The following is a 69556-nucleotide window of genomic DNA, read 5'->3' as shown; positions in this document are numbered from 1 at the left end:
AGATGATACGTCGGTCCCAATTTGAAAATCTGGACATATATAATTAGTTGAAACGTTTGACATGAATTTTTGATTAATTAATTATATACTCGCTCACTATAAATTCGGCTCGGTATAATATCCTCATATTCTAATTTTGTATCGGTTAATTTGTCCAGGACGATGGATTCTTCCGGAAATTCGAGAACAGTCCAACCTGTGTCTTTCCCAAGATTCTCTTCTTTCCTAAAAACAATTACAGTATACAAGATTATTAACTATAAATACAATAAATATATTATAAATAAGTAAATATTTGTTAGCTTACACAATAACATCATCAAGTGGTAAGCGATCACAAAGTCGGGCTGAATCCACAAGATTTTCGTCTTCCATCCTTAATTAATTAATTGCATGCTTTCCACAAAAGATTTAACGAGTTAGATAATTACTGACTGTATACGTATTAAAATATGCAAGTGAATTGCAAATTGTGGTATTCACGATTGATTTATGGAAAATAAATAAAGTTATATATTAATATTTTGTATTTAAACGTTTTTCGTTTGAGCAACAATAAAATGAATGAACATGTGAGCGAGCAAAATTCAGCTGGCTCGCGGTGGTGGTCACACTCTTACTTTTCCCCGTATTTCTGGCATACGGAATTGATTTTCGTATGAATGCTGTATTTTCGAAGTTACAACTTTACTTGAATTAAAATTGATAATATATTTATAGCTCTATGATCAAATTCAACGATATAATAATAGCGTTAGAAAACTGTTTATGGTGCAAGTTTAGGTATTTGGTTAAATGCATTTTCTTCACAAACCTGAAAATATTTCCTTAATTCGAGTGAAAATTCGGGACCATAGCACAGAAAGTTGTATGTACGTCAGGAATTGCAAATTTTAGGAAGTTAAAATCCACTTGAATGCAAATTCACGTAAAGATAAAATAATTGCATAATTATACATGCATGCATTTTTGTTATCTGTAGTTAAATTGTCTGCAGAAGAATGTCTCATTTTGGTTAAGAAACTTTGAGAAATTTATGCAAATAAGATACATTACACATAACTGGCTATATGGACCATGGATCACAAAAAATGGATCATGGGATGATGGTCCATGATTCTTCTTGGAATAATTTATTACGAGCTAACTGTATTTGTGCTTATGTATGAAACTTGGCGTTTGCATGGGAAAAATATTCATAGTACATAAGTCAATTGTCATAAGAAACAACTTGAAACAAGTAACAAAATGACGAAACATTTATTTATATTACGCAAAATCATGTAGATAAACCATTATAATTTTCAGTATTTCGATCTGAGCCAACACAAAATTTATCCAAGTATTTGAAAAAATATATATCCAAATTAACATACCAACCAATCTCTAAACTATGCGCAATACATGTTAACCCTATTCCCCAGACCAGCATAATAAAACAACTCCTTAACTGACCCCATGATAAGCTTTTATCTCCCTCAGTGCCTTTACCCCCTTCACGTTTTTCTTCACGAATAGCTATGGCTTTACGAACTTGATCAAGTCCCACAATGTCCAAATACCGACGCCACCGTTCATTCCATACTTGATAAATTCCCGATTCCAAAAATCCCACCAGAACGCGACCAAACATGTGACCCACGTAGTTTTTCGACGCCACCCACCCAACCCTTATCTTGACCAGGTTTTCATCAGAGTTTTTTACTTTGACAAATCTCCCAGTTTCTTTAATTAAGACGGAAAATGCTCGCAAATCAGCGTAGTTTTGCACGACAACAAAGGTTTTGGATATGTGGGTCGATCCTACGAAGCCTCGATAGGAGAGTGGGACTACCGATGTATCCAACAACCCGTGGCCGTAAGGAATCTCAAGAATTTTCACTTTTCGGAGGACTTTTAACTCCTCGAGTAAATGCACAACCGAGGTTAAAGTTAAAGCGTACTCATTCGACGTTCTAAACGTGTAAGTCTTTATCGTATCTGACTTCAAAATTAATTCAAAATTGTCCGGAACAATTGGGTCAATATCTGAAACTAGGAATGAGTAGATAGAATCAGTATAAGTGTTGGTCACGACTACCATTGTCAAGGACCAAAGTCCTATAAGGAGTGTCCCCAAGTTGGAGAAGCGTCTCATCTTGATTTCAAATTGTACGCTGGATTGTTCCAGGAACATTGCAAATGTCCAGAAAATCGTTGTTCTCAGATAAATTAACCCATTCCCACTAATTACCCCAAGAATTACGGACATCATTAGAACACAAAGTGTCAAAGACCACCACACTGTCGGCTGAAATGGCGCCATAATATTTAAACTGAAGACTAACTCGCTCCTGTTAACGAACACGGAATAGAAGACTCCATCGTGAGATTCGGCATAGGGAAATATGAGTCGACTCGATATCCAGGAATACGTTTTTTCTGTCAATTTAAACCGATCAATAAATATTGAACTCTGATAATTATGCGAAGTCTTCACTTTGGATATACTGAAATTTGATTTTAAAATAAATTCCAACAGAACACATGATGAACCAGGATATGATGAAAAACCCTTATTTTGGTCATGAGAAATTGGTGAAATAGAACACGCCCGAGTGATTGCAAACCGCACTACTTCTGGAGTCAAAATCATGTGCACGATATCGTCTGCAGGCAACGAAACGGAACTACCGTCCAACTTATTTTGAACCTCGTTCCAACGTTTCTGTAAATATTGTAGCGTTACAGTGTCGCATGAATTGCGACATAACGGCACAATTAAAGGTTCATTGTTCTTAAACACTGGGGAGAGGATTGAGATTTCTTGTACATTCTGCTGATCGGTAACTTGGACGAAAACAACCTTGTAATTAGATCCACTAGAGATAATTTTAGAGATCAATATTCGATCTTCTGTGGTCTTATTGTTGTGAAGGAGAATTAGTGTATCTGGAAATTCTGTCGGCTTATGGATGAATTTGATTAGATGAGAAATTGCAAGGTTTTCTGTTCCTATGTCAAAAACTTGGATTAAACAAGGGGTTCGATTTGATTTTCTAGCAAGTATCGCTATTGAAGAGTTATGAGAAGAATATTCACGTGAATATACAAATGGCACATTGAGATTGGTTTCTCCTATTTGGAAGTTAGATTGATGGTCGGAAATTATAAATTGCAAATAGCAGCGAATAAAAATATTGAGGAAATCTGACAGCTTTGTCATCGTGAAAGATCTCACTTGGCAATACACATAGATTTGAATATCTACTATTGCATTGGTAATAAGTGAACATGAGTTTATGTATGTGCATAACACGTACATACATATTTGCACGTATGCAATACGTATGTAAAGGTAATACGTATGTAAACCATACAATTATGATTCTTTCAATTGATTACAATTGGGAACATCCTTCGGATGAAAAGTAATACAAAGTATCTACTTTCAGCAAATAATACATATATACATATTTACTAGGGTATGGTAGAAAAGTTTGGCCTATTGCGTGATTGAGTCTATCATATGAACAACTTTGAAGAGTTACATTTTTAGCCCGAGTCAGGGCTTATGGAACCATCATGTCCGTCCGTCCGTCCGTCCGTCCGTCCGTCCGTCCGTCCGTCCGTCCGTCTTGCGATAACTTTCGTTAAACTCATCCTATCGACTTGAAATTTGGTACACATGTAGTATGGGGAAAATGAGGAGTTAAGTTCGAAGATGGGCGAAATCGGTCAAGTGGTTGACCAGTGGGGGTCATATAGGTGGGTGTGGTATTATGTATCAAAATTTCAAAATCGTCATAGAAGGCAGAAATTTTAGAGGTTGCCGATGGTTGACCCTAGGGGGTGACCCATACCGATTTTTAAAACTCATCCAATCAAGCTGAAATTTGGTGTAGGGATTGCTAATGGTGTCTAATGAAAGAATATGAATTCAAGTTGGAAAAACTTTCATGTTGAGGGACCCGAGGGGGTGACCCATACTGATTTGTCAAAATCGTCATATCGAGTTGAAATTTGGTAGAAAAGTTGCGTATGGATTTTAAGGAAGAACGTGAAATGAAATTGGTCAAATTTTTATCTGGAGGGACCCGAGGGGGTAACCCATACCGATTGGGAACATTTTTGACGATTGCGAAATAGTAGTCGGTACCGGTCACTTGACAAATATTTAGAAGTGGACTCTATCCCTGACTCGGGCTATATAAACACTGCACACTGTAGGTTTTATTAAACAAAATGTATGTACGTGGTCAATTTTGGGAAAAGTTGTAGGGAAAGTATTTACCTAGGTATGTATATAGTACGTACATTTTTTGGCGTATCGTTACAGGAAAAAGTTTTCATGGTTTATATTAGCCGTAAAATGTGAAGTACCTAAACATATGCATTTGGTTCGATATACTTACATAGATACATACTCATGTACGCTACATGTAGATAATCATTGAGGTGTATATACCTACGTATACACCGTGAATATTTAAAGAAAGCATAATGATACATATCTCCTTATTTATTTTAATTCGTACTACTACACGTTAAATTCCACAATTTATTATACTATTTCATTCACGTTGTGATTTATAATAATACACTAATTCCAAACCCAGAACAACAGTTGACCCCACAAGCAGACAAAGGCACCAAAAACCTAGCGAAATTAAATCCTTAACCCCCACGAATGCCACATCCTTTCCCTTTATTTCCCCATGCCTCATTAAACTCTGATGAAAAAAAGCAAGCCAACCCTTCCAAACATTTACAATCCCCCCGGCACTATAATACCCCAAAATTTCCTTCATCTCTCGTTGAAATCTGTTCAACAAAATGTCAAAATGATCATTGACCAGGGCAACGTTGACAATCTTGTCGCACTCATGCTCTCCTTGAAGCAGTCTAACGTTATGCAACATGATATCGATATTTTCCGCCGTGGTCATGATGCTTCTGTTTGGATGCTGAGGACTTAACACGGCCCACAGATCCTCAACTTTGTAACTTTCCGTGTAAAATACAGTTTCATCCAATTTATGCGCACGTCCCAATGCCTCGAACTCTCTCTGGAGCATATCTTTCGCTCCCCACGTGTTTGGGATTTGTTTAATTATATAAATTTCAAAATTATTGTCCAACACGTCTCTTAACGAGGTCAGTTTTTTTATTTGGTCGGGAACGATCAACCTTGCCGCGATGAAGTATTCGTAACCCACTAAAACCGGGATTGTTAAGAAGGAGACGAAATAAAGTATGTATATTTTCGCAAATTTTTGCCGAAACAAAATGGCATACACGTTTAACCACGAGTTACTAGGAAGTTTGCGAAAATGCAGGATAACATAAGTCACAAGGAGGACAAGTGCGACACAGGACCAAACATAGGTAGAAAATATTGTAATCCATCTCGTATTGGTGACAAGGGTTAAGTCAATCGATGTCACATCCCAGTATCTGCAGTAGATCAAGTGATGACCAATTCTACGCTGGTTAACTGCGAGATGAGCCAATTGCGATGGGATCCCTTGGGCACCGAAGAGATATATTATGCTGCCAAATTTGTTCCCATAAACGTTTCCGAGGTCAAAGTCGAATTGAATGGAAATATTGAACAAGAGCATGACTTCAGAGGCGAACCGATGATGAAATCTATTAAATACATAGGTACGTAAGAAGTATTTTGTAAAATTGTTGTTTTTTGTATACCCAATACATCATACACATTAAATACACATTAAAGTATACACATTAAATCATATCGCATGATTTTGGCACTTACGCGCATGCAAAATAGAGCATTCCAGTGTCTACGTTATTGCAGTTTATAATTAGCTCATTGTCCAGTCCTGGTTTAATGGAGTTAGCCAAGAGCTTAAATTTTTGCCAATTTTGTGCAAAAAGAATGTCCGTATAATTCACAAGCAATATCGTGTCTATTTCAACCAATATAAATACACGTTTGCACAGGAAACATACGTAATAGACGGCAGACTTTGATAAGTCCCTTGAGTCCATTTCGTACACAAATATTCGAACGGTTATCCTCTCCCACGTAGATCTAAATATTAAAGAGTATCTAGCGTATTTCTTAACTACGATTATGACCCCGCTGTATTTTTCGAGAAGAGGAACACTTTGTAAAGCAGATTCCATGCTTTTTACGGAAGTAAAAGTGGGTTGCATCATCATGTAAAATAGTATGTAACAAAATTTGTGTAATCTCAGAAACGGTCCATTTCGAATGCTTGATGTGGTGAAGATTAATTCGTTTTTATTAATATCAATAAAATTTGTGACGATATCCTGTTCAATATTATCTTTGTTCACTGACGCCACCAGACTTCCAGCTTTAATGTGAACAGTACAATTTGGAATTACAAATTCTGACAAATCTGGTAAAGCACGAGATCCATGATAACATATTATCACAGTGATTATGATCAGTTCAATTTTTATGGTTCCCATTTCGCAGTACCCGATGCCATATCCATGTAATTTCATGTGTACATATGTATGTTGTATCTATCTAAATATGTGGTGGTTACTAGACATTCGCCAAGTACCAAATTTTGTCATACATACATGCAAATAAGCATACACATACATAACTGTAGTATGTACATAACTATTAACTATGAGACATTTTAAAGTTATACACTATTTATGTAATGGTTTTTCATACACGACAAAAAAACATGCAGACACCCAGGTTCATGCCTGGAATTTATGTATAGTACATATCATTGTCAGACTTCTGAAGAGTACATTTCTTTTGAATTAATATGAATTACATATTCTTTGAAAGAAACCAATTCAAATCGTCCACTCGTATTGTAAGTGATACTTTCTTAATAAAGTTTCTTATACATAAATACATCAAGTTATACTAAATTATACCAAATTATATTAGTATTGGCATAATTTATATAGTATTGAACTACGTACAATGGTAGTGGAGTTATCGAATCATGATAGTGTAAAGTGGAATATGCAAATTATTTTTTTTACAGGATAAGCAAATTACCCAAATTCGAAATACTGGCTGATATTTTTTTGAAATATTGCTGTCTGCAGATTCTCTTGGTCAAATTTATCAATAAACACATATATGTTTGCATTTGCATGCATAGGATATGTACAATAATTTCGATTTCCCAATGACCTAACTAGCAACTGTATATCTATGCAAGGACATTACTCGTTATCGGTATTATGTATATACTTTAAAGAAAATACCAAAGTAATTTTCTCTGACCAATAACACGTTGTCTAATGTTTTTAAATTTCATCTTATTTGGAAATGAATATTCAATACAAGATAAATTCTCAATTCAGATATATTCCCTGAAAAATTCAATTTTTACACACCAAAAAATCGAAGTACTTTCCATCCAGTGTGGTAATTTTCACACGCGGGTGACGCCCGACATGAACACGCCTGAACGCAGCTATTCCTCATCTTTAGACAAATACAAGTGGTCGAGTTGCAGTAATCAGGACAGGTGCAGCATGGGCGTGCCGGTACAAGCGTGGGGGTTTCTTTCGCGATCCTCGCCACGTTTTGGAGTACGGCTGGATTAGCTCTCTTGAGCTTTTCGCACATGCAGTTACTGTCGTCGCAAAATTTAGGGCAGAAACACCTATTTGTAAATAAATTCAAAAAATTATTTATTTCCGTAAAAATTAAAAATTATGAATTGTACCCAATTTACTTACGGCATTTTACGATTATTACTAGTATAAAGCCCCAAAATTCAAAATTTTCAATACACGTATGCAATTTTTTGCAGGAATAGGATGCTTATTTTATGAATGATTTTGCACCAGACACTGGACTAGTTTCGGGTGCAGTTTGTTTATATACGTTGAAAGTAAATAAACAAAATTGGTACGACCTGCCGATAATAATCTTTCTACTACGTGATTCGTAGTATTTACAACTTACTTTTGTCTGCATAATGGGACCTGCGTCACATAGCTAATTGTTTTCATGCCAGTTATCAGAATCTCGGACGTCAGATCGTCCGGTCGGTTCAGTCTGATTGTGGCGTTACCGAGTGCATTTGGCATGAGTCACAAAAATAGTGGTTGCCATTTAATTGTTCGGTTTTATGAGCTCATCTACTGCTACATAAGTCAAAACGCAGTTTAATTTTACTGCGGAGAGAGCTAAGGGTTCGTTAAGCCATCAATCAAGTTGGAATCTCGTACGTTATAGATTTGGTAATCTTTATATTCAAAATCGAACCACTTGTAGAAGGCGTGATATTTTATGATGAGTATTTTAGTAAGCACGTAACCTTCATATCAGAGAGATTTTGGGGACAGTTCGCATAACTGGGTGATTCATGCAGAGTTTAGTCTCAAGTGGAGGTGTCAAAGGTCGTGATGCATGCATATGTTAAATATGTACATAAATTTCAACCTGCTATATGTATTCATTTTGCAAAATTTTACAACTTTGTAATATCGAACTTTTTAACGTATTACTTGTACAATCGAGGAGGTATGTACCTCTAAAAAAATCAGTACCGTACCAACCGTGGTATATCGTGGTACCAAATACCAGGCCCGGGGCCCGCAGGGACCCGGGCAGTGTCCCTTGCTGTACACTTGATAAAATGAACTTTTTGTGTCGATGATTTTACGAACAATTCACTTAAATTTAATTTTAAAGTAATTTATTTTAAACAAAAGTCTAAATTTCGGCTCAAATAGATTTCATAATTGATTATTCTTATTAGTTTCTGATTAGTTTTGCATGAGTTTGATTAGCTAGTATTGTGTGAAGTTATTTTTAACTTTAAGTATTTGTAGCCGACCACAGCAGTTTAACAATGTATGTTAAATATATTCAAGGGAATCTAAAGTACTGTCCCACCAAGATTATGCGAAAACTGGTCGCTTTCGACAGATAATTTCCTGAAACTAACACATTTAATTGAACACTTGGTTCTAATTACATTAAGCGAAATACGCAATTAGGGAGCGGAAACGTTGCAGTTTTGCAACGCGTTAACGGGTCAGCAGTATTTTTCAACGCTCATATCCTAGTATAACCAGGATAGAATGCCACGATAATAATGCAATATCGTGACATTCTATCCATATGTTTATATTTGGAGCATTCTTTTTTCCAAGATTTGTGTAATGCATTTGACTAACTTTGATTTAATTCCTTCAAATTAAAACAATTAAGCAAAACAAACTTCACGTTTTGCAAATTTTTGAAATTGTGCAATTGCTTTTAAGTCAATACAAATAATACAATTTAAATAATTTTTTCAATAATGCATTTTTCTTGTTTGAAATTTTGTAATTGTCTTCCTAGATATACGTAATTTTTTGAAATTATTGAAATTTTGTGAAATTCTAAAAGTTTTTGACATAATGATTTTGTAAATGTTATAAACCATTTAGTTATTGTGAAAATTATTTCAAATTTTAAACAAAATCTAAAAGATTACAATTCACGAAATGTACATTTGTTGGATCCAAGTCGGATCATTAATGTTAAATTATCCAACTATAGGTAATCTTGAGGTGGAGAATAGAGTTTTTCTATTACTCTGTGAATTACTCAGTTTTTGCGCACTATTGCAAAGTAAAAATTTCCGTTGGACGGACAATTTCTCCCCTGTTATCTCAAAGCATGGTGAAAGAGGTCAAAGTTTGTATTTCTCCGTCCCGAGGAGATTTTTGCTGTGCAATAATTGCGGAATAATTCGCTTGAATCTCATATTTCTATGATAAATTTCCAATTTCCTTAAATTCTTGTTGTCCGTTTAAAAAGTATTTAGAATATTCTGAATAATTTACTTTAATGCCAGCGACGAACTTATTCCTGCGGACTCCTATTTTTACATTGATTTTTAATCTGAGCATTTGATGGGACTTGACAATTATTTGAAGATAGAACGCTGGCTTCATAAAAACTTTTCAAAATTTTGTATTTTGTGATTCCAGAAATCAAAAATATATATGCGTGGAATTAAATGGAATGTGATTTTCTAAATTGCATTTTCGCGTGGTTCCAAATCTTAGTCTTAGAATTTTTTGAAATTCAAAAGCTGACAAACGACAAATAAATTCTACAAAATTTTGACGAAAACTATGTAAATATGTAAGCCACAATAGGGAGCGTCCATAAATCACGTGATCGATTTTTGGACAATTTTGACCCCCTCCCCCCCCTTGGTGACCAATGGTGATAAATCCATTACCCCCCCCCGTGGTCACGTGACAGGTTACACAATAAACCTAACTTACTGTAAAACGCATGAAACCTATTTTTCGCCAAGTGTGATTTTTTTCGCAAAAAGTTTTTTCGCTAAACTGACCTATTTCCGACATGACAACCCATAGCACAAATTAATCCAATAATAATATTCCTGTGTTTTTTTAAATCCAGTTAAATTAAATTTTAAAATTATCGAAAGAATTATTTAATACTAATGAGTAAGTATACAAAGTAATTTAACATTCATGACATCTTAAGAGTGCATATACGTTGAAAAAGTCTCATAACTAAAAGACAGAGACGACGGTTGCGTCTCCTTGTGTGCTGAGAGACTTTTTTTTAATGAGGGGGGGCGGGGCGAAGAGAGCAGCTGATTTTCATGTAAACAATGCAGGCAGTTGCATGCAAAAAGTTGCTTTGGGTTTTGAGAGTGACCGTTCCCACACTGAAAACGGGGCATCGCGAACCAGAAAAGGAGAAAAATTTCGACTAAAACTTCTAATTTGCAGCTAATACAAAATGGATTGATTTCGTTTTGGTGGCAATAAATTCCCAAGTTTGTGCTTTAACATTGCCATGTTGCATAAATTCCATAATAAATCTCAGAGAAAAGTATTGAACTGAAACATGGACTCATATCATGTTTCAGTCCAATACTTTTCACCGAGATTTATTATGGAATTTATGCAACATAGCAATTGTAAATCACAAACTTGGGAATTTATTGCCACCAAAACGAAATCAATCCATTTTGTATTAGCTGCAAATTAGAAGTTTTAGTGACAAAAATCATTTACATTACTGGTAAGTGGCGAGGAGAAAAAGTCAACTCGCTCACTAGGATGCACAGAGTGTACCCGAACTTAAACTTTAAGGACAACTGCATACACTTTATTTCTGAAAGAATAATGAGAGTTCTATTAATGTTTACTGAAATTTGGAAGAGTGGTACATATATGCAAACCAGACCCAAGATTGTCAAGTAAAAATTTAAAAATACGCCGCATAACGAATTTTAGATAAAAGAGGTTCACTATTAAGTAAATACATATTATTAAATTTATTTAAGGCGCGTGATAGTATGCGAAGAGACTTTATTGTTACTCTCTTCACATTTACTGACCTCAGAAATTAAAAGATAAACTTTTCGTGGCATGTCACGTGACTGCCGACCATTACCCCCCCCCCTTGGTGATAATTGGTGACAAATTTCAGACCCCTCCCCCCCCCCTATGATCGATCACGTGATTTATGGACACTCCCATACTGAATACAGAGTTATATGAAACTTACTTATAATTAAATTTTCTATTTCAATTAGGTAAATAAATAAAATATTTGTATGAGAAGTGCGATATATGCATTAACTTTTCATTAACCTCTTGGTATTGTATAGACAAAATGCATTAAATACTATCGAATATATTTAACTCATGAACGGGCCTGGTGCCCAAAAACATACCAGGCCCGGTAATTTCACGGTACGGCTCTGAAAAAAATCTTATTGATTTTTAGTTTAGCTGGAAAAATTCGATATATTTCCTGGTATTAACAAGATAACTTAATTACATATGTACGCATATATCTGACAAATTTTAAAGTTTTACACCTAAGGATTTTATAGTAAATATATTTATTACCCAATTCAGCGATTCATCCTTTTCCGGTTTCTTTCTGAAAATATTTTGAATATTTTGTACATACATACGTGCGTAAATAAGTATATAAAAATTATCCAAATCACGCCTACATATTTCTTGAAATCATCTAAGGGCATGCTACGAATGAAAGTGGAACTTGGTTTATTGTCTGTAAAAAATGAATGGTAACAGGAAATTTAGTGAAATTTATATAAATTATAGATGGGGATTGTAGCTACTTATAATTGTCCACCAATGGTCCAAACACTCCATTCCTTACGATTGAGCCAAGCTTTTTGCGAACGGTCGCCATGAACATTTTGCCACTGATTTCCCCAACGAGTTTTATTGTTGCCGTCATGACCTGTATAAATTCTCGCAAGTTTTTGGGTGGTTTTTGTCTATTGGAATATTCCTTCTTGATTAGTACCCAAAACCGTTCAATTGGACGCGCTTGAGGGATATTTGGAGCGTCGTCTCTTTTTTCAACAAAATCGATATTTTTGCTTCGAAAAAAGTCGGTCACAATCTTGTCATAGTGGGGTGTCGTCATGTCCATGACATGCTTGTTTTTGATGAAGGGGATCAATCTCTTTATGATACATCTTTCAATTAGAGTTTAGAATTCAAAGTCTTGCAAATAATAAATAATATTTCTTAAGAAAAGCTTTGCCAACTCTCTTCACTACTTTCACCGATCCCGGAGGGCAGGTCGGCAAAATGATTTTTTGAAATCTGCATTTCCACGTTGCTCGTATCTGTCCAGTACTCGATTAATTTTGTTCCAATGGATTCCTCCATTTGGAAAAAAATTGCGAGTGTTTTTTCGATCCCTGAAACAAAATTTTTCGTACGTTTTGGCAAAACCGTTTTGCGACTTCGTCGGAATTTTTTGCTCTCATTTTAGAACGAATAGAGATAACGGATTTTGGTTTTCGGATTCAGAAAGCTGATTAAACTCCGAATGAGACGTAATAGGTTCACAAAATTTAACATGACTCCTAAAACAATTAAGCGAGCGGGGCAAACTGCCGCTTTCATCTGTATCATGCCTTTATTTTACTTAAAACAGGGGAGTGTATCGCTGCTGGGTCGGTGGCTTAGTTGAGATGTTAGCCTCTCATTTTCTCTCTCCACTCTGCACAGTAGGCTATGGAGCGGCGGTATGGGACAAAGGAAAGGGGGGTAGCGAGTCCAGCGCTGATTCCTGTACCAAAAGATAGTTCAGAAAATCTAGATTATTTTACATATAACAACTTGGTAATTTCGTCTGCCCCATTCCGAGATATTTGAGTTCAAAGTTTTTACAATTTTTCCAAGGCAAGGCAAAAACGTTTTACTTCAACTTCACCCATATTATATGGGGCATCGTGAACACTTATTTGGCTCGCCTTGGAAAATTTGTAAAAACAGGACCAGGGACCCCGGGGGACCATGGTCCCCTGCGAGCTATGTTATCGAGGGGCTTATTTTGCACGTCGATTGACGGGCTTCTACACTAGTACATTTAATAATGTATCCATGCAAATTTGGATTTGCATGAAAATTGTGTATCACATTTGCATACAAACTATTTCCGTCTTCACTACAAAAGTCATTGCAGGCTGCAACAAATTTTGTAAAGAAAACGGATATACGTATGTCATGAAATTTACATGGCATGCAAAAATTTTTACCAGTAAAATCAGTACAGTCTGTATTCCATCATCATTTACAGAGTGAGCAGATTGAACGGAATAAAGTGTACTTTGCAAACAATGCGTTGGCCTTCTCCCACAATAATGTCCCATATACCGGGCCCTGTGCAGCCATCACTTTCTGGCCACACTACAAGTTCATTGAATTATAATTCAAACAAAAATTTACAAATTTCTGCAAAATAACATCAGGTTCTACCGAGACTTGAACTCGGATTGTTGGATTCAAAGTCCAAAGTGCTAACCATTACACCATAGAACCGATTGACAAAGGCAGTTTGGCCACAACTCGACTAGGCTTACAAGTTTTATTTCGGCCCCAAATGAGATCTGCGCAAAGTAAGCCCACTGCCAAGTGGGACCACTACATAAAGCATTTAATTATTATTTTTTACCTCCACCCACTTACTGAAACATATTAAAATAACATGAGAATGACGAGATACTTCAATTCGTAGCATCCTTTAATCTGGCGACATGCTTTCTGCACGGCCCCCCAGAGTCAAGTTGTGAAAGTTGATGCAGTTTTGTTACTTACAATGTATGGTAAATTCGTTGGCAAAACTTTGTTGCAGAGTATGCAACATTTTTATGACATCTTGAACTGAATCGTGATTAGAAATGGATGAATAGAAATTCACTCATCTGCACTTATCAATGCTTTATGCATTTTTATAACGGATCATTTTTAAAAGGATGCAAAATTATTATGTCATCCTCAAAGATTACTCTCTCTCTTCAATTCAATGGGATGTGCAAACTACTTACTACGGTCACGGTCAAATGTAGTGCAGATGGAATAATTGCATTTATTCTGATGCTTATTTATTTTATTCTGATATTTATAAACATTTAAATAAATATGCAGTTATGAAAAATAACGAAGAAGGGACCGTCATTTATCTGGACTGAACTAATCTGCTGCCGGCTTTAAAAGCCCGGCTTTTTGGAAATTATAACTTCATTCCTCATGAGAAAAGGATGAGGAATACGATGAAATCATTCAAAATATCCAGCAACGAATATTTCGCCCAAAAAACAGTAGTTTTCGACAGGTTCTATAATCTCGCCTGACCCTCAGTATAAAGTGGAGTTGCACTTAATAAATGTATGTATATCTGTAAATATATAGCTAACTCCTCCAAACCAACGACACTATCTTAACATTCCCCTCGATCTAATTAACGTCAATGTCATTGTCCGATTTAGCACAAAGCTTTGTATCACCAGTGGCGTCGTGCGATCAATAAAGTTCGATCCAAACTTCACCCTTAACACTGACCAGGCTCTAATTTCCCTTTTGGTTAGTGTCTTATCGTCCAATAACATAGCCTTGGTTGCCATGACTTTAATACTTCCGTCGACTCAGTGTGAACCCATGAGGCCAATGTGAAAGCCAGAATTATTACCATCATACCATTAAGCCCAATCATGGGAAATGTTATAAATCCAACACCAGAAATTTCACTGTGTAAATTTATGCACACAAATAACGCCAGAATTTCACATGCCGGAGCACACAGGACCAACCCTGGTAAAATTCTTCCCATTAAATATGAATTTAGTAATTTCTCCAATATTTGAATCGAGTGGTATAAGCGAGTGCAGGCATCAATATCCTGGGAATTTCTTATGGTGCAAATTTTCCTGAAATTTCAGACAGAAAATAAATAGCCGTACTTGAGAAATTACTTATTACATATAGTAAAAAAATGTCACCCATTGAGGTTGATAAATACGTTTCCCACTTAGGGTTCGATTAATTTCAAGTAAATTTAAGTTGCCACCTTTATTGGAGGCTTATAAATTTGATTTACGAAGTATTGTAGGAAATCGTTACCAACACGTGACAATTTTATTACCAATTTATTTTGCTAAACCTTCTCAAAATCTTCAGATAGTTCCAGACGCAGACGATCCCCACAAAAAATATGTAGAGCACCCACGTCGATCCGGAATAGATAATATGAAAGGAAGTCCAAACCTCGTACAGATGAACCACAAATTGCATCCCACCCAAAACGAAACCTGTTTGACCCCTTTCAAACGTCGCACTGCAATTTGGCATCAGTGAAAGTATAAATGGAGGCATACAAGGGGCGAAGGTAAGCAAGAAAAATTTCAATATTGGATAAACTGCGATGGATATTTCGGCCAAAACCACGAACATTTTCATAGCTTTTGTCCCAAATGATAAAGATGGACTAGGAAATCCTAAAAAATTGAAATATCAACTTAGGGTTAGTGAGATATTTTTTGTTAATTGCAAAACAAATTAACCGTAGTGAAGTGAATTAACCGTAACTGTAAATAATTCAATCAAAAATGGCATTGCGAACGAACATACCACTTTACCAAATTTTTAAACACTGTTAGAAATCCAATATTAAAATAATGGTGTATGACACTACCCACGTGGTATTGATAAAGTAATACCGTGTAGTAATACCTCGGTATTCAAGCTTTACCATATCGGTGCCACATTCTTCCGAACCGGTATAATTTTAATACTATCTAAGCGGTAGCGACTTTAATACCGAGAAATCAATACCTGCAGGATTATACATACCAAATTTCTAACAGTGAACTTACCACCAGATAACAAATTTATACCACAAAATTTATTTATTCACTCGCCTTGCAGAAATTTAATCTCAAAATGTGCAATCGTGTTAAAAATTTGAATTGGCGAAATGTCCACTGAATAATTCCACTTGGTCAGAGACACATAAAGATATATCACGAAAAATATCAATCCAACCATCCTCCTAGTCAAACTTGAGTTTCCAGAATAGATGGATAAAAACATTGCGATGCAGTGAATCACAGAGAGAACACATTGTAATTTAAAAAACCTTAGATGTCGGCGTGATCGTACCATGACAAATTTTCCTAAACTCTCGTCATACTCGAATTGCAAACATTTAAGAAATTGGCAAGGTTTCAATCTTTGCTTCAGTATTGGGAAGAATTCGGTAGAAAACATTCTCATCGTGAAGAATTATGCATCACTGTGTCCACTGGTCAATTTTCAAGTATTTTCATTCACATCGATTTCTAGTGCGTGGTATCAGGACAGGGGATCAATTTCATGTATTTAATAAGAGGTCACTATGTAATTTGCTGAGATGATGGTATAATTGGCAGAGATTAATATTTAATTCGAGTAATTACAGGATATGAGAAGTCGTTATGAAAGTGTCAGCGGATCAATTATGCGGCAGGATTTGTGCTGGGCATACATGTCTGTGCAACTTTGTGACGTAGTTATAAGTACATACATACATACATATATCTTTTTATAAGAAAGTACAGTCAATGGAAAAAGTATTGGCAACCCCCACGCCAGCTAAATAAAATTGGCTGTAACGTTGGAATGCACACTCTAAGAAATGACTTTACCTTGTTTTTGGGTTAAAAATTGGTTAATACTGTCGGGGGTAAAGTCAATGCGTGGGTGAGTAAAATTCATAACCCCATGCCACATTGCATACAAAATAACCTCGATACAGGTAAAAGCCACCGATTTACTCGTGGGCGTATTGCCACAACCTCATAAGGAGTTGTGGTTTTTTATCTCAAGTAAAAAGTGGAGCGGGTAATTAGATTCCGCAAGCCAGACCATGCCGCTCATTCAGTCTTCAAGTACGCCTCCTGCTGATGCAGGACTTTGGAGAAAATAGTTTCTTAACCAATTTAACTATTCAAAATTGATCGACATGAGTCAAACGGAGGTGCATCGAGTTCTCACTCAGTGTGGATTGGCCGAATATATCACAAAATTTGAAGGTAAGGCAATTTAAACATTCTTACTTCAGTTATTTGGCATGCAAATCATAATCAAATATTGTAGTTAATTTTTAATAATTAATTTCTTCCAGAGCATCATATTACTGATGAAGATTTACTGGAACTTTCAAAGGAGGACCTCGCAGAACTTATTCCGAGCATTGGACACAGGACAAAATTATTCAACGCGATTAGCAAAATTAACGCTGGCTCGGTATATGTATGTTTCAAGTGCATTGCTAAATATAAAAATCTAGATAGCTTATCGAAACATTTGACCGATTCTCACCAGTTAAAGATACACAGTGAGTATGTATGCCCACAATGCAAGGGTCATTTCCAACGACGGTCGTACCTTAATCATTATAGAAATTTTTTTAAATTCCATCCAGATTTATTACAAGGCGATGTGCATTTTAACATCCCGCAGCAAAATTTTGTTCGTAATTCTTTGTCAGTCCTTGATACGACAAATGATGAGGAAGAGGAGACCAATGTTCAATACCTAAAGAATTCAACCAAAGAGCTAGAATATTGTGTATCGAAACTTTATGCCTGTATCTTAGAATCCGGCAAAATTCCAATGTCGACATGCCTTAAAATCATCTCTGTAGTGAAAGAAACGGTGGATAAAGTTATAAATATTTGCAAAGGTGAAGTAAAAAAAGAGCTTGAACAAAATAGCATTGGACTAGATATTAGTTTTAACTCGTTCCATAATTTGACGGAAATGTTCAATAAGTTTAGTAGTAAATATAAAATGGACAAGTTTCTAATTAAAAATGATTTTATGATAGCCCCCAAAGAAATTGTGTTAGACAGTGATATTTGTTTTAAATCACATAATTTAAGGACTCGAGGTCAAGTTTACGAATCGGTAGTAATGCAGTATATCCCAATCAAGTTATCAATTGCCCAACTCTTCAAGAAACCAGGTTTTATTCGATCTTACAAAATCGTTCTAGTTACAATGGTGAGGTTTATTCAAATTTTTATAGTGGTAAATTGGCTAAGCAATTTCAATCTGATAAAAATGTCTTGTTTCTTAATTTATATTATGATGATGCGGAAGTTGCCAATCCGTTAGGATCGAAAAGCGGAAAACATAAGCTGGCTAATTTTTACTTTTCAATCCTTAATCTGCCACAGCATTACAACTCAAAACTTGAAAACATTATTTTGGTTGCTTCACTAAAAACGGAAGATCTTAAACTTTGTTCTCCAAACGCTGTAATTCGAATAATTGTTAACGAACTGTTGCAGTTATGGAAAGAGGGAGTGGCTATTCATCATAATGGTGAACAAATTAATATTAAAATCGTTTTAGCTCAGCTATCAGGGGACAATTTAGGATTGCACACTATTCTCGGCTTCTCAGAGGGATTTAATGCAAACTATCCTTGTCGCAGATGTAAAATGCAGAAAAGGGAGTGTCAAACTCAAGAAAAAGTGCAGCTTCGTTCAGAAGTTAATTACCAGCAGGATGTTGAAATTAATAATTTACGCGAGACAGGAATTAGTCAATTTTTAATGACTTGCCATATTTTCATGTCACAAAAAATTACGTGTTTGATATTATGCATGATTTGTTTGAGGGAGTTGGTCCAGATCTTTTTCATGCATTAATAAACCGTCGCAAACGCGCATACGGAAGTAGCTTCAGACGTACTTCACCCCAAACGGTCCCACCACAACTCGGGAACACTTAATTTCACTCTATTTCACCTATAGATTAATTTTTTGTAAAAATCTCATTTTGCCCCGACCACACCCCCTGGCGACGAGGGGGTGTGGAACAACTCGGGAACACTTAATTTCACTCTATTTCATCTATAGATTAATTTTTTTATAAAAATCTCATTTTGCCCCAACCACACCCCTGGCGCCTAGGGGGTGTGGCACAACTCCGGAACACATAATTTTACTCTATTTCACCTATAGATTAAATTGCACTAAAAATCTCATTTTGCCCCAACCACACCCGCTGGCGCCGAAGGGGTGCGGCAAAATCGGGGAAACACTCAATTTCACTTAATTTCACTTAATTTCATTTAATTTCACTCAATTTCACTTAATTTTACCCATAGAATAAATTGCACTAAAAATCTCATTTTGCCCCAACCACACCCCCTGGGGCCGAGGGGGTGTGGCACAATCGGGGAAGCACTTAATTTCACTTAATTTCATTTAATTTCACTCAATTTCACCTAATTTTACCCATAGATTAAATTGCACTAAAAATCTCATTTTGCCTCAACCACACCCCCTGGCGCCGAGGGGGTGTGGCACAACTCCGGAACACATAATTTTACTCTATTTCACCTATAGATTAAATTGCACTAAAAATCTCATTTTGCCCCGACCACACCCCCTGTCGCCAAAGGGGGTGTGGTCCGGTTGCCCCCAAAAGTTGATAGGATCCTCCCCCTGGGGTCCTATGTATGATGGCGAAAACCGATTTCGATTATCTCGATCCGTTCTCCTGATATCCTGCTGACAGACAGACGGACAGACAGACAGACAGACAGACAGACAGACAGACAGACAGACAGACAGACAGACAAAGTCTTCACATAAAGTAGCTGAAGCTACTTAATTAGTAGTTTAGTTTCGGAAAAATTAATTACTATTAATAAATTAAATTATCGTTTAGAATCATTTGATTTTGGTCGACATTATTGTGGAAGCCGACCCTCCCAAATTAAGCAGTCCTTTTTGAAAGGTGACACGAAGTCGGGTCAGAATGCTTCCCAAAATATTTGTTTACTATTATTTCTGCCAATCATTTTAGGTGATTTAATTGATCAAAAACATAAAGTGTGGTCACTTTATATTTTGCTAAATGAAATAGCTAGAATTCTGCTTTCGAATGAGATCAGTAAAAGTGGCTTAATTTACTTGGATTCGCTGATTTCAGAATTTTTGAATTCCTACACAGGTTTGATTAGAAAACCCTTAAAACCTAAGCACCACCACATGATTCATTATAGTTCAGCAATTAGGCAGATAGGTCCACTTCGACAGTTTTGGAGCATGGCGTTCGAAGCTAGGCACAAATTTTTTAAAACAACGGCTCATGTGATTGGAAATTTTAGAAACATTTCCAAGTCGTTGGCCTATCGTTTTCAACTCGCTCGATGTTTTAAATTACTAGCAGTAGATAAATTCACCCCACACACATTTGAATGCTCCGATACGGAAGATAATTTTTTGTCTGATATTTTGTGGTGGTATGATTGCAAGTTATCTTTGCAAAGAAATTTCCGAAAAAGTGTCTGTCTCACATAAAATAATTAAAAATGGTTCCATCTTTGAGGTGGGTGGATTTGTCTTGGTGGAACGTTGTACTCAATATCCCATTTTCGGTTTAATTAAATCAATTATTAATGAGGAAGACGAATGTTATTTCGTGTTGCAACATTTTAGTTCAGAATATGTGGAGCATTTTTGTGGTTATAAGCTAATTGATTCGGGTAATTTAGCTATATTAGATTGTAATGACGTTAAGTACTTTCAGTGTTTTTATCCGTCAATTTCATTCTGTAATGATTTAGAAAGGTATATCATACTACCGGTAAAATTTGTATAGTTATGTAAGTTAAATTTTAAGATTATTGAAACTGTTTATGTATATATTGTTTGTATAGAGTATTTAACGACAAATAAACCAATAAATGTATGAGCTAATTTGGTTTTGTTTTTTATTGAAAATAGGACTCTCAGTCATCCGGTTTTAGTGGTGCATTGCTAGGTGAACAGGAAATGAGAGAACGAGGATTGAGAGTTTCGCCAGGTCTTTTCCGGAAATCATTCACCCCAAAGGTTGGCCCCCATTGTTCCAATGTCTGCGAAATCTTACCAGAAACAGCTTTGGTGCAGATGAATCATCAGGTAAATTGCGGAACAACGCATCTAAAATACATTATGCGTTTATTATATAAACATTCCGTAATTTGTATCAATTCAATTCAATTCTCGGAAATCCACCTGGTCCAAATTCCAAGAGCGTGGAGTTTGAGCTTGACCTTTTGTCGCCAGGAAATTCTCAAGTGCTTCATACATTTGCAGAAAATCGGCAGGCTAACACTCGCGAGATTCTTCATGGTGATTGTTCTTCGACATCAATAAAGTATTATAGTTTTGTACGTTATCAGGCCAAGTGTGTATAATATAATGTGCCAATTATTAATTAATAGTTACTGTTTATTACCAACAATTAAATATTATTCTTGAAACAGAATTTGGAATCAATCTTGCTAGAAAGCTAGGCCGCACGAAGGGTTATCCTGGATAAAGTTCCTGCCAACATGTTCATAATTCGTGAAGCTATTTGTAATGCGCTCGTGGACGCATTAATTAAAAACTTAGGTAGAAGGTAAACATAATGAAAATTAAATTAAATTATTTTGCATTGTCATGCTTTGGGATTTCGAATTAATATCCGTAGTCTCATCACTACTTGTTTTTTAGCCCAAGTAAGCAGGCAATGGAGCAACTGGCCCTTGATTTGGTAAACAAATATCCACTTCTTGGAGATCCTCGTAGGAAGAATTTGGGGGCTGAAATGTGGTATTTTAATTCTGCACATTCGAGCGGACCTATGGGATTCTTGGAAGAAAGAATTAAAAACCAACGAAAAAAACTGACCAAGAAGAAGGCAATCGAAAACAAGGTCGAGGATGACATTAGCTCGCTATCATGGGATTCTGAACTTGAAGAGGGTAGGTGTTTCTTTATCTTACATCTCATATTAAATCAGTTCGCTCATTAATTTATTGTCTACGTTTATACAGAAAATCCCGAATCTGATGAAAAAATGCTGGAATTTTTAAGACAGAATAGAGGTGCAGATATTGTTGACACAATGAAATCCACCGTGTTTATGCGCCGAACAGTTATTCGAGATGAGATGAAAGACAACCTCGCTGGTTTTCGTCGAATACCTGGAATTATTCCTCGTTTGTTTGATGTTGAAGGAATGGTAAGAACCCTTCATTGGTTTAAGAAAAATGAAGACAATAAATAAACACAAAAAACTTCTTTATGAATTGCACGAGCAATTAAATTTAATGTGGTTAAATGGTTTTCTATTCATTTTTTCCAGATCGTTCAAGATTTTAATCTGCGACACCCTCAGCTCAACCTAATCGTTTATGAGCGATGGCCGGTTGCTTCAAAACTTTTAATTAGATACGCCAAAGAAAGCTCAATCGATTATAAGAAAACCCTGGGACTTCATAAGCCAAAATCAGATTTGTCTGAGGGTAAAGAAAACAATTATTTTGACTACTGACGCTATCAATGTGCGATCCTAATTAACCCTTTATTGATGGCTAATATGTCTTGACAGATGACATCTCATTGTTGGCTTATTCACTTCTTCCGTATTTGCTGCCTTCCTGCGCACGCAAGATTTCAACTGGCTTAAACTCCGTTAAAGAAGGAACAAGTGGGCAAAATAAAGGAGCAACGCGGGCGAGGTTGCAACTTCCGGGTGTTACAGGAAGCAGATTAGGCATTGCAGGCAGTTCTTCGGATGAAGAAAATGAGCAACGCCCAGTGGCTCAAAAACCTCGTAGGGCTCGGACTGTCAAAGCATCAAACTCTGATGCTCGAGATACCTTGATTCTATTCCGATCGGTGAGAATTTTATACAAAATTCTGCGAAGTGTTGTATTATATGTTTACCGAATATTTTGTCCACATTTTTTTAATATCTTTTGTTTTGATACTTTGTTCAGAAAAATACCCACGTCGCGGATATTTTGAGTGAAAATAGGAATGCTGCACCATTCATTTTGGCCCTAGGATCGACCTATGATTTGAGAATTGAATCTTTCTTTGTAATTTTGGACAAATTCGCCATCCCATGTGGATCAAGTTTTCTCCTGGCGCTGGATATTTGCCTAAAATCTTTCACAGTATTTTATTTACCACCCCCAGTGGAATCGAAAAATGTTTGGCAGTTTCTCCAGCACGGAATTACAGGAAAACCTTGCGAGAATTTCACACTGACTCCTGTTGTTCAAGCGCTAATTGGCCAGATAATTCCTCGGCTTAATTGAATTAAATTTATCAAATTATGATTATTATAAATTGTCAATTAATATGTAATGTCACTATGTAATTTATGTGTTTTGAGAGTATTTAAACGTTATTATAAATCAAATATAAATTCATCAATAATTAAAAAATTTCTATTTATTTGCATTTGGCGCATCTGGTATTGTAACCCATAAAAAAGTAACAGTAACCCGGCCCGCGTTAAAACGCTGCAGAGTTTCTGAGTAAAGGTTACCCATAATAGGGTAAAACAGAATAACCCGTTTTTGGGTTGATAGCCAACTCAACGTGAAGTAAAGTTGGTTACCCCTTTGCACTTTTGGGCTCGCTAACCCTGTACAGCGTCGTCGCCCGTTTTACCACTCTACGGATTGACTTTTACTCGGTATGGGTTTATTTGTTTTAAGTGTGCATTATACAATTGACATGAAAATTTGTAGGCCATTAGCAAATATAATGTAGTTTTCGATTATAGTCATGTTTTATTGATTAAAATTAGATAAACACAGTTTTCAAATAATTTGTTGGAAAATTTGCAAAATTTACCCGCAAAAAGTATTGGCAACATGTGGCCAAATTAATTACGCGAAACAATTTTCCTAATCAGCTACCACACTTCATTACGGTAAGTTAATTAGGTGACCAAATATGACGTTAGCTACAGTTTAAGTCTACATTTGTGTTGTCTAGGGCCATAATGGCGACACCTAACGAGCTGTATTGGCGCCGCGAGAAATAATCATGTCTCTTTCACAAAAAAGCTTTCTTATCGAAAATTCAAAGAGAAAACATACTTTTCCATATTTACTATTGAAAACGTAGCCAAGAAATATAAAATGACAATCTCAGTTTCTACTTTTCCATGGTGCGGAAGAAAAAAGTCACCTACGCCCACGAGCCACTGATGAATCAAGCAAATTATCACTCGAGATCGGAAGATTTCAGCTCCCAAAACCATGTTGAATTTGAGAACCAACTGTGGCGTCAACATATCATGCAATATTGTGATCAATCAAAAATCATGCCATGGGTTTCAGGGTCCAGAAGCCCGACTGACGCGAGGGTCCCCAAAACGAACCAACTCAATGAATTGGAATGGACTAAATACCACCCTGAATAGACTTCCAATGAATGAAAAAGGTTCTGCTGGTCTGACATAAGCATATTTTACTTATTCGGAGCCAATTGAATGGTTCAAGTCTGGCGGATGCCATAATAGGCTCACAAAAACGAATATGTTCGTATGACAGCTAAACACAGAAGAGGAGCGATTATGGTTTGGGGTTAAATGACTAGGTCGTGGCGTAGGTAGCTGGTCATTATCGATGGGATCATGACCAATGAGGTCCAAATAATCATTCTAAACGATAATTTGAAATTATGTGATAAAAATCTGACATATGAAGGAATTTTATATTCCGAAAATTCAGTGACCCCAAACATGTAGCCAATTTAACGATGCAAGGTTTTGGAGATCGAAAAGGTTAAGCTTCTTTCGTTGATTGCACAGTCTCCCGATGTGATTCTGATTGTCCGGGTTGAAAAAAGAGGGACTGGTGGGAAACCACTCTTCGAAAAACGAGCTTGTCAAAAGTTCGAAGGAAGTGTGGGCAGCCATATAGAAAAGCGTTATAAAGAAACTTGTTGAATCAATTCCACGACGTATTTTTGCTCGTATTGCGTCGAGGGGAGGTGCTACGTAATACTAGAAGCATTTTGTCATAATAAAATTGGCGTTTCTTTGATTTATGATTTTTTAAGTTAAGGGTTGCCAATACTTTTTGCGGGTAAATTTTGCAAATTTTCCAACAAATTATTTAAAAACTGTGTTTATCTAATTTTAAGTAATAAATCATGATTATTATCGAAAACTACATTATATTTGCTAAATGGGTACACATTTTCATGCCAAATGTATGATCCATTCCATGGTTATAGCCAATTTTATTTAGCTGGCGTGGGGGTTGCCAATACTTTTTCCATTGACTGTATGTAGTTGCTTACTTATTTACATTCAACTTATCTTCGATGAGGTGATTGACGACTGCAAAATATAAATTACACGGGCAATTTAAACTAAATCTTCAATTTTAAAACCGAAATTTGAAAATTGGATAACCTCATGGTGATTAATTTAATTATGCCAATTATAAATTACTCTGAGAAAATGCTATATGCAATGCATGTCTTTACTTCTTATTATCTGTTTCGATACCTACCAACTCGAACGATACCGACGTACTTAAACTGTAATTATGTATCTAGGCAAAATTCGAAATATGTAGTACATATTATGTACATACCTGGTGTACACGTATGATTACTTTTCATTTTTTATTCACTACATTAACATAAACACGCGTACAATTTTTCAACAGGCATTAACATTACTTCCCTGAAATACACTGAAATACATAAATATATACATACCTTAATGTCATAATATGCAATTATACATGTGTTACATAATTTTCCATGGATTTGCATACATTTGTATGCATGTAGGTATACATGTATGTACATAATATGTACATGCGGTACATGTCTGGGTTTTATTAAGGGGTGAAAGCCCTTTATAAGATCGTTATGTCCGTCTGTCCGTCCGTCCGTCTGTCTGTCCGTAGCTCCGATAACTTTTGAACGAAAAGACATAGAGACTTGAAATTTTGAACGTAAACTCCTAACGTCAAGGGACAGGACGAGTTCGAAGATGGACACTGTGACATCGTCACCTGTGACGATGACGTCGTCACAGTGACGAAAAGTGACGAAAAAGTGTCACGTGTCAATTTTGGCATGTGACATATCGTTTTTAACTATTTTTCAACGAGGAATTTGAAAATTCATGTCATTTTGTGCTTAGACGTCACCTGTGACGATGACGTCGTCACAGTGACGAAAAGTGACGAAAAAGTGTCACGTGTCAATTTTGTCATGTGACACATCATTTTTAACTATTTTTCAACGAGGAATTTGAAAATTCATGTCATTTTGTGTTTGGACGTCACCTGTGACGATGACATCGTCACGGTGACGAAAAGTGACGAAAAAGTGTCACTTGTCAGTTTTGACATGTGACACGTTATTTTTACCTATTTTTCAATGTCAAATTCAATGGTGACCTCCATTTTGACCTCAGAGGTCATGTAAAGGTCATAGGACATATCTATTTCAATTTCAACTGAAATTTAACCCCGAATTCAATGGTGACCTCCATTTTGACCTCAGAGGTCATATAAAGGTCACATAAGGGTTATCAACTGTTAAATTTGACACAAATAAGACACAAAAGTCGTGTCAATCTTAACAAATTTTCGAACAATTTGACATTCACATTGACGTATGACACTCCTTTCACCCCTTGGTTACATGCGTTGTAACGGTTTATTAGCTATATATGTAGAACTAGTCCAAAATAATTTACATATATTTAGTTGGATAATAATAATGGACATTTATTTACCTAAATATTTATATACATATTGTAACATGTATACATATAATATACATATTGTAACATTTATAAATACGTTATGTATGTACATAAGTGCATAGTGTTGGAATGCACTTTCTTTGTACAGTTGACAGTACGTATTACGTATATGGCTCGAATAATCGTAACTTTGAACTTTTCCTTGCAGGTGCATCGCATCACATATATTTTTTCACTGCTGTCATTTGCATGTAGAAAAATATTTCATACCAATTTAAAAATGCATTACATAATAATATTATTATTGATATAAATATATACATAATTATTTGTGGAAGATATCAAACACTAGGAAAATAAATTGCAACTGTACAATTTCAAATTAACTAAACTCATGTATCAGTAATACAGAAATTTATAAACCTGACAAGCCTAAAATAATAATGACAAAAATAACAGATCCTAAATTATCCGGGGGTAGTGCAAGGGTCAATATACACCGAGACTTGGAAACTGGCAAAGCTGCTGAATTATTAAGAACTAACAATTGTTACGTGTGTCAAAATTTGGAAAAATCTGCAATATTTCCCCTTTCTCGAGAAAATTGTGACATTTTGTTTAATTCGATCTTGACCGAAGCTTCGATCAGACATGGAAATAATTTGGACAACGACAAACCTTCGATTTGCAAACAGTGCTACGAAACCATACTTAAAATCGACAAATTATACGACGAAGTAGCGAAGTTAGAAGAACAAGTTAAAAAACTTGTGAATACATTAAAAGGGAAATATGAACTGAAATATGGGTCACTTAAACTTGGAGGAATTAGTCAAGTAAAAAAAATATTCGTTGCTTAATTAAACTCCGTTTCACGTTACTTGATTTCACGACATTGAGTACATTACCCGAATGAGCCGAATTATTTTATTATTTGATACCAGTTATTTTTATTTTGTTTCGTAAAAATCATACGAAATTGAATAATTTACACGCCAAAATAAAAATAACTGTATCAAATAATAAAATAATTCGGCCCATTCGGATAATGTACTCAATGTCGTGAAATCAAGTAACGTGAAACGGAGTTTATTACTTTGTCTTTACTAATTCTCAGTTCTTACTCAGGGTACGACGTCGCTGGATAATGTAGGATGCCTTAAAAAGTTTAACAATCCAAGGAGAGGAAGTAACGGAAAATCCTATCAAGGAAACAGTGATATGTCAAAACAGTCTCCTCGGTGGATGATGGAGGATGCGATTATCATGGAATTATCCGACACCGAAGATGCATCAGATCCTCCTGACCGTGACAGTAACAGTACTCAACCTGATCTCATTGTTAAAGATGAAAATCAGGATGTGCAAATCATCAATTTTATAACCAACAATTCCAATACGGACAGTCATGACCAAATTGAAGTAGATTACCAGAAAAGCGACGCAGAAAAATTTAGTTTTGTTGTTGACGAGACCTCATCTGGAACACTGGAGGTCGAAATACCTCCCACTCAAACCAATTTTATATTATTGCTCGACGATACGGACAAGAAACAAGTAGAGGACGAAGAGTATGCCATTTATGCATTTATAAGTCTATGAAAAAAGAAAATGCTGATCTCGTTTGAAATTTTAAAATTTACTTATTTTATTTTAACAGGTTGACGGAGGCAGGTTCTCATAGCCCTGTTAGTAAAAGTCAAGCCAAGCGTTCACTTTCTTCCACAAAACTACACACAATGCCGAATAGATTGTCGTCCTTTAAGGATTGCGTTGATATGATATATAAATGTTCAATTTGCAAGGTCGACGTAAAGAGCAAAACAGAATATGACTTACACAAAGAACAACACCATCCAAACGGAGAAAAAGAAGTTAAAATAAGGTATTTACATATCCAGGACGTAATGTGTATTATCGTGCATGTCACACGTAAATAATATAATACCGTACATACAAAACAAAACATGGATCGTTTGAGAAAATGGAGTTGATAATTATCCACAATTATAATTAACTATATCTGAGAGAACTTTCTTACATTTTGTCAATTAAAATAATTGACCTTAATTTACTCAACTTGATCTATGTTTTATAAGGTTTACGTCAAATTATAACGATTAACTAATAATTTCCACCCTTGTTTTCACAGAACTGGCCCCTTCCCATGTCCCCACTGCCCAAAGACCTTTCTTCGCCTACAAAGCCTCAAAAGACACTCAAAACTACATCCCGAAAACAATAATTCCTCCCCCTTACTAATTTGTCACCAATGTGGGAAACCTTTCACGGACAAGTACCGACTCAACTGCCATTTATCAACTCATGAAGATCCCAACACCAGAATCCACCACGATAAGCGCTACGTCCAATGCAAATGCACAACCTGCGGCAAAGAGTACAATTGCACCCGAAACTTGGCTGACCATGTTAAACGCGTCCATGAAGCAATTCGACCCCACATTTGTGACCAGTGCGCAAAAACCTTCTACCGGAAGAGTGGTCTCGACTCGCACGTGAAGCTGAAACACGCCGTCACAAAAGAGGAGAAAGCTACGTGTCCCCAGTGTGGCAAAAAGTTTGATACAATGAAAGCCAGAATTTTGCATGAACGACGATTTCACTCAGATTCAAGGAAAGACAAGATATTCAAATGTGGAGATGATGCATGCGGCGCAATTTTCATTTCAAACTTTGCCCTTCGCCAGCACCAGAAACGCCACGAGAGAGAAAAGGTCACCTGTGAAATTTGTGAGCGACAATTTGAACATGCGAGTCAACTAAAACGCCACAAAAGTTCAAAATATGGTTGTCACCAGAATGATAAGAAAGGTTACAAGTGTAGAACATGTGGGGAAGTTTTCACCACTGGGAGGAAATTGTGGGAACATGGTAATACGACGCATGGCTTGGGTGAAAGTCGTAACGATAAGAGGGAGGAATTTATACCAGACAATGTCATCACTGACGAGACTAAGTTAGCTGTTGAGTCAATATTGATTTTATCAGGGGAGATGTCTTAACTCGTGGTGAAATAATGTTGAAAAAGTTAATAACTTTGGTCTTAAGAGGAAATTTTGTAACGAGACTTAAATTATTGTCATACGAATAAAATAACAATTTTGATACATACATTTCTTTCTGCTTGCCCGTTATTATTAGTAGCATGTAAATATATGCCTCATTCAGCATTAATAATTTCAAACAAATATATGCATATGTAAAAATTTTGAGTTTCGGAAATCATTGACTTGCATTAATATGAAGTATTTGACTGGATTACCAAGATGTAAATATGTAGCGTTGAATGGTGTAAAGCAGTTTGCCAAGAAACTACGTTTCGCATCGCATGTCAAACTTATGCTACGTGAGGTTATAAGGCAAAAAATCGAACTGGATGTGAGACGACAGAACGCTGTCGAGTCCAGACTCCGGTTTGCTTTTCTGCTTTATTTCGGTGGAATTTCGGTGGTCGGTTGGTTGGTGGTAGGTTGGTAGTGAGTGGTGAGTACCACCAAAATGAGTAACTACATGGTGGACGTGGAAACAGAATTTTTTATGAATTTTATTTGTATTATATGAAGTTCATTGTCAAATTGTATCAGTTACAAGAAACTAATACAACTATGTATGAATTGTTGAAATAATGCTTGAGAATTGCAATTGTCCAGAATTTTTCACAGGTTAAATAGTATGAAGACTAAGAGGGTAATAGAGAATAATGTTATCGAGGTGAAATACAGTTCCACATCAAAATAGTATGCATGTACATATGTATGTATGTGTGGGGTTTGTGCATGGTATGTATGTTTTTGGTAACAAAGGATGGGTTAGGATTACCTCAAGATTATCAAATGTGAGTAATTTAATTTTAACACTTTCAGGCGTCTAGGTTCCTCTTAGCGCAGCCAATTAAATTTCTGGTATCCCAACTTCCCAAGTTAAGCTAATAATTATGATTTGTCTAAGGGCATGCAACTTAAATTGGCTGATAAAGTGAGACAATCGTTTGTAGCAGGCCCTTAACAAAGCATCAATATTAAGGACCATTAATTATTTTTTTTACTATGCATTATTTGTAATATGATCAATCCAGTATGAGGCTGTACATAACTCAAATCACTTTTGGCATAAAAATAAGTATGCAAAAAAATACATATGTATTTATATATGTAGGGCTTAGGATTTGAGATATTGGTAGTATTCCACAGAGTGTGCAAGGGCAAAAAGGCATGCCGTGCCTAAAATGCCTGTTTGCCTATTAGGCACGTGAATTTTGGGCATGCCCGATTGCCCGAAATGCCTTTTTGCCTTTTTGGTAAAATCGGGGCAATGTGATCATACTATCGTATGCTTTTTACTTGTAATCGTTTACACTTCATAGGATTTTTCGACATGTGAATAATTAAGATATTAAGCCGATTTGGATTATCATGTGTATATATAGATCTACATATACATATGTAGATTATCATCTACGCATATGCACATCTTTAGGTGTACAAATATTCACAAATACTCTTAATTATCATGCATGCGTAGGGAAATAATGTTGTGGAGTAGCTATGAAAAAATGTAAGGTTGTTAAAGTTTTAGAAAAACCGAAATGTAAAGCTGATTACATTGTTGTCACTCTTTCTTGTCCATAGAAAAATTTGTCAAATGGTTCAGGCAATACCCAATGGAAACATACGGAAAAAGGCAAAAAGGCATCAAACGGGCAAAATGGCACGCAAAAAGGCAATCCGGCATTGAAACGGGCAAAACGGCAAAAAGGCATGAATTTTTTCCCAAAAAGGCGCCTTTTTGCACACTCTGGTATTCCACATCCACTTGAGCACATGCCATCTTTTATATTGTTTCAATTACGTAAGAAATAATTATCATTATGTTTGTAAATTATCTAATTGTATTTATTTAGCTAAATATCTACTCTCACGTATCTGCAATCAAACCGGCAGACTTTGGTCCAACTTTATCATACACGTCTGGGAAAGCGTAACAGCAACCACGACTCTTTCTAACTTTGTCGTAAATACTCGTGTCAAACATTTCACGGAATTGTTTTCTCGACATGAAACAGTCCGCATAGAGTCCTTGAAATCTAGATACATAATTAAATATTTGAGAAATTATTCCGCCACAAATTATATAATTAACCAATTGAGTGACACAAATTATTACCCGTCGCATTTGATGACCTCGGCTTCCATGGCCTCCAAGGTTTTGACGGGATGAAAATTATCTGCTTTAGGATAAGTATAAAATCCAAAGTCCAGGTAGTCGACATCGCCAGGTGGTCGAAACATGGTCGAATTTCTCTTCAACTCTACGGGACAAAGCCACACTGGGTAAACCTAAGGATACGCAATGTTCAAAAGTTTAGTACAAAAATCTGATCCTATTTCTGCCAACTTTCAAATGTACGAGTGCAAACCATGCTCAACACAGATTCTATTTTCGCAACTAAATGCATACACTTTGAAAAAATTTCACAAATATTGACAACGATACACTGCAAAAAATCTGGGTTTGACATGGTGTCACATCGCATTATTTATTTATGTAATACTGGGTAGCACGAGTTATTAGTTTGACCCACATACATGAACAAGTTCATCCGCCATGTCATAAAATTTTTGCGCAGTTTTGAAAGGGACGACGTAATCCTGTACGACCTGCCCACTGGTCAAGAAGTTCCACGCAACGTTTGGAATGAGTCTTTGCGACGGGATGTATGGATTTAGCATACATCCAAAAAGAAACAGAAACACAGAATAGTTCAGAAGTACAAAATTTTCCGAAAAAACCCAAAAAATTCCTCGAGAGTGGCGATGATAGTAGTCGATCAAGGGAACGTATTCGACATATGAGTCTCTTCCCTTCTTTAATATGGAGTGGGCGTGGTTGTGAAAGATATGTTTGTACCAGCGATTGATGTAGTTTACACTTGCGCCGGGTGCGACGGTGTCAACCATGTCGCCAAACATGACGACGATTTCGTTCTTGGAATAAGCAAAAGCTTCAACAAAATCGTGGTTTGGTTCAGTTTTCAGCATTGAATTGAATTGCGTGATAGAGGACGCGGGACGATAATCAATTTGGACAAACCTGATCATAAATTAATTATGTATGTGTACATATGTAAGAGAAAAGCTTATACATTCGATTGCTACCTTTTGGCCCGAATTAGTGGGAATGTTACAGCAGTTAAGAAACCAATTGTTCCATATGATCCAGGAATTGCATGAAATAGGTCGGGATCATTTTCCTGTGAAGTTATGTAATATCTTAGTATGTAGCTTGGGTTTCCACTCATTGTCAGTTGCCGGGCTAAAAAAATTAGGTAATCACCTCGGAACAAGTAACCACGGTTGCATCTGGAAGAACAACTTCGTACGAGATTACCGTGTCATGCAGGACTCCATACTTATGGGAGCTCGATTCTAGTCCAGCTCCACAAATTAGACCTCCTGAATAATTGGAAAATCGTTATTTTTCTCAATCCAGTTCTCTTAAAGTTACTCACGAAAAAAACAATCCTTTTAACCTGGAAAATAGATAAATACTGGTTCAACCTTTGCACCTATGCAGGTTTTGTAAGATAATACAGAGTGACAAAGACCCATGGATCCTGAATTTATTCTGAGTTTTTATATTAATTACAGTAATTTACCTATCGAGAGGGAGTCCAATTCTGGCACGACGGGAATAGTCCACCCCCTTTTGAACAGGTATCGAGTTAACTGCCCAATCATCACGCCTGGTTCGACGGTCACCGTCTTTGCAGAATTAATATGAATCACAAGTTAAACTATTGTAGCCAGAATTTCAAAAACAATTTTTTGTAAAATATGTACCACTTCGTTTTCTTCAAGCGAAATAATTCCATTCAGATCAACATTAATCGGGTAGTAGACCGACTTATCCGTTTTCGTGATGGAAATACTCTTCCATCCTGGCCTTCCCGTCGTCATTTTCTTCTTCTCTCCATTTCGTCTCCATTTCCTGACCTGCCTCACAACCTTGACCACCCCTTTTGTATGCTCCTCTAAATTAGTTTCCAGCCCAAATTCACTCTCCAAAGAGAAATATCGCCACAAACGGAAGATTGGAAAAACTGGGAAATATGCTACCACCCAAAGCATATGAAGTGCAAATACTGCAATGTAGTTGAATAAGCGAAATAACCAATGCATTGTCACGAATGGGTGGATTTGCAGTCTTTCAGCGGGCTGAATGGCTCTGGAGATTAATAATTAAATTATGTAATTGTGGTCAACTGTTGGTAAAAAGTACTAGTCTGAGCTTAATATAATGAAAACCATGTACTTACATATTTACCTATTTACATACTAGCGTATAAGCCCGTCTACCGCCAGGCGAGAGTTGATTTAGTTTTCAATGTTCACCAAATTAAATTTAAATTGTCTGCAATATTAGCTGAACCTTTCGGCATTTATAATTCCACCCCCACCCTTCTTGGTTCAGTCATCTCTTCCAGTCCAAACTGCCATAGGCACTGCCATTGCCAGTGGCAGTGTGTCTGGCACCCTTCCCTTCTTGGCTCAGTCATCTCTGCCAGTCCAAACTGCCATAGGCACTGCCATTGCCAGTGGCAGTGTGTCTGGCACCCTTCCCTTCTTGGCTCCGTCATCTCCTAGTCCAAGCTGCCATAGGCACTGCCATTGCCAGTGGCAGGGGGTCTGGCATTAAATTTGGCATTTCAGTCGTCTCTGCCAGGTCGGTCTGCCTTGGGCACTGCCTATACCACTGGCAGTAATAGTGGCAGTCTAACTGGGTGATACGCGTCTACCAATTAAGACTGCCACTGGCACCGCTAGTATATAAAATTAGGCAGATAACTAAGATTGCTTTACCGCATATGCATTATTACATATTCTGCTGGAAAAGGGCAATGCCAACGGCAGCGGCACGCAATAAGATAACCCCCCAAATAAACTAACAATGGTACTGACAATGGCCACGACACCCAAATACCCCCATTAGGCCGTAACACCTCGATAACCACCAACAGGGCGAAACACCCCGATAACCGCCAACAGGGCGCCACACCCCGATAACCACCAACAGGGCGCCACACCCCGATAACCACCAACAGGGCGCCACACCCCGATAACCACCAACAGGGCGCCACACCCCGATAACCACCATCAGGCAACAAAGACCCGATAACCAGCACCAGGGCGCCACACCCCGATAACCACCATCAGGAAACAAAGACCCGATAACCACCATCAGGCAACAAAGACCCGATAACCACCATCAGGCAACAAAGACCCGATAACCAGCACCAGGGCGCCACACCCCGATAACCACCATAAGGAAACAAAGACCCGATAACCACCATCAGGCAACAAAGACCCGATAACCACCATCAGGCAACAAAGACCCGATAACCACCATCAGGCAGAAAAGACCCGATAACCACCCTCAGGGAACAAATACCCGATAACCCCACCAGGCCGCCACAACTCGATAACCACCATCAGGCAGCAAAGCCTTGATAACCCCACCAGGTCGCCACACCTTGATAACCAACATTTATATTTTAAATTAAAGTTTTTGAATTTTCGCGCCATTCGAAACTTGGCTTTCACTACTTTCACTTCCGTGACGGACAAACTTCCGTCACAGACAGATTTACTTTCACTTCCGTTGCCAACAGACATTGCCTCTTATAATATAGATAAGCGGAAGGACTTGCATAATCCAAGTCCTAATTTCCCACGAACGCGGTGTTCAAGTAGTTCGTCAGGAGTTTTCTGTCTGACGGAAATATGTAAATATGTAACTCACAGGCAGAAATACAAATCCTCGGGACAAGTGACACGAAGAAAGTTACAACTGACAAGCAACGAGGAACATAATTTTGCCAAACTAAAGCAGATATTGCTCGATTTACTTCATTATGCAATTGTTTCCTCCATAAGACACGTCGAATTGCTGCCCCGAACGAGTATGAAGACTGCATTTTGGTACCTGTTAAACGTGGTATTAAATACGTAATAAGTACATTTTAAACCCTCGGGAATTATTCAGCGATACAATCTCACTCCCATCCAACCAGTTCCAACTGACAATACAAAACAATCGAAATACATAATGTAGGTTGACCAGATAAACGCTTAAAATGTTCTTTCCCACGAATGTATAATGAAGGCATGACATGGATACACTTCAGTACACACCTGTCCATACGGTGATCATGGTTGGCAAGCAATTTCTTCAGATTTACATGCCTGCATGTAAATGCCTATATGTAAATACATACGTCTTGAATAAGTATCTCGTTGAGAAGTATATAATGGGCACAAATTTCGTAAATGTCTAAATTAAAAACAGACCCATTTATAACAAAAAATACATTACATACACCAGAGTTTGAAACCCTTAAATTCCACAACATTTTATCTGAGACTTGCTACACATTGTGGTAGAATGAAATTAAACGATACATATATGCTTACGATACGATATATGTCAACTAAAAAAGTAGAATATGCAATTTATTATTGTTCTTTCCATGTTCATTTTACATACATTTATTTCGAAAAAGCTAAACGACCAGCGCCGTACATAAATTTCCCTATCTGAATATTTAAAAAAATTCCTCTAATTGTTGTCGTCCTAAAGATAAAAAATCTCATCCAGCTCTCGACCTGCTGGCAGAGATCCTAAAATCGCGGCCACATTTCCGCGTTGAACTGCAATACTAATTCTTTGGATGAGAAAATTCGTTGCCCTCTTCTCGTCCGTGAGGGCTGTGATCCTTGTCCCTATTTCTTTGATAAGGGACAGGCCCTCCTTGCCCCATACTCCAGTTGTTTCAACGGCTACGGGAACAAAGAGGAATCTGTCCAGAACCTTCGTACCTTTTTGTCTTCCTGTCCTCCGCCCTCTCGGCTGCTGCACCAGGATGAACACAGGTTTGGGGGAGGTAAGACGGTGCAAAAGTGTCGACACACGTAAAGTCCCATACCAGGGGCCGCCCTCTTGCCCATGGAACTAATGTCAGTCCGTCAGGGCGCTTCCCGTCTGGCCGGGAGCAACCGGCGGGCTCTTTAATAGTGGGGGCTCCGGCGGAACGAAGAGCTCGCCAAATCACGTCATTTGCTGCGGCATGGCGGGAATGACGCCCCGCACTACTCTTGCAGCTTAGGCCATGGTAGCCTCTTGATGTGACCATAGCTCCGCATGGACATTTGCATGTCTCTACATATGTATTTACATATATTTATATATCCATACATATATTTTCTCTGCAGAAAACTTCAAATGAAATTTATTTTGTCACAGTGCTTTGATTGCGCATATAACCATACTTCAATGTAAATACTTGTAAAACGCTCAAAATTGTATCTGCCGTGTCTTATCTTGACTACTCCAAAATGGATTTCCGAGTGATCGATACCGAATTGGTCATCCGGGTAAGGAAAAAAGTTTTATATGTACATTGTTAGGTGGAACGCAGGTTCTTCTTTGAGAACGTTCTCTGTAACTCTGTGGTCAGTAATTGGATAAATTTTAACTATATGTATGTAGGATTATTATTTTCTGTGAAATTAACTTGCAGACTCATGAATTGAGCATTTTGTATTCGACAAAGTAGCTAAAATTAAATAATAAATTTATGCATGAGTAAGGATACAGATGAGATTCAACTCGAAAATGGGAATGCTTGTGACCAACAACGTAGCGTACTTATGTACCCAGTACTCGCAAAAGAAGTGTTACAAGAACAACTTACACTACTCACAAAAATCAGGTTCTGGTATCAAGTCAAACTGGTATAAAATACTTGTGCACACGTTAGACACTTGGCAATGTAAACATATTTTAGATGAAATACCTGAACTGTACAATTTAGATGCATGCTCACAAAAAATGTTACAAATAAATACATGTATCCGTAAAATATATAATCTGTCGATTGAAAATGATATTCATAAAATGCAAAATAGTAAATCTATGCCAATTTACAAACTTATATATACAAACATAAACCCCCAAGTTTTCTTAAATATTAATACTTCATGGTCTTTAGTAAGAGCAACAGTTCAATGCAGAGCTAATATGGCACAATTTACATGCTCTAGAACAACAGTAAAATTAGCCGCATTATGCCATTTTTATGATAATTCGGTCGATCCAGTATGCATAAATTGCCTATCTGGAGACGCTGAAGATCTCATCCATGTCCTCTTCAAATGTTCCAAATATGATGAAAATAGATATAAATTTATGAATATTGTAAATTATATTAAAATGGAAGATATAATTATATACCTGTCTCAACCTAATGAAACAACTATGAAAAATATTTATCTATTCCTTAAATCTGTTGCTGATGCTCAAAATTGTTAATTGAAACCACCATATCTCATTTTCTGTTGTCATAAATTAGTTATAATAATAATAATAATAATAATAATTTATTCATGACAATTCTTATAAGGCTCATGGCCCATAGAATTACAGGTTAGATTACATCGTAAAGAATTAAATAACAAATCAATAATACTACAATGACAATTATTTCCTTGCAAAATTATCCTGGGGGTTCTCGCTTAATAACATTCTACTAAATAAGCTTTGTGTATGTTAAAATACAGATTCTTAAACATTTGCATTATAACAAGAATAAGACAACTTGATTAAAACACAGTGATAGGGTACGATAAACTCAATTAAAAATTAAAGTCACTGTTTGCAGGATTCAAGCACTAAAATCAAATAGATAACCATCAGACATAATTATCAAATTTATAAACGTAGAATAAGAGCATTATTATTCACAATTCCATCTCAACTAATTAGGTCAATACGAACGAATTCAATTGATCAAATTAAATAACTCATAGTGGTGGATTACTAAAATCAAACTATTAAATACTACGGCATAATTTATAAACGTAAAAAGTAAACAGTCAGTATTCACTTCTCCATGAACGATACTATTTTCAAGTCAGTTAACTGCAGATCCTCAAAATTAAATTCATAATTCCAAATTAAATTGCAATATTATTCACAATATCAACAGATTATGCTAATTCGTATGACAATAACTGCAAAAATCAAACCATTAAATACTACACATAGCAAATATCTCCATTTTTCAAGTCCTCATAACAAAATCATAAAACTCCAATTCTGAAAATATCCATTTTCACTAGGCAAGCATCCATTTCCCTCGTCAGTGATTTCATGTTGGCATCCATAATTGAAAGTATGTAGGCTACGCCGTCATTCGAAATTGGTTGGGATAATTTTGGGCTTCGTTTAACGTCTTTGAGATGTGGTCCTTCCAAGTAATGTGTATCGGGTAGATCTTCTTTTTCGTGTTGAACGTCTTTTTCTACAGGGGGCTGTCCACACTTTGCGTGATCCAATTTCTCTGTCTTCTCCGCCGGTTTAGGGGCTGTGGCTGAATGGCTGACGTCATGATAGGGTGAGATTCCAATTTCTTCGTTGATTTGAGTCCCATTCACAAAAAGGTCAGCGCCCCGGAAGTAGACTTTGTTTCCAATTTTCTTTTGCTCAAGGAATTCTGGTATTTGTCGTCTCTTCTTTGCACGTTCCTCTTTACTTAGGTCCTCCACAATTGAGATTTTGGCAGGGATGGCTTTTAACTTGTGGCAGTTTCTAAACACCATACTTTTTTGCTTGGTTGATGCCAATTTCACCAGCACCGATTTACCGTTGGACAACGGACGGACATCTTTAACAGTGACATCCACTTCCAAACAATTGGAAAGAAAATCTGTCGTCTCCTCCATTGCAGTTTTGGCAGAATAATATTCACATCCATGAATTATGATGTTGCATTGTCGATCACAATTTGCATTTGGTTTGGTTTCATAACGAAGAATCGTTTCTGCATTCTTCTTCACTTGCTGCTCCAATCCGATAAACTTATTTATGAATCTGTCCAGTTCACTCTTAAAGTTGAACATTTGCTTCTTTATGTGGCTCAATTCTTCTGCGTGATTAACAAAACTACTTGATAAGAACTCGAGTTTCTCTTTCGCTGATTGTGCAAATTCTTGTAGATCGAGTTGCACATTGTCAAGTAACTGAATTTTGTGGGCGTTTTTACTTATATTATTCGTTGGGGGCTTATGCACAAGTGAATATTTCTGATTTTTTCCCATTTTTCGAAGTGTTATGAATTTATAGCAGAAATTCTTATGTGGGGGTAATCGCGATGAATTTAGCTTTATAATGATATAACTTTATAAGTATGGCTTGTACTTTTAGGTAGTGAAAAACTCAATTTAATGAGAGCTCAGAATAAACACGTCTGCTCGCTTCAATAACTAAACGAGAACCCCATAAATTAGTTAGAATATTGATATTTAAATTTATGGGTTAAACTAGGCTAACTTAGATTTAATATAGGCTAATTTATGTACTAGATTCTAACTACACCCTAAAAAATCAGACCAAGACACATCATCATAATTATTATAGCTTTAAAATAATTATCTTGTGATTGTAAAGGCTGACGCCAAATCAATCTGAAATAAACTATCTATCTATCTATCTACAAGAACAACTTATTGCAGGAACCACAGTTTGTCGAATTTTGAAAAAATAAGCACATAGCTGAAAAGCCAATGAAATTCTGTATAGGAAACATTATTCACCTTTCATAATTTCAGCCCCATTAGGCGACACGAGCCAGGAGACTTGGTGTCCACTTCACGATCGCGGTACGCATGCGTTCAAAGGGATATTGGTGTCATTTCTAGAGGATAGATTTTTTCTCGTACCCCAAACTTGTGTGGGGTTTAGCACACGTATCTAGCTTCAGTTTGGACCACATATCATATTCCAGAAGGTTGAGGTTCGGCGATGATGAATTTTATTCTTGGTCCGAAATGGAGTCAAGAATTTTGGACTTTAACCACCAATTTACTATTTTGGCTTAATGAATATTACCTGAGCCGTCCTTAAATGACTAGTGGCTATTTTTGAGTCGAGAGTGGTTCATTAGTACCCCAATTCGCTCGATAACTCGAAAAAATATTTTTTGACACGAAATTTCGACCTCTGAGGATGAAAAATCACTTTTCCGACCAAATTCCAATTAAAGAATCACAGAAGCAGTATGGTGGGTCAAATTAATATTTTTGAAATTTTTGTAAATAATATGGACTAGTGGGGTGTAAACACAGTGCCTTTGCTTATTTTATATGGCCTCAAGGGTGAAAGTTTGCTCATCTTTTCAAAATATTTATTTTCATTTTTCAAGCGCGTACCGCACGATCAGCGCCTGGCTTCTTATGGCTCTATTTTTACTTGACGTGCGGTTGGCAAGTATTTCTCCTCACGCCTTAAAGACATAAGTCCAATGTCTAGTTTAAGGGCCCGGGACATAGTTTTACTCAACCCGTTCATTAGCAGGGAAATTTTTTTTAGGGTCCGGCATGAATTTGAACAAATTCAGGTTTTCTGCATCTTCATGATTTTTTTTGACCTTTTTGGCCGTTCCTTTCCACTTTAGTTTCACTCATCAACACTACTGGTGTCAGCGGATCGTTTTATAGTTCGGTCGATGATCTTGCCATCAGTTCCGATTTTTATTAAGTAATTGAAAAACGAAGAATTTTATTGTTTATCAAAATGTTGCCAAAAAATCGCAACATGTCTTCTACACCAGTCTATAAATTTCGTACCTTGGGTCACAAAAATTTTTGAAACATATGGTTTCTGACATACAATTGCATGGAGATTTCAATAAAAAATAGTACAACTTTCTAAAAAAATGTCTAGCCTGCTTAATTCACCCGGGAAAGCTTGTAACACTTCTTTTGTGGGTACTAGGTACATTGTAGCGTTTCCTCATAAAAAATAACTCCGCCTAAACATGCCCTCACTAACCTGTGCAATATAAATATTATTTAACATTAAACTTCTGGATTATCAAGATGAATATATTTGCGTATGTATTTATTTAGAGAGATTCATCCACACTTACATGTTATTGAAGTAAATTGTATTGATACTTTTGTATACTTATATTTGTATAAATCAGGAAATAATGTATTCACTTATTTCTTCACGAGTTTCAGATTCATGAAGCATAATTTATTTTTTCTGCTTCACAAGTCAAGCCACCTTTTAAATCAGACCGTGTGGAAGGTTTGGCCGTAATGGGATCCGGCCCTCATAGTAAAATTTATTATTGTATATCCGAAGGTTTCGTTTGTCACTGGGGTCCAGATCGGCCCCTGGTTTAAATCTTCCTTGTCGTCAGGTGCACCAGGATCTCTGTAAGATATTTCAGAATGTTAAACTGATGTACAATTCACATCAAATTCAGATAAATAAAATAGAAAATAGAAATTAATTAGTGCTAATTCAGCACCCTCGCATGTGAAACCAATTTTTTAAATTAGTGCCCGAGAACTTTTTTCGATAAGTATTAACTATTAAATTGCCACCGATGAGCTTACCCGTGCATCATAAAATTATAAATCGTATTGATTAAGCGCTCGCTAAAAAGTTTCTCTTCTTCCGAAAAATCTTTAAACTTGAAAATGTAATTTAGTTCATCCGCGTGGGTAACTCCAGGCAAAATTTCGGGAATTCCTCCGAGGTCCTCGTAGAAGACGTGGGTCCTGCAGGATCGTCATATTATAAATTTAAAAATTTCGTAAATATATCTATTTGTTCATTGAAGTTCTTACGAGCTTTCATATTCGTAGGAGTAAAGGTAGGTCTTCAGCCCCAACAGGGCATGTGATTTAGCCTTATGAAGGGCTGGGGCCTTGAAATAAAAGGTCGAATAGATCTGTGGAGAACAAAATACAATTTTAATTCAAATTACTTAGTCAGTATTTCATTACAATTTGTTTTGTTGGAGTTATGCTAAATAAACATAACAAGCCCACTTTGTTAAACAATTAGTCTGCATATGCAATACGAACTTGAGAGGCAGTTTATTTTTATTAACAATGGACATGACTTCTAATCAACAACGGAGGTTTTATTCGTATGTCTCACTTTCGTTTTAGTAGAAAATAGTCAAACTCAAAATTACTTTCGCTATTCAAGAAAATGAGAGGAACTTATTAGTATTGATTATTTGGCAATGGAATTAAGAACCTGCTCAAACAAGTCACAATACAACAGTACTTTCCTTCGGGTTGATATATTTAAATCGATTGATTGAAACTTTCGTTTTTAACGACCAGTACGTTTTCATGTACAAGTAAAAAAAATTATATGCCTAAATTCTTAAAATTTTGTAAATTATTCTCACGTCGGACACGGCCTGTCCCATGACGGTCAAATTCACACCCATCCTGTGTTCCTTCAGGAAGGAGGCAATGATGGACTCCACCATCCCAATTGGAGTGTCGTTAATTCCTGCAACAGTACATGAGAAACATGGTCAAATTTATGTACCAAAATTGGACGTAAACCCCCCTTGGACTCACCAAAGTGGGACGAATTTAGGAGAGTTTGCAAAAAGATGTTGCGTAAATACGTAACGTTAAGATGGTGGTTGTTTGGCTTGAGAACTGCTTCAACATATCGTGATAAGAGGAACGTCCCGTCATTCCTGTTTCCCCCGATTAACAAGGGGACACGACTCCTCGTTTGTTCTGGGTCGTTGTCCAGAGGATGTTTCGGGACAATCCTGTAGACGTCACTGACCAGCGGATTGTCCTGAATGCTGGGGGCCGTCTGTTGTGTTCAAAATTTACAGACGCATAAATTACAAACCAGTATTAAATGTCAATTTATTAAAAACTCATGCATTGAAATGTACGTGTAAGTACTTACATAAAAACTGCTGTCATTGTACCCGGCCAGTATAGTTTCAATGGTCAGACCACGGAGGCAGTTAACTATGTCTAGGTTCGTCTCATAATCGCAACCAACATTAATTGCGAATGCCTTGCTTTGTTCTAAAGCCCGAAAATTTATCGTCCATCCAGCACAGTTGTCACCTATCAGAACAAAAAACGGTCTTATCATTCAACTACAATTCATAAAATATAATTTACAATTGTATTTGTAGTTTTATAGCTCACCTGAGGATTGAATCACTCGGTGAAAGAGCCCTCTATCCTTGGTAAGAGACGAATCTGCCAAATAGGCAACGCTCGCGCTGCCGGCGCTTTCGCCGTACAACGTGATGTTATTGGGGTCCCCTCTAAAGTGGTGAATATATGACTTTATCCATTCTAAGGCCGTCAACTGGTCCAAGAGTCCCAGGTTTCCGGGGGCCTCGTCGAAATCCAGAGTAAGAAAACCTAAACACATATTGTTCAGCTCAGAAAAAGACGACACAATTTTGGACACTCCATTTTTCTAAGAACTGCAATTCACAAAATATTACCTAAAATGCCAATCCGGTAATTCACTGAGACAACCACCATGGGGTGATTGTCAATCAGTCGGTCGCCGTTAAACATCGAGGCAGTCCAACGTTTGAAGGACCCTCCTGTTGAAATCAAAATTTAAAAGGTAGAATTAACTACAAAATTCAGATATTTAGAAAAAAACTATCACTTTTTAAATATTTCATAAAATTTCATTTAGAAAAAAAACATGGTGTGCGTGTGCTACTACTATATGTATTATTGACTAGATAAATAAAATGCATAAATTAGACATTTAAATACACAAAGTTTCAGTTCGACTTCATTTAACGATCGATAATGTGATCAATTATGTACATTCATATGTAAGAATGAGAAATAAAAACAATTTCCTGCTTGTAAATTCCAGACCACAAGAATTTCATATTTTTATGCCCTCTCCTCAGTCAAAATTACATAAAGATGTGTAAATAATATTTACTAAATATATAAAAATCAATCAAAATCATACCATGAATTTTTACCAAGACTGGCAGAAACATGTCTGTCGTCTACACAAAAACTTTCAATTAGATAACTTGATGGATTCATTTCATTTAATTCATTTAAACCATTGCATTGCATTATTTGTAAATATATTCTCACCCTAGGTTTATCGACAGACAGTGTAAGGCAGTTCTCCGTCATATTGTCGGGGGCACATATTGCGATGGCGTCTGAAAACAAGGGTGTTGGTTACTGGCATCAAAGTCGACCATATCTCCTGTGAGATCAGTGATTGGGCTGAAACCATAGGGCTGTTTTCCGTAGGGAATCCCCAAAAAATTGGAGATTAGTACCCCATTGGGGCTAGTCGTGGTGAAACCACGTATTCTTCCCACTCCTTGGATATAAACGCTTTCGCCATCCTGATTTGCGACAGCGAATTCTTGAATGACGAAGATAAGCACGACACACAATGCGCGAGACAAATTACTCATTTTTGTAACAATTTCGTTCATTGATATATGAACCTAGGTACTGTACTGAGCCTGTGCTCTGTTTCAATTCCGAAACTTAGGCTAAAAACTGACCGTAATTTGAGTAGAAAAAAGTCAATGAGGGTACAAGCACAACAACGGTCTTAACGTGGCATTGTATTCTTAAACAATTAAAAGGAAATTGCTTCATCTCCGTGAAAGCATGAATTGTTCATATTTATTTTATTTATAATACATTCGACTGAACTAGATTCCACACAATCGTTATTGTAAAACCAATTTAATTTGAAATAACAATTTTTGAAACCCTTGTTGCTTTATAAACATGGAATAAGGAAGAATTCACATACCAAATTTTTGGTTATCAGTTTATCTAACTTAAATTTAAACATGTATTTATAATACTCATCAACAAATTATTAGTCCATTCAATTAATTATTAGATTTCAGCTCATTTAACTTTCCTGTACTTTGTGCGTCTGGATTTCAGGTTGACGACAATTCTGCCTGCACCAACCGAAGCAATAATTGTGTCTGGTCGAGCAAGATTTGGGTTTGATTTAGGAGTAGGCCGGCATTATCCGGTAATTCCGGCCTTTGCGTTGTGGTTGAGTGTCCAACCGTGGATGAAATCTTAGTAATCCAAGTTGACTCTGACGGGGTGGATGTCTTTATTGGGGCGTTTGTGGTGGTACTTTCAACCGTAGACATTGCAGTGGTGTAAATTGTCGTCAAAGGTGCCACCGACATTGAGGGTCCACCAAAACATTCATCGTTTCTTTCCACTCGGAGACAGTCCCCTTAATTAAATAATATCGCATACATAGTTTTAAAATATTATACACATTTGAAATTTCATTAGTTTTACTTGAAAACAGTAATTCCAGAATTGTACAACCCTGAAAGCACGCAAATTAAATATTATCTTGTGGTCATTTTTAATATAAATATGCATGTACATACACAAATGCAGTTAAATCGGTGTACGGTGTTCATTCATTCACATGTAAATACGTACATGCACTTGTCGAATTACTTACGTTTAGCGTGTAATTGAGAGCACACTGCAACTGTTGTGCTACAGAGTCCTTGAACGTATCTTGGTAAGGAGGTCGGGTGTAACGAACATTATAAAAGAAATCCTCCAAAAGAAAGTAATGCTGTTGGATCACCTGGCGCCAATTGTAAGGACGGACGTGCCTTCCCAACGTGCCATTGTAGGACCACAGCTCACTCGTCATGTTTGTGAAGTTGAGTCCCTGGCGAGTATAGTGATTTTCATGCGACATCTCCACGCTGACATTGGACACCGTGATCTTCGATGCTCCGTCAATTGGTGCTAGTCCCTTCGCACTAATCTTTAAGCTCACGTTTTTTAGTTCCCAATTATAATTTCCAATTCCAAAAAGTTTGCCTTAACCTTCCCATCTATCGATGTAGATAAATACGGAGGGTGATTAATATAAGCACTTACTCCCCCTTCCTTTACTGCACTTTGAACTTATTTCATTTATCTATTTGTATATTTGTATATTGTTTGGTGCGGTCAATTTTTCTATTGGAGTGTAAAATTTGAAGGTTTTCACTTTAACATGTACCGCAAAATTGACTTCGGAGGAGTTTCTAAAGACATACGACTCGACGTATGTAATGACAATGCCCAACTTTATTGGTGAAAAAGACATCATTGATCAGTTCATCAGTTAAACGGTACTTTCTTCCGGAAAATCATCCTGAAAACGGGGGCAACGAGTGAAGCAAAAATTGAAGGGAAACCTTTTGCGAACAAAGGGAACATATCTAACTGTGAAGTCACCCGATATTAAATAGTCCTCTCGAGTTTCGACGACTTTCGACAGTTCGGATATTTGAAACGTCTGTTTCAGAGAAAATCAACAAAGCGCTAGACGAACTTTGGATAAAAAAGTTTGACGATGGTCTCCACTTGGATTCCTCGGCTCATATTAAAGTTAAAAATTTGAAATTTTGCACATAAGATAAATCTATACTACTTCAATTGAAGGGACAAAGGACATTCATCGTTGACGGGTTTAAGGTTAAGAGGTTGTCGCAACTAACAATAAGTGTAAGTGTTTATATTAATCACCCTTTGTATAATGCCAAATCAGTCTCATAGAATCCACCGACGACTAAAAGTGGAAATGTTATTGAGTAGTTTGCAATAAATGTTCCATTTTCGTCGAGAAATTCTGTAAAGATATTCTCCTGTCCATCGAATCCAATAGCTGTCGAGTTTCTGTCAAACATGAAAAGTTATTTAGCGATATACATAATTTGGTTTATTAGACTAGATATTTATTATTCATGATGAAGTATGTATTTCTCGCCACGTGCAAAAAGTATTTGCATTATTATTACTTTGAAATGCATGTAATGCCCGTATGTTTTTGTGAGCAAATGAAAACTCTTCCAATCAAAACCTCATCGTTTTAACCTCATCGTTTGTCATTTCTAGTACGCATACCTGATTCTTAGAAACCCGCCGAATGAGTCCGAGTCTTGATTTCGATATATCACTTGTGTGTCGCTGTCGGGAAGGTTGATAGGTTCCTCCAGATTGATCAAAGCTGCAGATGAAACGAAGTGATCAGGTTGACTCGAAAGTGCGCTTCCATCAGGTTGAAAAGTTGCAGCGAATCGACTTGCAAGATTTTTCACTAAATTGTATAAATATTTGGATTTTTCACTCATTGCGTACATTCTTATGACAATATACTTATCATATGTACGCATGTAAATGTTTATATATACACCTGTGGGATAGCTGATTTGTGTGTTAAGTAGTCTAAATTCGACGTGGTCATCATCTGCAACTTCCGCGTGATGAAGCCCATTCACTTTATTTGAAATTGAACTTGAAGGAACTGATTGAACATTAATTCCGTTCTGGTCGTCGTTTAAGTCCGGTAAAAACACTTGAAGTTCATTGGTGTTTAGACAGCTCAATTCAATCTGAGATTTGATGCATTCATCTATCAGAAAAAATTCAGGAAAACATTGCGCATTTGTAATTTCATTCATTCATTTCATTTGGAACCATTAATCATAATTAACATCGATAATGAAATACGATTTGGTTTGTCAGACGATACGCAAGCTTAAAAATTAATAAAAACGTTCATTGTAGAATTTTGAATTTGGTGAAAACCCGAACGTTTTTGAAATGGACTTATTTGGTTAAGTGCAATATTTTCTTGCTAAGAGAGATAATTTTAAAACAATTGTCTTTAAATTTGTGAAATGGGGCAAAAATTCGAGGAGTTTGATCCTTTTGAAAAAATGTTGCTTAGTGTAAAGCTCGTGCTCTGGAAACTCAAAAATAGGTATCTTTGTTTTTTTGTCTTCGAATGAACTTTTGATAAACTTTTCAAAATCATCTGGTCACTGGATACCACCGCATGAGTAAAGTTTAAATTTTTGTAGTTATTGACCTGAATGTATTAGATCCATTAGACTGCAATCCTAAAATTTACATAATATTGATGTTTCAATGCACAAAATAAGCATGAGCTTGTTAATGATGACTTTGTCTCACTCGATAGAAATTTTGCAAGACGCACTTGGTCATTTCATTTACAAGATTATCTATTTCAACGAAATTGGCCGCGTCCTTCCAGTCCCACCAAAAATAAGTATGGATGTCTTGGATGGATTCGACGGTACGAACCCACTCGGTTATCTCAGTAAAACCAGTACGCCCATGACTGATTAGTGAAAGATTTGTAAAATGGACGTCAGGATTTTTGAAATCAATAGAAATCTTGGCTGAACTAATGGACACATTTCCAACGGGAGGAGCTCGTCCTTCGACTTGAAGAAAAAAATCAAACGAGTTAAGCGACATGTCGTATCGTCCGTTCCCATCGAATGTCATGTTCGGTGTGGTCCGAAAAGTGGGAACATTTCTTAGATCGGTTTGATATTTCCCCTGAACTTTGAGTCGAGAAGCCTGAATTCTTAGTTTCGCTAAAAAGTCGCCTTCAACATTAATGAATTCTATGGTGAAATCATCCTCTATCGCCGATGACCCAAGCAAATGGTGCGACCTGTGTATTAAATATATGAAATACTTAAATTATATTTAAACTTTTCACATAGTATATTAGCATATTCGGCTATCAGTTAAAACAAATTAGATATCGCATTTGCTTATTTTGACCAGTGTGCAAAAAAGGCAGCATTTTTGCTGTTTTGCGTCCCTTTTTGTCTGTTTGATGCCTTTTTGGTGCCCTTTTGCCCGATTGCATAACATATAATCAAATTATTTGTGCTAGTCGCCTTATTTGCATAAACTTTATGTCATTGAGTTTATTCGACATGGAAAGTCCGTATCGTCGAAAATGGGCATAGTGAGATTTATGAAGATGAAGTGACACGCCTGAGTAGGAGGATAGTAAATTATACTGGTTATTCCCATTAGACTTTACTTCGCTCCATTAGAGTGTTGTGTAGTATTAGCAATTTTAACTAAATTTACTACATTAAAATTTAACCGGGCCAATGTGTTTATGATCATACGTCGGATATGAATGAAAAATGACTTTTTCCATTTATTGACCTACAGTCGCCAAAGTTTCTGAGAATGTTTATGATCACTAGTAGGTCACGTAGGTCAAACATATTTTCTCATATTGGTCATATTTTCGGGTTTTGGGACATATTCATATTCCCGATCATATTTCGGGTTTTTTTTCGTTCATTTTATCATTTTTGGCCAAATTCTTAGATTTGGCAACCAAATCGACAGAAAGTGACAAAAAATTCAGTTTTCTCACAATGATTCATTCTGAGAAACTTTCAGAAATTTACGTTCACTTTCGCCTAAGGTGATTTAATTCATTGGGAATGCATTAAATCACCCCAGAACTTGTTTATTTGATAAAAATTGAGCATTAAAAGAAAATATATCAAAAACTTGAGCCAAAAATTAAAAAAATAAAGTCATTTTTATGGTCATATTTTGGGGATTTTTACGGTAATTTTTCATTCATATTTTAAGGTTTTATCGGTCATTCATATCCGACGTCTGTTTATGATTGTCTTTGCATCGTCATCAGCTTAATTAATCAAACTCTGGGGCCAAGGGTCATACTTGAAAGAATCATATGCAACGCAATAAATAACTTTCACTTTATTTTTGTCGAAGGATTTGCGTCCCATCTCGCCCAAATTAGCAAAACGGCAAAAATGCACACAATTTTGAGGGACCCAAGGCAAAAAAGCACTGCCTGCCTTTTTGTCCTTTGACGTATTAATGAAAACCATGACAGACTTGATTGATTTAATCTTAGAGTATTTAATAAACCGTTGCAAACGAAATGTAGCAAAGGGGTGAAAACACACGGAATTGTCTTTGTGGCACGCCCACAACGTCTTTCTGCACTTTCCCGTCATTGTCTCAAATTACCCCACGTCTTATTTTGCCCGTTTTGACACCCCTACCCGTGTACTTCAAACGTACACGACAATACCTTTCAATAGACACCCCACATGACAAAAGTCATTTTTTCGACATTTGACACCTCCCACACGGTCATGGAGTCGTCGCACGTCGAAATGATGGCGATTTCTGAAATCCCCGTCCCAAAATACGTCTAAAACGGTGGACACAAAACATTTGACAATTTTCGAATTTGGCGTCGTCTACACGGTCACACGGTCAGCGCACATCGAAATGATGGCGATTTCTGAAATCCCCATCCAAAAATACGTCTAAAACGGCGGAAACAAAAAATTCGACACGTTTGACCGTTGGCGTCATCACAGTGGCGCCGTGACCTTACGACCTACAACGCCCATCTTCGAACTCATCCCGTCCCTAAAAATTAGAAACACGTTGGCGAAAACCGGATGTCGAAATTCGAATCCGTTCTAAAGTTATCGTGGATACGGACGGACAGACAGACAGACAGACAGACAGACAAGACATTTCCATAAAGGGGTTTTCACCCCTTAATAATATTATCTACACTGGAAAAGCCCATGGTAAATTTGAAAACAATAGTTTTTTGTTCCAGATTTAGGTGGGATGGATTTGGGTGAGGGTGGGGGTGGAATTATAAATGCCGCAACTCCATCCCTCTTCCATGTATTCAGATTATGTATTCAAATGGTGATTTTGAAACTTGTTCATCTCTGTACGTTTTTTATAACTTGAAGATGTGCATCTAAAAATCGATAATTTTTATGTTTGCAAAGTAAGGAGGTTAGAATTTTGATTTTTCTCTTCAATGAGCAAATACCTATTTAATGTGTTCTTATTATTTCTCATATATTTTATTTCTATTTGCTTATAGAAGAGACAAACCAAAATTCTAACCTCCTAACTTTGTAAACCTAAAAATTATCCATTAAAAAAAATAAAAGCTTCACTTAAAAAAACGCAAGTAGCTGAACAGGTTTCAAAATAGCCAGAATACAGATTTATGTATGCAGATTGGGTGACCGACTATAATGGCTAGGCTTTAAGTATGCAAAGTTTGAATCTGGATTAATAATATCTTACCAAGATCCAGTGTACCCAATTATAGAAACTACCAGCCACTCATAGTAATATGGAACGAAAAACCGTAAGTCAATTCCGACAGCAGGAAGGTCAGTCGAAGTTTTAACTGAACATAGTAAATTAATCATTTACTTCATCCCGATTTATAAATTTCGAGATAACATTAATTTTAAACTTACTGTCCTGAACCAATTTGCGGATTTTTGCGGACAAGCGAGTTTCTAGTAGATTACGATCCGAGACAACTGTGATGTGACATTAACAATCCAATGATGTACTTAATTATGAGATAATTTAGACACAACATTTATTCAAGTACTTACGAGGATCTTGACTTTGAAACGACAAAATATCCCCAATTAAAAATATGATGGCTAATATAGCCATCAAAATTACGTGGTCACATTTACCCATTTTTCTCAATTTTGTTTTCTGGATCGGACTTCGTAAATTGTATTTATTTAAGTATGAATATTTGAAACAGTTTTCCTCGTTGGTTTAATTGGATTATGTTCAATTTTCAGATAAGTGATGTATCTTAATTACAAATTTTCCATAACGGAATAATGTTTGAAATAGTGCGGTGGATGTTCTTATAATGGATCCGATTTGGCATCAAAGGCGCCGCCTTTGATGCGGCTTTCATTAACTTTTTATCTATTTATACTGTTTCATGTCACATGTGTAAGTTTGTGGAGATGACTAATTTTTTCGAGTTTCTGGAAGCGTATGAAAATATAGTTTGAATGTTTAAATGCATTTGGCTCAAATCAATAAATTGTGTGAAACTAAAGCCAACATGAATATGGAAAAATTTGGACAATCCAAACACGCATGTAGGTCATGCGTACATACATCACATCTCAGACCATATACTTCCATAAGTATTTACATGCTTCTGCACCAATGTACTGCATTCTATCTATTACGCAGTAGTTCACACAAGTAATTAAAAAGTGTTTACTTACTTGAGTAAGCATCCCGTTACATTATGGACCGTCATGGGCCATGGACCACCAAATGAATTGGTCCATCGATGGGCCACGTGTCACGTGTGATGGACCAATCTATTGCGAGCTATGATCACGTACAGGTTCCAATTGTTAAATTATCTAATCTAGTTATGTATGTATATATTGTTACCAAGACTCATAATAAGTACACGCGTATTATGACGAAATTAATTTCTTCATGCCTCAAAAACAGTTTAAGGTAAACAACGCTCTTCAGAATTATGATTTATTTGTACATTTAATTTTATATAATCTTTATACGTGTGCTTACGTATGTAACTACATGTATAAATTTACTTACGAGTGCTTTCATATTACGGGGAAACAGCTTGAGCGAAGTCTTGCGTTGAATCATCTCAGCATGAATTGGACTTTAGTACAACGCTTATCATAATAATAATCACTTTGAAGTTTACAAAGACATACCCAAAACAAATCGACAATGTCAAAATATGTACCTACTTTCATTTTAATTTAATTTTCATTTTCATTTTCAACTTGGTAATAGGCAGACCAACTTGAAAATAAATCCTGGCTGAATTAAATTTTCTTAAAAATGTTCCCAACTATGCACAAAATTCTTCTGCAAGTTCTCGCTTTTCCACTATTCTTAATATTTGGTCCAATATTTCGAATATGGAGATATATCTCTTTAGAAAGTGAATTTTGGTTGGAAACAAGCTTAAAGCGACATGAAGAAGAGGTTGCAAAAATTGTTGAGCAGGTCAAGGTTTGGATAAAGAGTGGACGGGGGACGAAAATGACGACTGCTCGGCCAGGATGGAAAAGCATTTCTGTCACGAAAACGGACAAATCAAAGTATTTTCAAGTTCATGTCGGGCTCGATCGAATTATTTTATTGGGGGAAAAGGAAGAAGTAAATGAAATAGTAAATATCTTGAAATGCATAAATTTCGAAAATTCAGGTCATAGATACTTTTTTCTATAGTCTATCACAGTCGAGCCTGGCGTGATGATTGGTCAATTGTCTCGCTATCTCTTCAAAAGGGGGTGGACCACCCCCATCGTACCAGAATTGGACTCACTTTCAATTGGTTAGGGCATCAAGTACTGTTTTTTTAATTCCAAATTTCTGTAAACTTGAAAAAACTTAATTCAGGTGGATTAATCTGTGGCGTGGGGATTGAGTCCAGTTCTCATAAACGAGGTCTTTTTCACGAGACGGTGCTCTCGTATGAAATTGTGCTTGCAGACGGAAGTGTCGTCAAATGTTCCGAGGTCAGTTTTAAATATCTGAAACACTTCATTGGTTAGGTATTACTTGGGGATTATTTATACTCTAGGACAAGGAGTCGGACTTATTTCACGTCATACCCGGGTCATTCGCAACGATTGGATTCTTAACTGCGGTCACAATCCCGCTAATCCCTGCAAAGCGGTACAAAGACCAAAAATACATAATTCGTAATTATGTACACCCATAAATTGAGTCAATTCATAGTTGGGAAATTACATCGAGGACTTCGTACCGTTTTTTAGGTGCAAAGTTTTACAACAATTTTTACGAATGTATTTTAGAGTTTGTAAGCAAGCCAAATTAAGGCCTCTTTCTTATTTTATAAATGATTCTGACACAATTTTACAAAAATTACGGAATTTACAATTACCAAGCTCAGAATATAATTATTTCGCAGCTTCGTGAAGCTAAACTACCGACCAACTTCCTCCATCGCCGGACTGAACTCTCTTTTAAAAAGTGAACCCAATCACGACTTTGTTGAAGGCTTAGCTTTCTCCAAGAATGAAATCGCCGTCATGTTCGGCGACATGGTTGACACAGTCGCACCCGGCAAAAGTGTAAACTACATCAATCGTTGGTACAAACCTTTCTTCCATGATCACGCCCACTCGATTCTGAAGAAGGGGCATGACTCGTTTGTCGAATACGTTCCACTGATCGACTACTATCATCGTCATTCCAAAGGAATTTTCTGGGTTATTCCAGGAACTACCTCTTTTACGAGTTATTCCGCATTCATGTTCTTTTTTGGATGGACCCTCACTCCGCACATTCCTTCCCAAAGACTATTGCCGGTCACTTTGTGGAAATTTTTCAGTTCTGGAAATGTGGTTCAGGATTATATTCTTCCTATGAAAAACGCGCAAAAGTTTTTTGATAAGGCGGACGGAATTTTAAAGGTATCCCAAAAGTCTGGGACTTGTCTAAAATAAAATGTTAAGCGATAAATCTTGAAAGTCCACATTTATTATAATCGAAAGAAATTCAATTTCATATCAATAGTACAAAATTATGCAAAATCGTAGGAAAATTTCGCCAATATTATGAACCGAATGATTTAATTCTGATAGATCTACCCAGTCTGGCTGTGCCCTGTGGAACTGAAGAAAAATAAAACCATGTTTCGTTCCCAGGGGGACGGCGATTATCTTGACATTGGATATTACGGACATCCCGCGGCTGCTAATTTTCACCCCGTAGGAACGTTACAAGATTTGGAGAAAGAGTGCATCGCGAATGACGGGTAGTGATTTCTTTATGTCAATTTATGTACTTGCACAGATCACTCATCGTCAATGATTATTACAGGTTTCAATTGTTGTACGCTGAGAGTTTCATGTCACGGGAACAATTTCGCGATATGTTTGACACGACGACCTATGACAAAGTGAGAGAAAGTTACGAATGTTCTGCCGCTTTCCCGGACGTTTATGATAAGGTTGGTCCCAAGGCGAGAAATTTCTTGACTAGTAAGGATTAAAGGTATATTAAAATATATGAAAAAAAACATGAAAAATTTGCATAATCTTTAATAGTCAAGGTTACATACATAACATAAACTCGATGGTATGAGATTCTAGTAATGATCAGTAAAATTCAATCGCCGTAAATCTAGTTTTCGCCCCTATTTAATTTGAACTTGAACCATACCAAATATAATGCATAATATGCATTGCATATTAAATAAATACTTATTGGTTAATGAAACCTTAGAAATTGCGTGCCTTTAAATAAAAGTGTTTCATCAATTGTTAGTGGTACTCATTCATGCATAATTAATTAACAAATTAGTCCTTCGTATTTCTTTGTCAAAAATTCTGAAGCACAGACTCCACCCGACAAATATCACCCACATCCGGTGAGCCTCTTCATTTAAATCATGTCTTATCCATCTTCTTCCCAACTTTCAAGTCAATAGGGTCTTAAGTTTTCTCAGACCTGGTAAAGTAATTTCAAAGTTACAGTAATTTCAAAGTTAAATGGACGAATTGTAACCTTGTTTATATTGTGCGGGGTCATTGGAATGATTGGGGTTGCGTCTCTTGTTTTAGAAAATTACAGGAGCATAAAAACATGTTTAAAATCATATTGGACGAATTTGGACAAATTGACTTCGCCTTGTAAATTTGCATCGAACAATGCTTTAAAGATTATAGGACGTGGTAATTTAAATATGTAGCATTCTAAAACTTTTATTGATATGCATGTATATGGACTTTAGCAGTGAAAAATGGAGTCCATTTTTGGTACGATATTCTATACACTGCATGTAAATATTTCGAAATATGTAATCACCTTAGTACAACTTGACACAAAAGCAAGGCCATAAGACGGTTTTGACCAAGGATTAATAAATATGTAAATAAATGCAGACGGACGGACGTATGATTGCTGAATTGCGCATTAAGTTTAATGTGTCGATACTCTTGAGGGAAAATAAATACAGATTTTGCAATATTCTCGTCGTATTTTGAGTCTATTTGTAAATAATGACATTGTATTTAAAAATTTCTTCAATTTAACTTGCAAAATGGTTAACTGTTCGTACCACTGTGTGCTTGAATTATTAATTAAGTAGGTACATATATCCAGGCAAGAATTAAGTACACACAAAACGTTCGATCCAAATTATATCAATATCCACGCTAGATATCTGTAATTTATATGCTGTACAAAATACCTACATAGATACCACGTTGAGAGGAATATTTAGTCACTAAATACGCAGACACCATTGACGTCAATCTTGACAACAATGTACTCCTCATATTTTCTCCCAATTTTGAAACAGCATCTCAGAATGTGTTCTTTTCTGAAAGGCCTCCCCTTTGAATATGATGACGAAACGGGTCTAGTCGTAAAAACCAGGTGTCACGGCACAATTATAATTTTCAAATTGCAATGCCTCCTCTCTGTTCTGTACTGCTCAGCCATGTTTCTCAACTTGGTTATCGGGCCGTCAACTCTGATCGAAAAATTGAAGGGGGTAATTTTCTTTCTGATGTATTTCAACACAACGATTGCTCGATGGAACTACTCACTCGACCCGACGCCGATCCAAGTTATCAATTCGTTCCTCAAGTATGAGGCGACTACATTGCGAGGTACGATTTAGATCCAGCCGTAAAATTATTGAGAAAATTCGTTTGTTTGTGTCAAATTTTGTAAAATTTTGTAAAATTTTGATTATGATTAAAAAGTTCCAGTTAAGATACATACATAAATCATAATTTTACCAAATTCACTGCGAAACTCATTAATTTTGGCATTTTATTTAACTTTAAGGTGCCCAGAGATCCATGCCACCATCACGATCTGCCCTCGCAATGACGCTGTACATGCGAATTGTCGAAATCTCAATAATTTTCATACCTGGAATGCTCATCCTAATCTTATCGTATCAGCCGTGTCTGCCCCCGTTCATTTTGTCCATGTCGAGAAGTTGTGAATCGACATATTTCACACCTTGGACATGTTGTCACCGGGTCAGAAAATTGATGATCGTAGGCGTGCACTTGTTCGAAACTTGGATGGGATTGCACATCATCGTTTCAGGGTATACTTGGCTGGGTTTCGCACTCTTTGCAGGAATTACATGCATCGTACATTACTTCAGGATACTGGAAAGGTATGTAATATACATAAGATTTCTATTTTACGTATTAAACGAACGCGTTCATTCGGCCGATCTAAACTTATTTGAGATAACTGGGACAACTGGTCACGCATAATTATTTATGACGAAATGTCGAATCTGTCTGAATCAGACAACTTAAAAAAATATTTTCTTGTACACTTGCAAAAACTGTGAGTGACGCGAAGTGTCCCATTGTTAAATATCTACACATCCTAAAAGCTTAAAAATGCAATATTTTTAACAGGGAAGCTTGCGCAATCTTCAATTCACGGGATTACGAGGAATGCATCAGCTTCTACTGGCAGATTCAAATCCTAGAGAAAATTTTGAACTCATTCTTGAGTGCTAAAATCGTCCCGAGCACGATTCTAACGCTTCCATTGCATCAGATTATTGCTCAATACGTTTGCATCAAACTGCACGATGAGATCCCGCTGCCGGGATTTGTCGTCTTTCCGATCATCTTGTTAGAAGTGCTGGTAGTCAACATTTTGGTGTTCACATTGGCCTCATGGGTGCATAACTCGTCGCAAGATATCATTCAAAAGTTGGGCGGAAAATTGATCTGCCCTGGACGAAATGTCAGGTTGAGAAGAATGATCAAGGCGTGTGCCGTCCTAAAGGTCAAATTCGGGTCAAACTTTGTAGATAGAGGGACACCGCTAGTCATTCAGGACTTCTGCTTGGGACAAACCTTGAACTTAATTTTGATCAAGGGCAAGAAAACTTATGGATAAGATGATAATTTTTCGAATATGCATAAAATTTCATAGTTTTATGCTGTTGTGTTTATCTATTAAGTTTTAATTGCTTGCATATAATTGCATGAAGTTATTCAATATTTATCATTTAGAATCACTAATAGCATATATATATATATATACATACGTACACTGATGCGATCTATTGTTCGTCAAAGGGAACGCCATTTGGTAAATCGAGGTTCTACGAAAAACAACAAGTTATATTCTTATGATTATTTTGGCAATTAGTAGACAAATTAACTCGGAATATCGTGACCTAAATTCATTTTCCACAAAAAATTGTGTATGGGGTAAATAAAGATTTTTCCGAGGTAACTTAAAATCAACCTGGAAACAATTGTTCGTCATTTTGGTGCTTTCCTTGAAAACAACCTCGTTTTTGCTGGTGCGTATTTTTTATATTTTTTTAATATTTAAAATTATTACTTTCCTTCATTTAGCATGAATTCTGATGTAAATAGATCATGCCGAGGAGTAGGAAAGAGACGTCTTTTGATATTCGGAACCTGGTCATTAAATATCACGAGGGAGACGATAATGGCCAGAAAACTCAGCAGGAAATAGCAGCATTGCTAAAAATTCCTCGCACGACGGTTCAGTATATAATTAAAAAATATAAATCATCTGGATTAATTATAAACAAGCAAGGTAGAGGTCGAAAGCCAATATTTTCCGTGAAGGAGAAGCGCGCCATTGTCAGGAAAGTGGCCGCCAACCCCAAACTGACGATTTCGAAAATCAAAGTTCAGGTTGAAAATGAAACAGGAAAGACAGCCAATCGGAAGACCATAGCGAACGTGCTGAAATCTAGAGGATTCAAGAGTTGCAGAGCTAGGAAGAAGCCTCTCATATCCAAAGCAAACCTTAAGAAACGACTTGCGTTTGCTAAAGAGCATGTCAACAAAAATCAAAATTTTTGGGATTCAATTCTATGGTCCGACGAGAGTAAGTACAACATTTTTGGGTCAGACGGGCGTGCCAGGGTGTGGAGGAAGTCTGGGGAAGCTCTTCAAATGAGAAATTTGAACCCCACAGTCAAACACGGAGGTGGAAGCGTAATGATTTGGGGGTGCTTCAGCTCTGCCGGAACCGGAAATCACGAATTTGTTGATGGAATTATGAATCAGCACATGTACCAAGGTATCCTAGACCGAAATGTTAAACAATCTGCGACGAAACTTTGTCTAGGTCGCCGGTATATCTTCCAACAAGACCGTGATCCCAAACATACCGCCAAAACAACTTGGGAATTCTTTAAAAAAAACAAAATAAAAGTCCTAGAATGGCCTCCTCAAAGCCCGGATCTTAATCCCATCGAACATTTGTGGGACCACATTGAGAGAACGATTCGAAAAAGTGAAATTTCTAGCAAGCAGAGCCTGAAAACCGCAATTTCTGACGCATTTCAAACCGTGACCCCGGAAGTGACCCGCAAACTTGTGGAATCGATGGGGCGACGCTGTCAGGCGGTTATATCTGCTCGGGGAGGACCAACTCGTTATTAAATATCACTTGTTGTATTAAATTGTTATGATTTATATAAAAATTTGAAATTTAATACAAATGACGAACAATTGTTTCCAGGTTGATTTTAAGTTACCTCGGAAAAATCTTTATTTACCCCATACATAATTTTTTGTGGAAAATGAATTTAGGTCACGATATTCCGAGTTAATTTATCTACTAATTGCCAAAATAATAATAAGAATATAACTTGTTGTTTTTCGTAGAACCTCGATTTACCAAATGGCGTTCCCTTTGACGAACAATAGATCGCATCAGTGTATGTACATAAATTTCAACAGAAAATTAAATTTTGAAATTAAAACGTGCAAAAACTAACTACATACAACCAGTAGCATTGATGGGAAATCGATCCAAACTATAATTTCTATTTCCTAACCTTATGCCTGATATTATTGGTGGATATTGCATAAATAAATACTCGCAAATTATATTAATAAATTATGATGAGTACATTGGCGGAGGTTAAAACTAAAACTAAAATTTACTTTACACAGGAGGCCAAATAATTCGATTTATGTACATTCCTCTACGTATTCTTTCAGCTATTTTGTGTATACAGGTAACATCGTACATAAATTCTTGGGACTGACTTAAATAGGTTCTTTATCTGCAAAAATGTGCCAGTTTGTATTTAATAAACTTGTTATAGCATACGTATTTGAGGCAGATTATGAAAGTAAGTAGTATCTACTGGTAAAGTTGTCTAAATATCAGTATCTAAAATTCATAACAATTGTGGTGTTCATACTGTACATATATTTCTAATTAAATGCGTAAATTATAGATTCATCATAAATTGTGTAAATAAGTTATTGTTCTTCTATAATAATCCTGGCCCCCATTTCACCCACCATCATGGATGGAATGTTCGTGTTGCCGTTGGGTGCTCGGACAAAGACGGAAGAGTCAATAACTCGAAGTCCACTGGTGCCAAACACTCTGCAAAAAGTTGGGAAAGGTCACTAAAATTGGAAGTAATTTGTACTACTCTTATTCTCACCTTAATTTGGAGTCCACTCCTGCCACGGTGATATTAGGTCCCATCCGACAGGTTGAGGTGGGATGGTAATACGGCACAGCGGTCTGATGCACGTAACAACGCCAGTGTTCCCGAGATGGAAAAGTGTACTGGGAACAGGCCGGAAGTAGAGGGACATTTTCACTCCACTTAATTCCGAGAGATTGAAACGTCGACGAATTGAGGAAAATGTCCGTCATGAATTCAATACCTGTGTAAAGTATGTATATTTTAAACTCATTAGTAAATACAAAAATATAAATTTCTGACACTACGTGCAAAATGTTCAACAAATAATTCATTTTCAAATTTTATAAATTTTCTTGGTTCAAAAATCATGAAATTTTCAATGGAGACAAGCAACGGTCCCAAAAAGATGGGAATCTTAGTGAGGCTTGGTACAACTACAGATATTAAATATATTTTCCGGAAGAGAATTTGCCTCACCAAGATTTCCATCTTTTTGGGACTTTGTTTATTTAATATTTGTAATTAATAGTTTTTTGGATGTTTTGTTGTCAATGGTGTTGCTATTTTATTTATCCAGTTTTTTGCACCTCTCATAGGAAAAACTTTGTCATTTATCAACCAATTTGGATCATTCTAACCTTAAAATTTGCACAAAAATTTGCTCTAAAATTTGTGCAATTGGATTTTCGCTGAGATATGCCAGTAATTAACTATAAATATAAATGTGTTTCTACGGGTAAATTTTTGATAATAAGTCGGCTGAAAATCAAAAATTCGCTAAGTCGAATCGATAAACTTTTTTAAATTGTCTCAAAATGATCTGTGCAAAATTTCATCCAAATCGGTTGAGAAATGGCTGAGATATCGTAAAATGTCACTTTTTTTAACGATATTAACTGCATACTTAGTAATTTTTTCGTTGTTAGGTATTTGCCTCACTAAGAAAAATACCTTAAAATGGATGAATGAAATTGGTAAGTTATAAATAAGTTTTATAAATACATACGTAAATTTTATCTTCGCATTTTTACGTTTCAACATTTCAAGATTTTTCATACAACACTAAAATGTAACTTACCATCAAGAATTCTCTCCACGTCGTAAATATTTTCAAAGAATTTTCCATCGATTAGCACATCATCTGAATAATTGCCACTCGCCAATCGTACCGTTCCCACCTGTTCACTCCGAACTAGTTCAATGTCGAAAAATATTGTTTCCTCTTCTACCCCATTTCCCGGCGTGAGAACTTGTTCGTGGATATAAACATGTAAATCTGGCCAGTTCCTATCGTTGTAATCGGAGTGGGTGCTGCTAATGTATCCATTGGCAATTTGTGGGGCAAAATTAGCGAATCCAATCGACGTTGGGAACATTAGGAGTGGTCCTGCAGCAGAAATATGTAATTAAACCTTGGCAATTTCAAGGATCGGATTTTCACCAGTTTTATGTAATGTATGTACCTGTTCCTGTGGTCACAAATTCTGCCACATTTTCCGGCGTTAAATAATCCACTAATCCCAGCGACTTGTTGATTGCGAACGGGTACGCCGATACGCCAGGATGATCTTGGAAATTACTTCCAATCGCGGGAGAGTCAACGATTACAGGAATCTGTACGACAAATTATTCGGAAATTTTGGAAAAGTGTTCTCAAATTGAAAATTCCTCTTACTGAATGTTCCTCTAAATGTTGTCTTGGTCCGATACCGGAGAGCATGAGGAGTTTTGGCGTGTCAAAAACTCCAGCCGACAAGATTATCTCTTTATTTGCACCGACATATCGTTCCTGACCATGTCTCATGTAAGACACCCCGATTGCATGATTTGTCTCATTGAAGTGAATCTGCAGATTTTTAAAATAATTATTAAAATATATATTTAATTATTTTTCATACAATTAAATAATTATTATGTTCACTAACCTTCGTTGCCCATGCGTACCTATAAATCTTAAAATTTTCTCTGGCTTCAATCGGCTTGATAAAGGCGTGGTAACTACTCCATCTTAATCCGTCCTTAATATTGGAGTCAATTTTCGAAAAACCGTAGGGAAACAGACCAGAATTTAGGTCACCAATCGGGACACCTTTTTCTTCCAGGGCTGCAAATAACTCGTCCACTCCAGGCAGAAATTCCAACTTTCCGACATGCATTTCCCCTTCTGCGCCATGATTTGGACCTGAGACACAAGTTAATCACATTAAAATTTGGGTCAGGATTACATACAATTTTTTATTTCATTTTACTTGAATCGTCTTCATAGAAGCCGTGATAATTTTCCAAGCTCTTGAAAGCGTCCAGCACACTGGCGAAGGACCATCTCGTATCGTTCGTAAATTCTGCCCAGTAATCGTAATCTTTTGGGTTACAACGATTGTACAGGAGCCCATTTACAGAACTACTTCCCCCAAGGGCACGACCGCGTGGATATGCACAAACCTGGACCAAATTACATTTATTACAGACTATACAAACTGTACAAACTATTTAATTGCAATTCGTACGGATTGGTCAAAATTAGTAATGCCTAAGCCATGTAAAAAAACAGGGTAAGCATAATAATTGAAAAGAAAGAAGCTCTTATGTAGTGACCCTGACCCTCCAAGTTATGTATGTAAAATTAAAATAGTCCCTGCCATTTCAAACAAATAAAAATAAGTCACACTGGCAAAACTATTTACATGCGGTATTAGATAGACAAGCGTTACACGCACTTGGTGTTGTGCTGTGAATTCTCAATTTGTACAATAAAAAAAAACACGAGTCATGTCATGTTATAGAAAGATAAGATACATACATACATTGTAATGATAAGTTAAATAAATAATGCAAATTTCCATACTCTTATCAATAAAAATTACACATTTTCGAATTTAACACAAGTAAGCCAAGTCCTTAACGTTTACTTACTTACCCCACCATTTTGAAGGCACGCCCTCTCCTGCGGCACACCCACATATTTCATCACCATTTCACTCTCCCACAGCAACAATTGCGCCAGTGGAATCTCACTCGACGGATTTGGATCGCCCCCTCCTTCGAGCAAAAGTACGGTGTAATTCCCATCGGCCGACAACCTATTCGCCACGACCGCGCCGGCCGCACCCCCACCGACAATTACGTAGTCGTAGTATTCCGTAGGGCCCTCGCCCTCCTTGTTTGCGGATGATAACGTGTGGTCACTTATCCTTAATATTTCGTCGTACAGCTTAATCTGTTCGATGCCATTGTTCTGGTGAACAGATTTTTGCCAAATTTGAGTCGGATTTCCAGTCAGATGTATTATCGCGATGGCGAACGGGATGGAAAACCGGGCCAAAAAGTCGGCCAGCATTGTTACAAAAATAAATAAAATGTTTCTGGAAAGCCCACTCCGCAAAAAAAAGAAACTTGTTCCAGGTACAGAAACGTGTCAGTTTTAGTTTAAGTATTAAGTGTCAGGTGTGAGATTCCCATTATTATTAATAAATTCACACTCAAGTAGATTACAGGTGGAGATAAGGGTCGCTTGTTGCTCTTAAATTTGCTTATCAAAATAAATCCATTTATTTAATGTATTCCATCAATCAAACTGTCTCCGGGATGTGAAGGTTTTAGTGTGACAATCCATCTTCCAAACGTTCTTTTGATACTTTTCAGACAAAAGTACTTGGAAAGTAACGTAGAATGCATATTATACACCAAATTTCACAACACACCGTGACAATTCATAACTTCTAAAATGTAAAACCAGATTCGGATCTTCAAGATGTGCAATTTCGCAATGCGACTCAAAGTACACACATGCGTATTTATTTCTAAAATATGAATACCGGCCACGACTATATATGCACATCGCAACTAATTGACCAAGCAGTGTGCGAAATAATCTTGTCAAGTAAAATCATGCCATTTATTGGACAAATTTTTTTAAAAAACCTATGCTTTTCCAGCACAACGTTTTGTAAAATCTGGCAAAACCTCACAATGTATATTAATGAACAATGCTCAATTTTGCGATGTTTGTCAGCTAATGTAGATAAGTACATATGTATGCGTAAGTTGCTATAAATATATAGACACATCCAATGAAAAATTTTCAAAATACACAAAACACGCATTCTACTAGTAAGTATTTACATACCAAAAACTCTTTTTATTTAACGTTTTGTATAAAATTCAATGATAATAATTTGGAAACTAATTTTGTTCTTCAACGTGCATTTCATGGTACACAGGTTTGGTTGGCCTCGATAAAGTGATGGTCTATTCCTGGCCCTAAAGTGTCTTGTGGGCATCGATAAACAACCCGGACATAGCGACGATAGTAGTCATACCAAGAGCAGAGGATAAAGTCACAATCTGCGGTGGGACAGTACGTGGCCCGCATGGACATTGGAATGGCAAAAAATCCATCTCGTCGACACGGGTACGGCTCCGTTGCGATCCCAGAAACGCGAAGTCTGTCGCCAAGTAAGCAAAATCCGATCAGACCAAGGAAAATCTGCAAATTTCGTACACATTATTTTTTATTGTCTTAAAACTGTTTGCAAAATCTTACCAATCTGCAATAAATTGCCATAGCTGTAACGTTTTTTAAAGTCTTGTCACCTTGTCACAAGAAATTGGCACTTTGCCATGATTCCTGTCTTTTTATACAACTTTGTTCCTCGCGTCGGCAAAAGTAGAGATTGTTTAACTCCGCAATTAAATCCAAGTAATGTTTCGTGCTATCTTGATTTTATTTTACTTATTGAGCAAGTTATTGGTTCTTATCTGAACACGAGCTGAATTGCATAAGAAATAATATGGAACATGTCAAAGGTATTTGACCCACTTTTGCGTGCAAGCAGATCTAGATTAATTTCTATTTAGTTTCCCTCATTTTCATAAATACATACATATACCTGACTAAACAGGTAACAAATCACTTTATCACACCATGGCGACATAAATATTTGCAATGTTTGCAAAAACAAGTGGTCCAAACAGGAAAAATACAGACGATGTGTCCTCATTCATTCTCATTTCCTGGGTATAATCTGCTCTTCCAAGAGGAACGGATGTAGTTAATCATGGTAATGACTTTTTTAAGTATGTGTCGCGTCCCATAATTTAGGTGAATATCCAAATAAATAATGCAAAATTACAGAAAAATATATACATGTAAGCATGTGCATATCATCTTCATCTTCGATTGTCCAGCTAAATAAATTGAAAAGTTAATTAAGTTTATTAAGTGATGATGATCTAAATTATTGGCATAAAAATGCAAACAATAATAAAAATAATTGATTGACGGTCACAATTACACAAACAAATTGAACCCGATCAATGATACGAAAGCTAACATAATGCTTTATTGTCCAACATGACTCGTGTCTGATTAAATATTGACATGACATTCAATTATTTATCCAGAATCGTATGACCAATGTCACTTAAATACATGCCAAAAACACAAGTGCATTGTTCATCCACTTATCCAATAATACACGGATCGGGGTAAAATATCGTCACATAATAATTCACAAAGTGGATGGATGGATGGATCAAATTACATTCCGGGATTACCAAACATCCTGGAAAGTCCAATCTTCTTCCAGGCATTGGATAAGTGCTTATGCAACCCAATCCGATACCTACTTACAGATAATCCATAATCGTCCCCTAAAAATAAGCCGCATTCCAGACTCAATTAACCCGACGTGGTATTATCATCCCCTATACGGAATTGAATCATCCATCGATAAGCTCACCTTCACCCGTGCTTGGTCGAGGTGACAATGCACATTTTATACATGCATGTCCTCGTCCAGTTCAACTCTTTCGCAACCATTTGACCATCACTCATAATCCGATGACAATCAAACCTACACTCATCAACTAATTAGACAATGGTCCTCTCGATATTCGACCCTTATCTCCAGGAAATTCCACCTCACCCATCACCCCGCAGTTGGGATTTTCCTACAAAAAGCCCCCGTTCCCCGCTCATCGACACAATCCCGTCTCCTCCTGCGTCCCATCGCCATGTCCAAGTTCGTCCTTCTGCTCGCCCTCGCGGCAACCGCCGTCTACGCTGCGCCCTCCTCCAAGATTGAGGCTCGTCTCGCGGCCACGCTCGCCTTCTCGTCGTCAACGGCAAACGTTCTCGTCTCCTTCCCAGGAACGACAGGCCCAGTCCTTGCCCGATTTGAGAAGACCACTTTCGCCACCCGAGGTGCCCGAGCGACCGCTATTGCCGACGCCCTTCGCGCCAACTCGGTCCAAGCTCAATCCGAGGCTCGCGCCCTGCTCGACTCTGCCTCCATTTCGTACGAAGTCTTCTGGATCACGAACCAGATCTACATTCGCAACGCGGATGCCGCCCTCGTCTCGAAATTAGCCGGTCTTCAATCCGTGGCTGAGATCTCGCAAGAGTTCGAAGTCTCCGTCATCCCTCATCACATTGAAGGACAAACCGCCCGAAAGGCTGGTATCTTAGCCGAATGGGGAGTTGAGAATATCGAGGCCCCCGCGGCCTGGGCTCTTCCCGGTGGAAATAACGGCGCTGGCGCGATCGTTGCCGGTATCGATACTGGAGTCCACGCCACGCATATCGATCTTGCGGACAATTTCGTTGGAACAAATTACGGATGGAGGGACGTTACCCTTTTCGGAACGCAGACCCCCAGAGACGACAATGGTCACGGGACTCACACCATGGGCACCATCGTCGGCGCTAACGGAATCGGTGTCGCGCCAGGAGCGAGATGGATCGCTTGCAAGGCTTTGAGCGCACAAGGATCCGGAACCAATGCTGGACTTATCAGTTGCGGACAATGGGTGGCGTGCCCAACTCTGCCAAACGGTCAGAGCCCAGATTGTACCAAGATTCCTCATGTCGTTTCCAACTCTTGGGGAGGCGGTCAAGCTAACCCGTTCTACAATGAGGTTATCAACACGTGGCACTCGATGAACATTGTCCCAATCTTTGCCAACGGTAAGCAACCTTCTCAACTAATTTTACTCTTAAATTGCATATATACCCCTAAAACATATTTTTTTCTAATTAATAGGAAACTCCGGTCCAGCATGCACCACGGCTAACTCACCTGCTGACAGTTTGGCTGGCGTAAGTACACCGAGATCAATGAAATTTTGTGCCACAGGACGATTTGTACCAATTTTGTTTAATATTTTCCAGGTTATTGGAGTGGGCGCTACGACTGATACCAACGGATTGGCATCTTTCTCCTCAAAGGGACCAACCATTGGAGGCCGACCCAAGCCAGATATCTCAGGTGAGTTATTTTATTTCAAGTGTAACGATCAGATTCAAGCAAATTCATATGACCCCGCAAATCTCAAGAACAAACATTAATTGAAAATTATTAAACGCAGCTCCTGGCCAGAACATCCGCTCAGCGTGGCACACCCCAGGCACCAACGCTTAGTGAGTCACCCAGAAAATAGAAATTTCCAAAATTCAGTCATGTATATATTCACATATTTAATTTAATCCTTTAGCAACACCATTTCTGGAACGTCCATGGCTGCTCCTCACGTAAGTTTTATTCGAAATTATGTTATCTAAACTTTAATTTATGAATATTAATTGAAACTTTAATTAAAGGTCGCTGGAGTTGCTGCCCTTCTCAAGGCCCACAACTCAGACCTCACTTGGGAGCAGATTAACGCCAACATGAACAGCAATGCCAACACGCAAAACGTCGTTCCCACCGGACAAAACTGCGGAGGAGTTGACGAGAGCATCTTCCCCAACATGGCGTTCGGAAGTGGAATCGTCAACGCGAGGGCTTCCCTTGCTGCCGCTATTGCTGGAAAATAGATATTAATTACTCATGATTTGGAACATGACCAGTCACTACTAAATTATAATGCAATTGGAGAATAAATCAAAAACACTTTCTCACTCCGATAATTTAATGAATGTATTTTGTTGGGAATTATTTAGCAATGCACAATGTTTGGCATGATAATAGTTTGCATACAGAAGGTATTTTGTAACTGTAATTGTGATTTCTAACTCCGATTAATATATTCGAGTTACTAAAATAACATCTTTATGAAGTTAGTTCTGCCTACATACATATACATGTATATATAAATGAACAAATACTTACATATGTACATGCATATACATGCATGAGTATGTGTTCATTAAATACGTATTATTATCCACACGCTTACGAAAAAGCTTCATTGTGCAAAACAATTTCAGGTAAAATTTTATTTATTTTACAGAAAAGAAAACAATTATTTCAGAAGGCTGGTACAGACGAAAAGCATCCTTTACATAATTTGCTGTAACTAACCTTTCTTCAGGTTTGTAAAATAATTAACACAGAAGAACTATGCAACTATGTATTGAGTATGTGCATACATATGGATACACAATAAATCATGATTTATTCGATTAATTTTTATTTTGCTTGGTCAATGTCTTCCTCAGTAAACAATAGTTTACGTGAGTGAAGTTTCGTTTATGAAAACGAAAGAAATGTGAATGCATGTATATTTAATGTACATACAGAAACGTTCCTTTGTTTGTTACTCAATTCGATATTTATACACACACAAATAGTAAAAACATAGGTATGTGTATGGTTTAACACTAACCATCTACCGAAACAAATATGTATGCGTGAAATATGTTATTTATATATGT

General features: G+C 36.9%; 10 protein-coding genes and 1 non-coding gene across 14 annotated transcripts in view; 5 read left to right on the top strand and 6 right to left on the bottom strand.

Moving 5' to 3' along the window:
• LOC110863002 (zinc finger protein 14) overlaps positions 1-587 on the bottom strand; it is a 2227-nt gene extending 1640 nt beyond the window's left edge. The window contains exons 1-3 of the mRNA XM_022112209.2: positions 308-587; positions 98-225; positions 1-29 (exon numbers count right to left, since the gene is read on the bottom strand). The exon at positions 1-29 is cut by the window's left edge and continues 182 nt beyond it. Coding sequence (XP_021967901.1) covers positions 1-29; positions 98-225; positions 308-375 — 225 coding nt within the window. The 5' untranslated portion in view covers positions 376-587. The remainder of the gene's footprint in view (positions 30-97; positions 226-307) is intronic.
• Positions 588-13749: 13162 nt separating this feature from the next.
• On the bottom strand, positions 13750-13821 carry Trnaq-uug. The gene has a single exon. It is a non-coding gene; the product is annotated as a tRNA-Gln (tRNA).
• Positions 13822-17278: 3457 nt separating this feature from the next.
• Positions 17279-23413, top strand: LOC118435980. Its single transcript, XM_035852576.1, has 8 exons — positions 17279-17348; positions 17441-17562; positions 21063-21239; positions 21796-22069; positions 22142-22329; positions 22453-22612; positions 22699-22988; positions 23090-23413. The coding sequence occupies exons 1-8, from the start codon at positions 17279-17281 to the stop codon at positions 23411-23413; spliced, it is 1605 nt and encodes a 534-aa protein (XP_035708469.1).
• Positions 23414-27018: 3605 nt separating this feature from the next.
• LOC110859708 (putative zinc finger protein 286B) lies at positions 27019-29976 on the top strand. The gene is made up of 4 exons (XM_022108683.2): positions 27019-27680; positions 27973-28415; positions 28505-28729; positions 28997-29976. Exons 1-4 carry the CDS (start codon positions 27288-27290, stop codon positions 29865-29867), a joined length of 1932 nt encoding a protein of 643 aa, XP_021964375.1. The 5' UTR covers positions 27019-27287; the 3' UTR covers positions 29868-29976.
• Positions 29977-31674: 1698 nt separating this feature from the next.
• On the bottom strand, positions 31675-35808 carry LOC110856153 (delta(24)-sterol reductase). Of its 3 annotated transcripts, none has more exons than XM_035846481.1 (9): positions 34181-35808; positions 33705-34089; positions 33521-33626; positions 33395-33430; positions 33199-33317; positions 33021-33115; positions 32451-32955; positions 32029-32201; positions 31675-31948 (listed from the first exon to the last, which is right to left on the bottom strand). In XM_035846481.1, exons 2-9 carry the CDS (start codon positions 34041-34043, stop codon positions 31780-31782), a joined length of 1542 nt encoding a protein of 513 aa, XP_035702374.1. In that variant the 5' UTR covers positions 34044-34089; positions 34181-35808; the 3' UTR covers positions 31675-31779. The 3 variants fall into 3 exon arrangements, with proteins under 3 accessions (XP_035702374.1, XP_035702375.1, XP_021960340.2); XM_035846482.1 differs by having other exon boundaries at positions 34189-35808; XM_022104648.2 differs by lacking the exon at positions 33395-33430 and having other exon boundaries at positions 33705-35808.
• A 6008-nt stretch (positions 35809-41816) lies between these two features.
• On the bottom strand, positions 41817-45243 carry LOC110856058 (carboxylesterase 4A). Of its 2 annotated transcripts, XM_035846379.1 has the most exons (9): positions 44850-45243; positions 44716-44755; positions 44222-44326; positions 43663-44135; positions 43314-43563; positions 43136-43242; positions 42561-42664; positions 42327-42491; positions 41817-42141 (listed from the first exon to the last, which is right to left on the bottom strand). In XM_035846379.1, the coding sequence occupies exons 4-9, from the start codon at positions 43855-43857 to the stop codon at positions 41997-41999; spliced, it is 966 nt and encodes a 321-aa protein (XP_035702272.1). In that variant the 5' UTR covers positions 43858-44135; positions 44222-44326; positions 44716-44755; positions 44850-45243; the 3' UTR covers positions 41817-41996. The 2 variants fall into 2 exon arrangements, with proteins under 2 accessions (XP_035702272.1, XP_035702273.1); XM_035846380.1 differs by having other exon boundaries at positions 43663-44326.
• A 136-nt stretch (positions 45244-45379) lies between these two features.
• Positions 45380-52456, bottom strand: LOC110842216. The gene is made up of 11 exons (XM_022087924.2): positions 52034-52456; positions 51890-51955; positions 51711-51816; positions 48741-49251; positions 48637-48667; positions 47959-48177; positions 47670-47862; positions 47292-47441; positions 46225-46612; positions 46053-46083; positions 45380-45984 (listed from the first exon to the last, which is right to left on the bottom strand). The coding sequence occupies exons 1-9, from the start codon at positions 52122-52124 to the stop codon at positions 46600-46602; spliced, it is 1380 nt and encodes a 459-aa protein (XP_021943616.2). The 5' UTR covers positions 52125-52456; the 3' UTR covers positions 45380-45984; positions 46053-46083; positions 46225-46599.
• A 612-nt stretch (positions 52457-53068) lies between these two features.
• On the top strand, positions 53069-56444 carry LOC110855958 (delta(24)-sterol reductase). The gene is made up of 7 exons (XM_022104430.2): positions 53069-53600; positions 53673-53778; positions 53844-53962; positions 54028-54122; positions 54379-54883; positions 55055-55227; positions 55293-56444. Exons 1-7 carry the CDS (start codon positions 53280-53282, stop codon positions 55462-55464), a joined length of 1491 nt encoding a protein of 496 aa, XP_021960122.2. The 5' UTR covers positions 53069-53279; the 3' UTR covers positions 55465-56444.
• Positions 56445-56493: 49 nt separating this feature from the next.
• On the top strand, positions 56494-58358 carry LOC118435955. The gene is made up of 3 exons (XM_035852533.1): positions 56494-57088; positions 57270-57612; positions 57866-58358. Exons 1-3 carry the CDS (start codon positions 56740-56742, stop codon positions 58356-58358), a joined length of 1185 nt encoding a protein of 394 aa, XP_035708426.1. The 5' UTR covers positions 56494-56739.
• A 1612-nt stretch (positions 58359-59970) lies between these two features.
• On the bottom strand, positions 59971-64414 carry LOC110855778 (uncharacterized GMC-type oxidoreductase Mb1310). Its single transcript, XM_022104202.2, has 8 exons — positions 63818-64414; positions 63150-63342; positions 62826-63082; positions 62576-62746; positions 62364-62514; positions 61979-62287; positions 60913-61141; positions 59971-60851 (listed from the first exon to the last, which is right to left on the bottom strand). Exons 1-8 carry the CDS (start codon positions 64235-64237, stop codon positions 60722-60724), a joined length of 1860 nt encoding a protein of 619 aa, XP_021959894.1. The 5' UTR covers positions 64238-64414; the 3' UTR covers positions 59971-60721.
• Positions 64415-66869: 2455 nt separating this feature from the next.
• Positions 66870-68814, top strand: LOC110841962 (bacillopeptidase F). The gene is made up of 6 exons (XM_022087664.2): positions 66870-67867; positions 67944-67999; positions 68072-68168; positions 68269-68320; positions 68395-68431; positions 68501-68814. Exons 1-6 carry the CDS (start codon positions 66916-66918, stop codon positions 68714-68716), a joined length of 1410 nt encoding a protein of 469 aa, XP_021943356.1. The 5' UTR covers positions 66870-66915; the 3' UTR covers positions 68717-68814.
• The last annotated feature ends 742 nt before the right edge of the window (positions 68815-69556 follow it).

The sequence above is a fragment of the Folsomia candida genome, unplaced genomic scaffold (assembly GCF_002217175.1).
Source record: "Folsomia candida strain VU population unplaced genomic scaffold, ASM221717v1 Fcan01_Sc001, whole genome shotgun sequence".
NCBI lineage: Eukaryota > Metazoa > Arthropoda > Collembola > Entomobryomorpha > Isotomidae > Folsomia > Folsomia candida.
Note: the sequence above shows the minus strand (reverse complement) of the source record. Positions and strands in the feature narration are given on the sequence as shown.

Bases quoted from the DNA above. Each gene is read 5' to 3' on its own strand.
- LOC118435980 (XM_035852576.1), top strand. From the start codon at position 17,279: ATGAGTCAAACGGAGGTGCATCGAGTTCTCACTCAGTGTGGATTGGCC. The intron at 22,070-22,141 runs GTAGGTGTTTCT...ACGTTTATACAG, and splicing joins GGATTCTGAACTTGAAGAGG to AAAATCCCGAATCTGATGAA. The intron at 22,989-23,089 runs GTGAGAATTTTA...TACTTTGTTCAG, and splicing joins CCTTGATTCTATTCCGATCG to AAAAATACCCACGTCGCGGA.
- LOC110859708 (XM_022108683.2), top strand. From the start codon at position 27,288: ATGACAAAAATAACAGATCCTAAATTATCCGGGGGTAGTGCAAGGGTC. The intron at 28,416-28,504 runs GTATGCCATTTA...TTATTTTAACAG, and splicing joins AAACAAGTAGAGGACGAAGA to GTTGACGGAGGCAGGTTCTC. The intron at 28,730-28,996 runs GTATTTACATAT...TTGTTTTCACAG, and splicing joins GAAAAAGAAGTTAAAATAAG to AACTGGCCCCTTCCCATGTC.
- LOC110856153 (XM_035846481.1), bottom strand. From the start codon at position 34,043: ATGCATTGGTTATTTCGCTTATTCAACTACATTGCAGTATTTGCACTT. The intron at 32,202-32,450 runs GTATGTGGGTCA...GCGTATCCTTAG, and splicing joins TGGCGGATGAACTTGTTCAT to GTTTACCCAGTGTGGCTTTG. The intron at 31,949-32,028 runs GTAATAATTTGT...TTATGTATCTAG, and splicing joins GAGGTCATCAAATGCGACGG to ATTTCAAGGACTCTATGCGG.
- LOC110856058 (XM_035846380.1), bottom strand. From the start codon at position 43,857: ATGATAAGACCGTTTTTTGTTCTGATAGGTGACAACTGTGCTGGATGG. The intron at 43,564-43,662 runs GTAAGTACTTAC...TGAACACAACAG, and splicing joins ACAATGACAGCAGTTTTTAT to ACGGCCCCCAGCATTCAGGA. The intron at 42,665-43,135 runs GTGAGAATAATT...TGTTCTCCACAG, and splicing joins TGGGACAGGCCGTGTCCGAC to ATCTATTCGACCTTTTATTT.
- LOC110842216 (XM_022087924.2), bottom strand. From the start codon at position 52,124: ATGGGTAAATGTGACCACGTAATTTTGATGGCTATATTAGCCATCATA. The intron at 48,178-48,636 runs GTCAATAACTAC...TTTTTCTGATAG, and splicing joins AATGGATCTAATACATTCAG to ATGAATGCATCAAATCTCAG. The intron at 47,442-47,669 runs GTATGCGTACTA...CATGTTTGACAG, and splicing joins GGCGGGTTTCTAAGAATCAG to AAACTCGACAGCTATTGGAT.
- LOC110855958 (XM_022104430.2), top strand. From the start codon at position 53,280: ATGTTCCCAACTATGCACAAAATTCTTCTGCAAGTTCTCGCTTTTCCA. The intron at 53,963-54,027 runs GTCAGTTTTAAA...TTTATACTCTAG, and splicing joins GTGTCGTCAAATGTTCCGAG to GACAAGGAGTCGGACTTATT. The intron at 54,123-54,378 runs GTACAAAGACCA...ATTATTTCGCAG, and splicing joins CCGCTAATCCCTGCAAAGCG to CTTCGTGAAGCTAAACTACC.
- LOC118435955 (XM_035852533.1), top strand. From the start codon at position 56,740: ATGTACTCCTCATATTTTCTCCCAATTTTGAAACAGCATCTCAGAATG. The intron at 57,089-57,269 runs GTACGATTTAGA...TTTAACTTTAAG, and splicing joins TGAGGCGACTACATTGCGAG to GTGCCCAGAGATCCATGCCA. The intron at 57,613-57,865 runs GTATGTAATATA...TATTTTTAACAG, and splicing joins TACTTCAGGATACTGGAAAG to GGAAGCTTGCGCAATCTTCA.
- LOC110855778 (XM_022104202.2), bottom strand. From the start codon at position 64,237: ATGCTGGCCGACTTTTTGGCCCGGTTTTCCATCCCGTTCGCCATCGCG. The intron at 63,343-63,817 runs GTAAGTAAGTAA...AATTTGGTCCAG, and splicing joins CGTGCCTTCAAAATGGTGGG to GTTTGTGCATATCCACGCGG. The intron at 62,747-62,825 runs GTTAGTGAACAT...AAAAATCTGCAG, and splicing joins GGTACGCATGGGCAACGAAG to ATTCACTTCAATGAGACAAA.
- LOC110841962 (XM_022087664.2), top strand. From the start codon at position 66,916: ATGTCCAAGTTCGTCCTTCTGCTCGCCCTCGCGGCAACCGCCGTCTAC. The intron at 67,868-67,943 runs GTAAGCAACCTT...TCTAATTAATAG, and splicing joins TGTCCCAATCTTTGCCAACG to GAAACTCCGGTCCAGCATGC. The intron at 68,169-68,268 runs GTGAGTTATTTT...TATTAAACGCAG, and splicing joins ACCCAAGCCAGATATCTCAG to CTCCTGGCCAGAACATCCGC.